Source organism: Gastrolobium bilobum, unplaced genomic scaffold, assembly GCF_033153095.1.
Source record: "Gastrolobium bilobum isolate Gb01-03AN ecotype WA unplaced genomic scaffold, APGP_CSIRO_Gbil_v1 utg38683, whole genome shotgun sequence".
NCBI lineage: Eukaryota > Viridiplantae > Streptophyta > Magnoliopsida > Fabales > Fabaceae > Gastrolobium > Gastrolobium bilobum.
Genome location: NW_026899857.1, coordinates 545 through 70,331, shown reverse-complemented (window position 1 = coordinate 70,331; position 69,787 = coordinate 545). Strand labels below are relative to the sequence as shown.

The 69,787-nt window shown below is 33.1% G+C and overlaps 10 protein-coding genes across 14 annotated transcripts in view; 6 read left to right on the top strand and 4 right to left on the bottom strand.

Moving 5' to 3' along the window:
• LOC133293964 (CASP-like protein N24) overlaps window positions 1–1,618 on the bottom strand; it is a 1,957-nt gene extending 339 nt beyond the window's left edge. Inside the window, exons 1-2 of the mRNA XM_061492600.1 lie at window positions 981–1,618; window positions 421–556 (exon numbers count right to left, since the gene is read on the bottom strand). Of these exons, the coding sequence (XP_061348584.1) occupies window positions 421–556; window positions 981–1,618 (774 nt within the window). The remainder of the gene's footprint in view (window positions 1–420; window positions 557–980) is intronic.
• Window positions 1,619–18,713: 17,095 nt separating this feature from the next.
• Window positions 18,714–20,470, top strand: LOC133293963 (2-methylene-furan-3-one reductase-like). The gene is made up of 4 exons (XM_061492598.1): window positions 18,714–18,944; window positions 19,087–19,407; window positions 19,578–19,737; window positions 20,022–20,470. Exons 1-4 carry the CDS (start codon window positions 18,732–18,734, stop codon window positions 20,468–20,470), a joined length of 1,143 nt encoding a protein of 380 aa, XP_061348582.1. The 5' UTR covers window positions 18,714–18,731.
• A 2,036-nt stretch (window positions 20,471–22,506) lies between these two features.
• Window positions 22,507–25,899, bottom strand: LOC133293968 (2-methylene-furan-3-one reductase-like). Its single transcript, XM_061492604.1, has 4 exons — window positions 25,705–25,899; window positions 25,252–25,575; window positions 24,992–25,151; window positions 22,507–22,772 (listed from the first exon to the last, which is right to left on the bottom strand). Exons 1-4 carry the CDS (start codon window positions 25,897–25,899, stop codon window positions 22,507–22,509), a joined length of 945 nt encoding a protein of 314 aa, XP_061348588.1.
• A 5,248-nt stretch (window positions 25,900–31,147) lies between these two features.
• LOC133293958 (protein farnesyltransferase subunit beta) lies at window positions 31,148–36,609 on the bottom strand. Of its 3 annotated transcripts, none has more exons than XM_061492589.1 (14): window positions 36,414–36,609; window positions 36,244–36,330; window positions 35,855–35,978; window positions 35,174–35,209; window positions 34,554–34,636; window positions 34,379–34,432; window positions 33,917–33,968; window positions 33,543–33,607; window positions 32,768–32,824; window positions 32,581–32,653; window positions 32,381–32,467; window positions 32,146–32,302; window positions 31,906–32,030; window positions 31,148–31,557 (listed from the first exon to the last, which is right to left on the bottom strand). In XM_061492589.1, the coding sequence occupies exons 1-14, from the start codon at window positions 36,551–36,553 to the stop codon at window positions 31,318–31,320; spliced, it is 1,380 nt and encodes a 459-aa protein (XP_061348573.1). In that variant the 5' UTR covers window positions 36,554–36,609; the 3' UTR covers window positions 31,148–31,317. The 3 variants fall into 3 exon arrangements, with proteins under 3 accessions (XP_061348573.1, XP_061348572.1, XP_061348574.1); XM_061492590.1 differs by having other exon boundaries at window positions 31,149–31,557; window positions 35,855–35,960; XM_061492588.1 differs by having other exon boundaries at window positions 32,581–32,824; window positions 35,855–35,960.
• A 1,070-nt stretch (window positions 36,610–37,679) lies between these two features.
• Window positions 37,680–41,767, top strand: LOC133293959 (formate dehydrogenase 1, mitochondrial). 3 transcript variants are annotated; one of them, XM_061492592.1, is made up of 7 exons: window positions 37,680–37,748; window positions 37,888–37,997; window positions 39,228–39,399; window positions 40,023–40,563; window positions 40,979–41,103; window positions 41,279–41,391; window positions 41,508–41,767. In XM_061492592.1, exons 2-7 carry the CDS (start codon window positions 37,905–37,907, stop codon window positions 41,619–41,621), a joined length of 1,158 nt encoding a protein of 385 aa, XP_061348576.1. In that variant the 5' UTR covers window positions 37,680–37,748; window positions 37,888–37,904; the 3' UTR covers window positions 41,622–41,767. The 3 variants fall into 3 exon arrangements, with proteins under 3 accessions (XP_061348576.1, XP_061348577.1, XP_061348578.1); XM_061492593.1 differs by lacking the exon at window positions 37,680–37,748 and having other exon boundaries at window positions 37,767–37,997; window positions 39,243–39,399; XM_061492594.1 differs by lacking the exon at window positions 37,680–37,748 and having other exon boundaries at window positions 37,914–37,925.
• Window positions 41,768–43,644: 1,877 nt separating this feature from the next.
• LOC133293962 (uncharacterized) lies at window positions 43,645–46,614 on the top strand. The gene is made up of 4 exons (XM_061492597.1): window positions 43,645–44,088; window positions 44,224–44,396; window positions 45,401–45,924; window positions 46,160–46,614. Exons 1-4 carry the CDS (start codon window positions 43,645–43,647, stop codon window positions 46,612–46,614), a joined length of 1,596 nt encoding a protein of 531 aa, XP_061348581.1.
• Window positions 46,615–51,402: 4,788 nt separating this feature from the next.
• Window positions 51,403–54,324, top strand: LOC133293969 (formate dehydrogenase, mitochondrial-like). Its single transcript, XM_061492606.1, has 6 exons — window positions 51,403–51,478; window positions 51,960–52,118; window positions 52,715–53,258; window positions 53,495–53,619; window positions 53,795–53,907; window positions 54,211–54,324. Exons 1-6 carry the CDS (start codon window positions 51,403–51,405, stop codon window positions 54,322–54,324), a joined length of 1,131 nt encoding a protein of 376 aa, XP_061348590.1.
• A 797-nt stretch (window positions 54,325–55,121) lies between these two features.
• Window positions 55,122–58,345, top strand: LOC133293961 (formate dehydrogenase, mitochondrial-like). Its single transcript, XM_061492596.1, has 6 exons — window positions 55,122–55,138; window positions 56,326–56,390; window positions 56,429–56,436; window positions 57,053–57,585; window positions 57,822–57,946; window positions 58,125–58,345. The coding sequence occupies exons 1-6, from the start codon at window positions 55,122–55,124 to the stop codon at window positions 58,343–58,345; spliced, it is 969 nt and encodes a 322-aa protein (XP_061348580.1).
• A 2,393-nt stretch (window positions 58,346–60,738) lies between these two features.
• Window positions 60,739–66,686, bottom strand: LOC133293960 (receptor-like cytoplasmic kinase 176). The gene is made up of 6 exons (XM_061492595.1): window positions 66,629–66,686; window positions 66,114–66,478; window positions 65,891–66,026; window positions 65,603–65,745; window positions 65,380–65,503; window positions 60,739–61,238 (listed from the first exon to the last, which is right to left on the bottom strand). The coding sequence occupies exons 1-6, from the start codon at window positions 66,684–66,686 to the stop codon at window positions 60,739–60,741; spliced, it is 1,326 nt and encodes a 441-aa protein (XP_061348579.1).
• Window positions 66,687–68,409: 1,723 nt separating this feature from the next.
• The window catches only part of LOC133293957 (formate dehydrogenase, mitochondrial-like), a gene marked incomplete at its 3' end in the record, with an annotated part of 1,819 nt that continues 441 nt past the window's right edge, over window positions 68,410–69,787 (top strand). The window contains exons 1-2 of the mRNA XM_061492587.1: window positions 68,410–68,473; window positions 69,324–69,787. The exon at window positions 69,324–69,787 is cut by the window's right edge and continues 80 nt beyond it. Of these exons, the coding sequence (XP_061348571.1) occupies window positions 68,410–68,473; window positions 69,324–69,787 (528 nt within the window). The remainder of the gene's footprint in view (window positions 68,474–69,323) is intronic.

Below are 69,787 nucleotides of genomic sequence, written 5' to 3'. Positions count from 1 at the left end.
ATGACTGGTCATACTTTGTGTAAATCACCTAAAAAGACACAAGCTTGTGTCCTTTAAAATTATACTTCTTTTTCCCAACTTACTAATAGTTTATAGGGGAAAACTAATATTATGTAACATGATATAAAAAATTTTACCTACTCACACATTGGTTTCCGCACTAGCATTTTTTATTTTTTGTTTTTATTATATGTATGGGACCCACATGATTTTTGTTTGAGTAGGAAAAATGCTTTAGATTATGTTACATGATGATAGGTTTACCCTAGTTTATAATAATGATATTAAAACATGTTCTTTCATTGCAACATGAATCACCAGCTCCATTCAAATTTGCAAAAATTGGAGAAACCAAAAGCCAAGCAGAACTAATTTTGGTGTAACATCAGTAGATTGAATGTCCTTGAAGACTCGCTTTACCTGATCCATAGCAAAATTGAAGTAACACCTCAGCTTGGGGTCCACTGTGTGCTTTTTGGTGATCAAGTACTTCACTAGATCACATATTTGTATCCCAGAATACACAAATCCCATGACATTTACTGACATGGAGTACCTGCATAATCAAACCCAAACCAAAATCACACATTAACAATGCCATCACAAAGCACACTACAAACAATTGCAGTTGCACCAGATAGAAGCAATGACTAATAATTAATAAATAAAAAATTCAAACCAATTGAAATTCATTTAATACACTCAAGAGAGCATCATTATTTGGAGGGAACAAAAAAAAAGGATAAAAAATAGGAAATTGGTGTTTTATGTAATGGGGGTGCACAATTAATTACTTTCAAAAGTACAAGTTCTTCTTTAACCACTTATATATTGTCAAGCATTCTTCTTTTTCTTTGGTAGTCTAACTTTATAACAATTTTCAAGAAACGAAATAGCATTACTCAAAAGCATCAACAGAAACTTGTTGATGAACAAACACAAACCCCATTATTAGGAAGGAAGGAGCAAGAGCAACTTACTTGAACTCGATGTAGTTGTACCAGAGGAATGCCTCTGGGATTTCCACATAGTAGAATTTGACAGGATACTTGTACAGAACAGTTTGCTTAGCAGCAGCCATCACTGCTAAAGCTTTCAAACACAATACAAAAGCAGCTATCCTGATCCACAACAAAGTTTTGTACAACTTGGCTTCTTTCTTGTACATCAAGGAATCGGATTCACCATTATTCTCCCCGTCTGTTCCTTCTTCAACCTTGATGGGATCCAACACTGTCTGAACAAACCGGTTAGCCATTTGAACAACGTGGTTAGCCACCACATCAGGAAGGACCCCATCACTCACAGAGGAGTCTGAGTCACTTGTGTAAGGAGGAGCAGTTGGAGAATAGAAAGTTACTGATCTTGATTGGTGTTCCTTCTTCTTCCTCTTCTTCTTCTTCTCCAAGTTTTCTACTTCTTTGTCCTCTGAACACTTTTTCATTCTGCAGGCTCTTTCTTCTTGTTCTACTACTTCTACTTCTACTTCTTCTTCTTCTTCTTCTTCTACTTCTTCTACTTCTACTTCTACTTCTTCTTCTTCTTCTACTACTTCTACTACTTCTTTTTCTTCCTTTTTCATGTATTGAGCTAAGCTTTCTCTGTGACTCATACTCATGGGGTTCAGAACTTTCGGAGCTGTAAGCACTCGAGTAGTTTTTCACTTGAGCAAATGAACACTGCTAAAAATGCTGCTTTCATCCGTAGAAGTTAATGAGTAATAAATATTACCAAAGAAACCAAAGAAAAAACACCCTTTCGATTCTGTCAATGATTCTTTTCTACTACATTCAGAATTCAATGATCTTATTTAATTGAACTTGTTTTCCTCTTGACATTTGGTGTATAATGCTTAGAATTCAAAATACTTTTATTTTTTTTTATTTTTGGTTTTACTTAAGAACAGTAACCACTTTTTTTTAGCTATAAAAGAATCACCGTTTGGCCATCATGAGAAAGTAACATGACCCATCCCATGTACAAAAGACTAAATATTTTTATGTGGTCAAATTATTTTTCTTCTTGGTTGTAAGATGAAAATGATACTTACCCCTTTTTTTTTTTATTTGCAATATGAAAAGAAGGTAAATATATCTTTTGAATAGTGAGATACTGCTCTCCTGCTTCAAACTTCAAAATGTTCAACTTAGAAAGGGACATGAAAATGATTAATTTGACACCAAATATTTGTTTTTCTGATTATTGATTATAAACAACAGTTTCTAGCTTAGCTGCCAGTGATAGGCAAGAGCCAAAATCAATTGTTTATATGATGAAACCAACAAGGTAAGTTGACTTAATCTTCCGCTCATAACAAGTAACAACTATAAAACTTAGGTTTGAATATAGGAAATTCTGTGTTGATAGGCCATGCTAAACATTTCGTTACCATAGTTGTTGGTGGCACTGTTGTTGTGAGTTGCATACTGAAATATGTTGAAGCCTCAGAAGTGTAGAGTAATTCTAAGAAAAAATAAGTAGCAATTACTGTGATTTAAGGAACTTGAAATTTATTAGTTCATCAATGTGAACTCGAAAATGCATGGTAGTATAGGCGTGAGTAGTGGGTGGAGGGATCATCCCTTCAAATTTATATTAATCTTGGATGAAACTAATTCCTTTTTTGGCATAGAGCATGAAGGTTTTTGCCACTAACCCCAATTGCTTTTCGTAGGATTCGAACAAGAGACCTTTCATCCCCAACAATCCACTCCTTAGGCATAGCTCGCCGTGCCGACCCGCCCCGCTCGCCAAACGAGACGGGACGGGCTGAGTTTTTCAAACCCGTAAGCCCGTTTACGTTGAATTTTTTAATTTTTTTTTAGTGTAAAATGACACGGGCTTGACGGGCAGCCCGCTCCGCCCTCCCAAAGTGGGCGGGGCAGACTAAGTTTTATTGCCCACCTTCAAAGACGAGACGAGGCGGCCCAACTCATTTTTTGGCAGATTTATGGCGGGCTATGGCGGGACGGGACGGGGCAAGCTGCCTGCTTTGCCATCTCTAGTCACAACTCACTTACCAATTGCATCACCTTGCTTATTTAACATGGATAAATGAGAGAATCTCAATTATCCAAAGATAAATGTAACAATAATGAGAGAAGAAAGATAGAACATTAAGATAGAGAAAGAAAAACGAATAGTCATTGATTTATCTATGATTAACTAAGATTATCTCACATGATCTGATCATGTTAAATAAAAGGCGGATCCATTCCTGTCAAGCACATCATAGAGCAATGGTAAACCAAAATAAATAAAATACATAGAGCAATGATAATGAACTCTGGCATGTATGATATACAAAGATCGTATTAGTCCAAACACTTAAAACCAATGGAATCTATCTTCTTTAGAAAAATTGGATCAAAGCATTATCTGATCTGATTACTAGATTAGACAGACAAAATGATGCAAGTTTAAACAAATTGAAGCTAGCATGCAAGTACATATATAGAATCTCCATTTGGCCATCATGAGGAGCAACATGACCCATCCCATATGCAAAAGATCAAATATTTTTTGTGATGAAATTATTTTTCTTCTTGATTGTAAGATGAAGTGATGTTTATCCCTATACTTTTTTACTTTGCGATATAGAAGCATGTAAATAACTTTAGGATAGTGACTATACTTCTGCTTCACATTTCAAGGATTTTAAATTAGAAAGGGACAATGAAAACATAAATTCTCTTTTGGTTAGTGCGGTGAAATGATTAAATTAACACTAAATGTTTGTTTGCTGATTATTGATTATAAAAAATAGTTTGTAGCGTGGCTGTCGATAACAAGTAAGAGCTCAAATCAATTGTTTATATCACATTTGTTAAAATCGAGATTTTAAGTAATCGTAAAACGTAAAATCGTAATGTAAAAAAATCGTAAAAATGTAAAAGCTTTTGGAATATTGATAAAATTGTTTTGATGAAAAAAAAATCATAAAAACATAAAATCATAGTGATAAATCAAGATTTTAACAACTATAGTTTATATAATGAATATCATTAGGCTAAGTCGCCATCAATGTTATGATTTAAGGAGTACGTAAATGTCTTTTGAGTAGTAGCTATTCTTATATAAAAAGGGGCAATGAAAGGGTAAATTTTAGCTTTTTACTTAGGGGTGAATTGATTAATTTAACATTAAAAGCTGATTTGGTGGACATTATAAGATATGAATGGATAGGATAAGAGAATTGGATATGAAAAGGATATGATATGAATCTGAGAAGTCCATATCTTATCTTGTATTTTTTTTTTTTTTTTTTGTAAATATCTTATCTTGTATTTGATGTGCACAAGATAAGTAGTCTGATAGGATAATGTTATTTTATCTGGTGTTTGGGCAAATCATATAGTATCATGATATGATATAAATAGACAAAAATACCCCTTTAATAGAATTTTATATGATTTTTTAAAATTACTTTTTTTTTTACTTATTTACACGTTATTTCTTATTTTAAATTATTAAAAAAAAAATTAAAAAGTCATAATTTTAAATAAAATTTATTAAAATACATAAATAACTTTCAAAAAAATTTAAAATTTAAAATTTAAAATTTAAAATTAAATCCTCACTAATTAAATTTTTAAAAATTAAGTTTTAAATTGATTATTAATATTGGTAGTCGGGGCTAATGACAGTGATGGGTGGTGAAGACGAAAGCTAGTGCGATGGGTGACCAATTGAATTGGTGGTGGTATTAGTTGTAGGAGCAGGTGGCAATGGGTGGAGGTGATAACACTGGTAATAATAAGTGACAATTGTGGTGATTGATTGATGGCAGTGACGGTTGGTGCTTGGTGGTTTGAGGTACCCGTGGCCAATGAAATCGACGGCAATGGTGATAGTTGTTGGTGCGATGGTGACATCATGGCATGTGATGGTAGTTGCTGGTGGCGATGCTGATGTTGACATGTGGAAAATGTAGTGGCTAATTTATGGCAATGGATGGTAGTAATAATGGCTAGTAGTAGCAGTGACGGTTAGTGCCACTATTAAAATTACTGCTGCTTGAAACTGACCTTAAAATGTAATCTCCAACATTCTGTTATTAGATAAACTTAAATGTACGGTTTTTAGATTAATGGGTCTCTAGAAGTTTTATGTTTAGGAATTAATGTTGGTTAAGTGTTATGGGGGTTTGGTTTTGATATTTGTTAAATGGCTGTAAGTTTTCTACGGTTTATGTTTTATTGCGTTTAATAGCTTTTAATATGTGTTTAAGTTATTTTTAGCAAGCTACCATATAAGGAGATGTAATCGTCATAGAAAGTACAGAGCAAGAAAAGAGAGTTTGATAATAAAGAAAAACTTTCGTAGATTATTCGTTTGGTTGTCTCTTGCATCTGTGTGTTGATACCTTAACAAATTGGTATCAGAGCTATGGAAAGGGGGAGTGATATGACACTACCTAAGTTGACGAAGGAGAACTACGAGAATTGGTGCATCCAGATGAAGGCTCTTCTCGGATCCCAGGACGCTTGGGAGAATGTTCAAGCAGGTTTTGTAGAACCACAGGACACTGGAGGCTATTCGGCGGCTCAAACTAAAACGTTGAAAGAGACGCGTGCAAAGGACAAGCTGGCGTTATTCATGCTCTTCCGAGCTGTGGACGAATCCGGGTTCGAGAAGATAGCAAGTTGTGAGACCTCAAAGGCAGCCTGGGACACCTTGGCAAATGTCTATAGAGGAGCTGACCGGGTTAAACAAGTCCGGCTTCAAACCCTTCGTGCCGAGTTGGAGGGAATAAAGATGAAGGACACGGAAGGAGTATCCGGGTTCGTTGCCCGGGTTCAGGGAGTTGTGAACCAGTTGAAACGGAATGGAGAAGTTATACCTGACACCAGAGTGGTGGAGAAAATCCTGAGATCTTTGACAGACCAGTTCGAAAACGTGGTTTGTGCGATAGAGGAGTCCAAGGATCTGTCTACACTCACTATTGATGAGTTGGCGGGTTCTCTTGAAGCGCATGAACAAAGAAAGAAGAAGGAGGAGGAGACTCTTGAACAAGCGCTTCAGACCAAAGCAACAATTAAAGATGAGAAGGTTCTCTATTCTCAAAACTTTCGAGGTAGAGGACGTGGCCGCGGTGGACGAGGTACTAGCCGTGGTGGTAGGGGCCGAGGCCGAAGTCAAGAAGGTTGTAATGATGAGGTAGGACAATCAAGTCAACAGAACTGGCGTGGAAGAGGACGGGGTCGTCGAGGAGGTCGGTCACATTATTCAAACATTGAATGCTACAAGTGTGGCAAGTATGGTCACTATTCAAAAGATTGTAACTCGGACAAATGTTACAATTGTGGCAAGGTTGGACATTTTGCAAGAGAATGCAGAGAAGAGAAAAGGGTGGAGGAGACATCTAACCTAGCCACAGAAGGTGAGATGAAGGATGGTGTCTTCTTAATGACACACAGTGAAGGAAGGTCAGACCATGACATGGAGTGGTATCTTGACACGGGTGCGAGCAACCACATGTGCGGACATAAGCACTTATTCAAGGAGATGAGAAAGGTGGAAACCGGACATGTTTCATTCGGGGATGCCTCGAAGGTTGAGGTAAAAGGTCGAGGTACGATCTGTTTTTTACAAAAGGACGGGTTAATTGGCTCAATTCGAGATGTGTACTATGTACCCGACCTAAAAAGCAATATTTTAAGCATGGGTCAATTGATGGAGAAAGGTTACTCGGTTATTATGAAAGACCGGGTATTGTATTTGAAAGATGAGCGAGGTCGAGTGATAGTCCGAGTTCAAATGGGTAAGAATCGTATGTATAAACTGAATTTGAAATGTGTACAGGTTGAATGTTTACAAGCCGAGGTAGAAGATAAGGCGTCACTGTGGCATCTCCGGTTTGGTCACCTACATTATGGTGGTCTAACCGAGTTGGCAAAGAAGAAGATGGTGGGCGGGTTACCTGACATAAACTTTGAAGGAAAATTTTGTGAGAGTTGTGTACTTGGCAAGCATGCCAGGACTACGTTTCAGAAGACGACAAGGTTTCGGGCTAAGCAACCTCTGGAATTAATACTTACCGACTTGTGTGGACCCATCAATTCAGGTTCTTTTAGCGGTAAGAAGTATTTTCTCTCTTTTATTGATGATTTCTCACGGAAAACTTGGGTCTATTTTCTGAAGGAGAAGTCCGAGGTGTTTGATGTGTTCAAAAAGTTCAAGGTGATGATTGAGAAGGCAACAGGAAGCTATATCAAATCGGTGCGTTCTGACCGAGGTGGGGAGTATACCTCGACAGAATTTCTGACATTTTGTGAGGAACAGGGGATAAGGAGGTTTCTAACAGCACCATACTCACCACAACAGAACGGTGTGGCTGAAAGGAAGAACCGAACTATTCTTGACATGGTTCGGTCAATGCTCAAAAACAAGAAGATGCCGAAGGAGTTTTGGGCGGAAGCTGTGCAGTGTGCTGTGTATGTGCAGAACCGATGTCCACATTCGAGTTTAGATGACAAAACACCACAAGAAGCTTGGAGCGGTCAAAAGCCATCAGTGGAACATCTTAGAGTATTTGGTAGTGTGGCCTATGCACACGTACCAGACCAGCTCAGAACTAAGCTCGAGGACAAAAGCAGGAAATATGTTTTTGTGGGATATGATGAAAAAACAAAGGGGTATAAGCTGTTTGACCCCGTCAACGAGAAGGTTGTAGTGAGCCGAGATGTAAGGTTTAATGAAGCAAATGAGTGGGACTGGAGCAATTCATCCGAGGTGAATTTTGAAGGCAGAATCTCAACACAAATTATCAACCCGGCAAGCCCTGAAGTTTCTGATGATGAAGACGAGGTACGACAACCCAGGATGCGGAGCATACAGGACATATATGAGTCAACAAGTGAGGTACATTTTGTTTGTCTTCTTGCAGACTCTGAAAACATAAGTTTTGAAGAAGCCATCCGAGATAAGAAATGGCAAGATGCCATGGATGAGGAGATAGAAGCCATTGACCGAAATAACACATGGGAGTTAGCCAAGCTACCAAACGGAAGTCGGCCCATTGGAGTGAAGTGGGTGTTCAAGAAGAAGATGAATGCTAAAGGGGAGATAGAACGAAATAAAGCTCGGCTAGTTGCAAAAGGTTATAAGCAGAAGGCTGGAATTGACTATGACGAGGTGTTTGCCCCTGTTACAAGGATGGAGACAATTCGGCTACTCATCTCGCAGGCTGCTCAATACAAGTGGCCAATACATCAAATGGATGTAAAGTCGGCATTTCTGAATGGTGTTCTTGAAGAAAAAGTCTATGTGGAACAACCGCCGGGCTACATGAAGGCAGGAGAAGAGAAGAAGGTGCTGAGATTGAAGAAAGCACTTTACGGGTTGAAGCAAGCACCACGGGCATGGAATGCTCGTATTGACAAATATTTCAAGGAGAATGGACTTGAACAATGTCCATATGAACATGCTATTTATGTTAAGAAAAATAGAGGAGACTTGTTAATTGTAGCTCTTTATGTTGACGATCTCATTTTTATGGGAAACAATGCCAAGATGATACAAGAGTTCAAGAGCACAATGACAAGAGAATTCGAAATGACAGATCTTGGTCTGATGAAATATTTTCTTGGTCTGGAAGTCAGACAAGACAACTCGGGTATCTTTGTCTCTCAAGAGGCATATGCAAAGGAGATTCTCAAAAGATTTAAGATGGCAGATTGCAAGCCGGTTTCAACTCCTATGGAACCTGGTTCAAAACTCTCAAAGTATGATGGTGGAGATCTAGTTGATGCAAGCAAATACAGAAGCTTGGTGGGAAGCCTACGCTATCTCACATGCACGAGGCCGGATATCTCGTTGAGTGTCGGCGTAGTAAGTCGGTTCATGGAGGAGCCAAGATACACACATTGGAAGGCGGTAAAGAGAATTTTGAGGTATGTTCAAGGTACAATTTCACACGGGTTACACTACCCGAGTTCAGCAAAACACAAGTTGATTGGATACTCTGACAGTGATTGGTGTGGAGACGTAGATGATCGAAAGAGCACGGCTGGTTATGTGTTTTTCATGGGCAACACGGCATTCACTTGGATTTCGAAGAAGCAACCCATTGTAACATTGTCTACCTGTGAAGCTGAATATGTAGCAGCATCTTGGTGTGTTTGTCATGCAGTATGGCTTAGGAATTTACTAAGCAAGTTGGAGGAAAAACAAGTCGGCCCAACCGAGATTCGAGTTGATAACAAGTCGGCTATAGAGTTAGCCAAGAACCCGGTGAATCATGAGAGAAGCAAGCATATTGACGTCCGATTTCACTTCATCCGGGATCAAGTAAAGGAAGGAAATGTGGAGTTAACACACGTGACCAGTCAAGAGCAAGTCGGGGACATTTTCACAAAGCCACTGCCGACGTTGCTGCTCAACAATTGCAAGAAGATGCTTGGGATGAAAGATGGAAGAAGCATTTAAGTTTATGGAGGAGTGTTATTAGATAAACTTAAATGTACGGTTTTTAGATTAATGGGTCTCTAGAAGTTTTATGTTTAGGAATTAATGTTGGTTAAGTGTTATGGGGGTTTGGTTTTGATATTTGTTAAATGGCTGTAAGTTTTCTACGGTTTATGTTTTATTGCGTTTAATAGCTTTTAATAGGTGTTTAAGTTATTTTTAGCAAGCTACCATATAAGGAGATGTAATCGTCATAGAAAGTACAGAGCAAGAAAAGAGAGTTTGATAATAAAGAAAAACTTTCGTAGATTATTCGTTTGATTGTCTCTTGCATCTGTGTGTTGATACCTTAACACATTCTGGATCAGCTCATCATCCAAAATGTTCAAAACACTTGCAACCTAGTTACAACAAAATTCGCTATGTCATCCAATAGATACATTTATATACCTTCCGTAGCATAATAAAGGATAACAGTAAAAGGGTCATAGTTAGCCAACAGCTTTAACCGTCCTACCATTCATAATTAGTAATATGCTATCTGAGCCATGTCTACTACAATGGACCATTCTAATAAGAATTATGCATGACATTGATCCACAAAGTGCAATGTCTGATCATGTATGCATCCTGAATGAATTGATGATTGAAAAAATAAAGAATGAATTTAAAAAAGATGATTTCCCAAATCAATTCTGTATGTGTCAACAAGGGCAATAATTAGTATTAAGAAATGCTTTTAACACACAACTTGAAATTACACAATTCAGACTTGTGCAGGTTGGCACATTTTAATTTCTGACACAACTGCCTCCACAAACACAAGCAAATCAAAATCTGTCACCGCTCTAAGGTGCAAATAGATAGATTCATAAGGATTGTCACATCAAAGTTCGCATTAATGCATTAACATCCCCACTTTATGCACTTCGTGTTTTTACATTTCCAATAACATCAAAATTCACACTTTATGTACTTCCTGCTGGTCCCCTCGTTGCCAACTATGAATCCATGAATCATCTTAAAAAGAGTATATTCAATGCTCTTGGAGCACACAATATTTAGTGGAGTGAAGACTGAGAAAGAGAGAAAAAGCTGATGAAAGAGAAGAAAGAAAAAAATTAAAAAAATTTAAGCCACGTCAAAATTTCAATTGAAGGACTTCGGTTGTTGTGATCTATGATGCTCGGACACGGACATGATACGACACGACACGTCAACACGTTAATTTTAAAAAATGTCATATTTGGACACGTTGGGACACGTTTTGATATTAAATAAAAATTTTAATATATATAATATAATTTATATTTAATACATATAAGAGTCCATAATAAGTCATATAACCAATCAAATATTTAAATTTCATAACATAAATATAAATATAAATAATTTTTCGTACTTTGTTAATTTTTCATGTCAAATTTCATAACTGAAAAAAATTAATTTATAAATTATTTCTTTTATATTTAGTTAACAAATAAAATTAAGATTTAAAAAAAAAAAAACGTGTCCGAGCGTGTCCTAGCGTTGACCGCGTGTCCAAAAACCGTGTCGGAGAGTTGACCGCGTGTCCCCAAATATTGACCACGTGTCGGACGCATGTCCGAGCGTGTCCGTGTCGGACACGTGTCCGACACGCAAAATTTTGTCTGATCAGCGTGTCCGTGCTTTAGTGGTTGTGATACACCATAAATTTTTTCATCATCTTGATGGTTGGCGTAGCAAAACTCTTATTTTATGCACTTACTGGTTTCACTCAATGTTATTAAATTTGACTCGATTACTGACCCGATCAAGGTATTGGGTTAGCTGGTCACTTGATTTAACCATATGGGTAATTAGTTTAACCAATAGATCACTAGTTCAATCGTATGACCTAATAAGTATATGTAAATTTATAATTTATATTAAAAAATTATAAATATATTTAAATACCTATAAAAAATGATACTAATTTTAAATATTTTAGTATAAAAAATAATAAATTACATAACATTATCCAACAAAAGATCAACCAAACATATAATACTAGTGTGTAAGATTCAGTAAATGACATATTTAACTACAAAATCAAATCAAAGTTTCCTGCATATTGCGTAACCAAGATAATGTTAATGTTGTAGATACATAATTTGTGTAAGATAATAAGCTACAAATCACTCAAATACTTCAAAAAAAAATAAACTATTTGTGTGTGAGAGTGAAAAAAAAGGCGTCAATTGATGAGAACAAAACAGTTTTTTTTTTAATCGGGTCAGGTCACCGATTTTTACAAAAAACTGGCCAAGTCACACCGGGTCACACAGATCTATAATATGACCAGTCCAATATAAAAATCAAACCCATTACATGATCAATTTACCAATTTTCGAGTCTACCCGATTTTTATAACTTTGTTTTCACCTTTCTAATAGCATAAAAAATCAAATTTTGTGTCTTTCCTGTGATCCCCACCTAGCATTTAAAATTCAGATTTCCCTTCCAAATTTTATGTCTTTCCCAGCTAGCATCCAAATTCATAATTCATTTTCAAATTTTATGTCATACCTAGCATCCAAATTCAGATCTCACTTCCAAATTTTACGTCTTTCCCGTGGTCCCACGTAGCATCAAAAATTCAAATATCGCTAAGTGCCCTATGGTGTGACCTTTCTAATAGCATCAAAATTCAAACTTGGTATTTTCCCGTGTTCCCCATATAGCATCAAAAATCAAACTTTTATTAGGCCATCATTCAAGCAACTAAACATATAATAATCTGAATCATTAAATTATGATTTTAGAAATTTAATTAATAATTAAAAAAGAAAAATTAAATGGAAATTCTAAATTACTTAAAATAAATCACCCTTTTAATAAAGTTTGAATAGTGATAATTTTAGAATAAAAATACGGATAGACAAAATTATCCGGAACTCAAAAATAAAATAGAGGATAGTACTACAACAAATATTGTAAACTAAAATGTTAAGTTTGAACAAGAGTTAAAGTTAGCTGCATAGATAAGTCTTTATCCAGTGGATGTTATAACTCACCTAAAAGAGTCAAGAAACACACTCTCTTCCTTATTTCTTTCTTCTTCCCCGATGGATGTGCCCTCTTCTCAACTGAAGGAGAGCTTTTCTTCCTCCCCTCCATTATGCTTCATCATTCATTCAAGGAATATGAGAAATCACTCACAATCATCATCTCCCTCGCACTCATTCATCTTTCCCCACTAGTAAGTAGTTTGTGAGAGAAAGATAAACCTACCAAGTGAGTTGTCATGGACTTGGAGCTTGGGGAAGGGAGTATGTAGTCCTTTATTGAGAGCTTAGGTTGTCTTTCATTTGGCGGATTAAAGCTCCCAAGGTAAATACCATAACTCCCCTCTTGTGTTTTTGAGAAAATGTCATGACCTAGGGTTATGAAAATTGGGATTTTGATAAATGGACGGTTGGAGTATGAACCCATGCATAGAAATACATGTTAGAATTTTGAGAGAGTGTGATTTAGTACAAAATGGACTCCTATTCGTGTTGGTTGCAATTTCTCTCATCTGACGCAAAATATTCGGATTGCCTCATGAAATATTCGGATATGACTTGTGAGATATCCAGATATTTCACTATTTCGAGCAGAAATGAGATTTTTCCCAAAACAGAACCCTTATAAATAGTATAGGAGCTTTAAGAGATAATATTGGGCACTTGAAATGTGAATATAAGTCTCAACCAAATATATATTGTTTATGGTTAAGTGGAAACCTTAAGTCTTGTAAATATGGATATTAGGGATATGTATTCATTGGTTATAGTGTGGAACCAAGTGAGCTTATGGAGATAAATCAAGGATCCGATCAAGCAATGGAACATGACATATGTTCTTGATTGCTTGAGCTTGAGTTAAGTATCAAACATTGGTTTGATAATGAGACTTACTTGTTTCGTTGTACGTATATATTTGATTAATTGTCATACTCTTCACCTTTTAAATAGGTTTTCTGATTAGAGATTGAGTGGAGTTGATACTCTAGTATATTTGTTGTGGACCTTACTTGGGCTAGAAGTGGGCTTTGGTTGGGAGCTACTACAGGCAAGCTTTTGGTCCTTGGAATTAATTCCCTGTTTGTTCCATCAAACTCCAAGGGAGGGTGGTTCTTATATATGGTATGTTATATTGGAAAATTATTTGTGATATAATGCATTTCAGGGATGGGGAATACTCTATAAACCCTGAACTTACTGAGATTTGTTATCTCATCCCTTTTGGGGACATGATTTCAGGTGTGCTGACAGTGGGAGAGCCCTCTCGGGCCAAGGAGGCACAGCAGTGATAGTAGGATAGACGTCCATCATTAGATAGCCCTACTTGGATTAGATGCCTTTATTTTGAGATACTATGTTATGTATATGGATGAGTGTATAGTTTATTTTGAGGCATGATATGTGATCATGCATTTTTACATTTGTTATCCATTCTTTTGAGAGGCTTGCTATTAGGGGCATTTATCAACCGATCCAAACCGATTCAAACCACAGTAGACGAACCGAAAAATCGATAATCGAATTAACCGAAAATCAAAAATCGAAAAAAAATCGTAAATTTTTATTGGATTGGATCAGTTTTCAGTTTGGTTGTTGAAAATTGATCCAATCCAAACCGATATAATATATTAATCCCCTATACCTACTTGGACCTATTCCCCCATCATAGTTCAAAAAATTCTAAACCCAAGACCGGCCCATTAACCCATCAACTAAACCCAAAAAAAATTATTGGTACATTCTAGCAAGTTTCCGTTACTACCATCATTGTAATTTCAACCTTTGGATAGGATACTATAAAAGTATGCATTTTTTGCTACATAAATATAGCATTTGAATTAAGTTAAGGATTTTTTTTATTTAATTTTATAATTTTCACGTGAATATGATACTATTATAAAATTTATGTGCTAAAATCTGAAATAAAAAACTGTTTTGAGATCTCTCTGTAGTAGTAATTGAGATTAATTTTTCTTACCTTGTTATTGTCTAATTTTCCTTCTTATCCAACATGTGATAGATACTTGAAACCAAGTTTACCCAGTTTCAACTTTTTGTTGCACAATATTGAAAATTAGATTACTGTTTACTGATACTTCTAGATTGCATAATAATCTTTATACAAACTTTATAAAGTCAATACATACAAAAGATATGTTATTTGCATAATAAACATCATACAAATTTTAGGCTTTTCAAAAAATCGAAAGCCGATCCAATCCAAACTGAATAAAATTGGATTGGATTGAATCAGATTTGATAAAAAAAATCCAAACTGAATGGATGATTACATGATCAAAGCAAAGGGATTGGATCAGACGATTTTTGCTTCCAAAACCGACTCAATCCAGACCGCGAACACACCTACATATGCTATGTAGCCTCGTATTTTGTATATGTCAGATGTTAGCTCTGTATTAATTTCTATTGGCACGGAATCATACTTTATATATGATGTATTTCAGTTAGAGGCAATGTGTCAGCCAATTGTATGTGTATACATTGTATTGGACTTTTCTGATTGGCAGGGATATGTTTATGTGAGGAATTTCATCTCGGGATTGTCCATTTTACAGTCGTTATGTAGTCCGATTGACTCTGTCAGGGATAATACTAGTTATTATACTGAGATGGTCACTGACCATTACTTATGGTTATCCAATTGGAAATAATTAGTGAAGAAAAATTTATGTATTAAGGTGGGACGGTACAGTTGAATTAATTCGAAAAAGATTATGATATGCAATACATCATTCGAAAGGAAAAAGTTAACTCGTAGAATTACGCAGGTGAAAAGTAAAGTTTAAATTAAGTCTTTCGCTTATGCATGTTTAATTATGCTGCGCTTTAGTACCATATTATGTTAACGTACCATTTTGAGACGGAAATGTTACAGGATTCACTTTTTGGTGACTTGGACTTCTTCTGAGGTTTATTGGAATATGAAACTAAGTAGGCAACTAACTTTGGTTACCCCATTTGTTCCAACTCTTCCTAAAATAGTTTTGATCCTTGATATAAATAAACCACTTTAATTCTTCCAGTTCACTCTGTTCTTTCGGTCTGTGCATTTCAGTCTTAAAAGAACTCCTTTCAGCATGTAGCTTACTCAATACAAGACCGACAAAGAGATTATCAGACATATTAGATTTATCATCTTTTAGCTTGTTCCTCGTGTTCTCTAATTCAATTAATTGAGAGATGATTCTTGAATCCATATTAAATTTGAATTCAAAAAATTCTCTGCAAAGAGAGTTTTGGATAGCCCCTCTTGTTTTTAGAACTAAGCATTCAAGTGATTTCATATTTTTTTCGTCGTCATATACTCACTACAGGTCATAACTAGACGAAGATTTAGAGAATTTAGCAAGTAATCCCTACAAAAATCTCCATCCTTGTTCCAGTGATATTCATCCACATTTTTCAATGGTAGATGTAAAATCATTTAAGACATTATGAAATATTTTACGTTCTTTTATGCCAAATTGAATATGTAATTTCCAACCATAAAATTCAATAACATCAAATGATTGCAGCTTTATAATATCATAGGAACTACGTTTAGTCATTTTTAATCAAAGCTAATAGTTAGAAAGATTGTACCTTGTAGTCCACGGACTTCAAAGACTCTAACTTTTGTCAAACCGCTCGGTGGAGTTTGAATTTGCCAAAACAGACTCCAAAAACAGGTTTGGTGCATCCAAAAACCTTAAGATGAACTACCCCTATTGCCGGAAACTCACCAAAATATTTCCCAAATGTACCTAAAAACTTCAGATTGTCATATCTCCTTCGTCCAATCTCCATTTAAGGCGAGTGACCACTCAAAACGATCATCTCAACGAATACCAATAAGTTTCACTTCCTGAAACTTGCTAAAAATTCTAGGATCTGGACTAAAAGGTTGCAGCTGCAGTATCTTCAAACTCATATACTGGAAAATCCTTACGTCGAATCACGAAAGTGATTTAAAATATGAGTTCCTCTCGATGAAATCTTCGAATAGACACCTTACTCGCTCAAATCCGACACACGAAGCTAAAACTTCAAGATCGTTGGAGGTTAATTATGAGTTTGAGAGAGAAGGGTTTAGAAGTTCTTGCAATATTACACCAAGAGACATTAAATCTGGAGTGTTACCTCCAACTTAGGAAACCCTAGAGATAATGCAAGTTATTGGACTCCAATCTATGTAGACCCAAATAATCATGCTTTCACCTATTGGACTTGTACGTGAATACTGTTAGAATATATTATTAATATATCCACACACAAAAACGTGTCTTTAGGTCACTCATTAAGGCATTATGTCATCGCACACGTAGTATACTGACTACTCGGGATGATCACTGTGAAGTCAAGATGCACTGTGATCACTATTCCGGCAACTCTAACTCGATTACTATTCCTCTTATTTTAACAAAGGACACTGGTCAAAGAAATGATCTGCATGTGTATGTTCGGCCTAAGAATTCGTCAAAAATAGACTGCATGTTGTTAAACTTAGAGAAATTGGGATAAAACCTTATGTTCTCCTTTGGAGAATTCTCATTTAAAGAGTATGATATAATTACACAATCATAACTATACAATCATAACCTACAGCTAGCTAATTAATTAAGGATATAATTACACAATCATAACCTACAGTTGACTAATTAATTAAGGATATAATTACAAATCATAACCTACAGCTGGCTAATTAATTAAGGATATAATTACAAATCTGCACAAATAATGCCAAATATTCTGCTCATCAATTCTATTGACATCCCCCCTCAAATTGATGCTGGTGAATCTACAAGCATCAATTTGCTGACGAGGAAATTATGTCGTTGACGTGTCAAAGACTTGGTGAGGATGTCAGCTAGTTGAACAGATGTTGAGACATGAGGTAGAGTGATAATTCTACGATCATAAGCTTCCCTGATTGAATGACAATCGACCTCTATGTGCTTTGTTCTTTCATGGTATACAGGATTTGCTGCAATCTGTATGGCACTTGTATTATCAGCATACAACGGAGTTGGTGTTGCTTGTGAATAACCAAGTTCTGAAAGAAGGCCCAGTAACCAAATAATCTCAGAGCATGCTGCAGACATGGACCGATATTCTACTTCAGTGGAGGATTTAGAGACAGATTCTTGTTTCTTGCATTTCCAGGAGATAGAGGCATCTCCTAAAAACATACACCAGCCAGTAGTAGACTTCCTTGTGTCGGGACATCCAGCCCAATCAGCATCGATGTATGCTTGAAGTTGTATTGTTGCATTTGTCGGAAAGAAGATACCACGGCTGGGAGTGGCCAACAAATATTTAATGATTCGTTGTACTGCTGTAAGATGCAAGTGTCTAGGATTTTGCATGAATTTGCTGACTGTGTGGACAACAAAAGAGATATCAGGTCTTGTGATGGTGAGGTAGATGAGACTTCCTACCAACTTTCGATATAAAGTTGGGTCTTGTAGAAGGTCACCTTCATCCCGTCTTAACTTTACATTAACTTCCATGGGAGTGTCAACCATAGTTGCAGTGGTGAGATCAGCTAGCTGAATTAGATCCTGAGTATATTTGTGCTGAGTGACAAAGATGCCTTTTTGTTGGAATTGTACTTCTAATCCCAAGAAATAAGTGACAAAGATGCCTTTTTGTAATTATATCCTTAATTAATTAACCAGCGTAGGTTATGATTGTGTAATTATATCCTTAATTAATTAGCTAGCTGTAGGTTATGATTGTATAGTTATGATTGTATAATTATATCATACTATTTAAATGAGAATTCTCCAAAGGAGAACATAAGGTTTTATCCTAATTTCTCTAAGTTTAACACATGTGATCACTATTCCTCTTATCTTAATCTTTGAGTACCTTTCATGTTACCCACTACACCATTTTTAATATGGTATTACTAACCCCACTAGAACTTGATTACTATTAAGTAGTCTGCTGACAGCTTGGGATGATCACTGTGAAGTCAAGATGTTCATGATGTTATGTCCCTACTGTAGCACGATCACTATTCCTCTTATTTTAACAAAAGACACTGGTCTAAGAAATCATCTGCATGTGTACGTTTATTTTGGCCTAAGAATCCACTCAAAATAGACTGCTTTGAAATTTGCACCCCAAATCCAAAGTTTTATACATAACTGCACTTATAAATTGCCATTCATTCTCTGCATATCATCACACTACCCTCACCTCTCAGTTCAAATTTGTAGTCTCATATCTAATTATCTATATATACTCTTACCCTTTTATCTCTTTTTCTCCATATTCATCCTCACAATCATGGCAAGCATCCCTAGCATTCCATCTCATATAAAAGCATGGGTCTACTCTGAATATGGGGAAATAGAAGAAATTCTCAAGCTTGATCATAATGTAACTACACCACACCTTAAGGAAGACCAGGTACTAATCAAGGTTGTGGCTGCATCCCTTAATCCTGTTGATTTTATGACGGCTCTTGGGGATTTTAAGGACACTGCCTCTATTTTACCCGTAAGATTTTCTTAACTGTGTCCCTCTCTTTTATCGAAGTTTTTTATGTCCATTTCCATCTAATAAATAGCATGTATTATGCTTTGCTAGTCTAACATAATTATTTTTTTAACCATTTAATTTCATTTTACTATGGATGAAGACTGCACCAGGGTACGATGTTGCTGGTGTGGTGGTAAGAGTGGGAAGTCAAGTGAAGAAATTTAAAGTTGGTGATGAAGTTTATGGTGATGTTAATGAGATTACATACCATCAAAAGATCATTGGTTCTTTGGCAGAGTATACTGCTGCTGAAGAAAAAGTATTGGCTCATAAACCCTCCAATTTGAGCTTTGTTGAAGCTGCTAGCCTCCCTTTAGCAATCATTACTGCTTATCAAGGACTTGAAAGAGTTGGGTTTTCTGCTGGCAAATCTATACTTATTCTTGGAGGTGCTGGTGGAGTTGGAACCCTTCTTATTCAGGTTTTATATATCTTTTATTATAAGACATCCTAGTAGCAAAATGTTGAGCTTTTTTACTCTTCAACTTTTTCAATGTAACATGATTATATATTTTATATATCTATCATAACATTTTATCCTCTGAGAGAAAGCTAACATATGATTTGTTGTGTATATGTTCGATGTTGTAGGTAGCCAAGCATGTTTTTGGAGCATCCAAGGTTGCTGCTACTGCTAGTACTGCAAAACTTGAATTGTTGAGGAGCTTGGGAGCAGACTTGGCTATTGATTATACAAAGGAGAATTTTGAAGAATTGCCAGAAAAATTTGATGTAGTGTACGATGCAGTAGGTCAGATATTTGGATTGAACCTTAATTTATTTCAAGAAGTTGTTCATGTAAAAATATAAAACGAAGCGAACCGGAACAGTGGTAAAACTGTTCTTTCATGATTGAGAAGTCATGGATTCAAATCCAAGAAACAGTCTCTTTAAAATTATGTAAGGGTAATGCTGCATACAAGGATTACCTTCACCCTACACTCTCTAGTCGGGTTTAAAGGAGAGTGGTATGGTTCATGTAAAAATATAATATTGTTGAATACTCAAAACAATTTTGATTCCAAAAAAAAACAGGGCAGAGTGAGAGGGCATTGAAGGGTGTTAAAGAAGGTGGCAAAGTTGTGACAATAGCTGAAAAGGGAAGTCCAGCTTTCTTTGTCCTCACTTCAGATGCGACTGTGTTGGAGAAACTACAACCTTATTTGGAGAGTGGCAAGGTGAAGCCAATTCTTGATACCAAGAGCCCCTTTCCATTTTCTCAGACTGTGGAAGCATTTTCCTACCTCAAGACTAATAAAGCAATAGGCAAAGTTGTCATAAGTCCCATCCCATGCCATGACCATAATTATTTAATCATATCAATTTCTCTGGCCTTCATTTATGCTGTTTTGTTTTGTCTATCTGAGACACAAATTGTAATAAATCTCTTAAGAGATGTGGTTGTTACTTTTTATAATTACCCATGTTGTTTGTGTTCTGGCTACACAATAGGCCATTATGGTACGTTGTTCAACATCTTATAAATAACCTGTGTTGTGTATTTCTATTCGGAAAACATTTTCTCTTTTCAAAGGATAAAATTTTTCTCATGTTAGTGACTCATAGCATAAGTGGATCCCACCTTGAAACTTTTTTTCTCTCCACTATTTTGTAGGCCCCACTTATATTATGAATCAATAACATAAGAAAAATTTTCTCCTTTAAAAGGAGAAAATGTTTTCCATTTCTATTTGTATAAGATTGAAAAGTAGTATATTTTCCATTTCTCTTCAAGCAACAAAAAGTCAAATATCTCGTCTGAAACGAGTTTATCCCCTTTCCATTTTTTTTTTTTATTTCTTTACATTAAAAAAAAAAATTACCTCCTTTGATACATTTATGATGTGATTCGTTTCGTCATTTTCATTTCTTGTGTTAGGAAATTGAATTCCGTAGGACAAAAAAATAACAATAAATAAAGGATATTGAATTGGAATATAAAAATATAACGGGAAAAACCCTTGAACAAATTAAGGGAAAAGCCACATAGCAAGAATAAAATTTTACCATAAGAAATCACAAAATCATAACCTCTCTTTAATTAGAAAGAGCGAACAATTTTATCCCTCTTTTGAATTAAGAGAACTCCTCACAAAATTCACTTAAAAAAATATAGAGAAAGAAGAAGAATTTTGGTGTATCCAAAACGATGGAGAAAAACAATCTCCTACTTAGATATATGATTGAAAACCAATCAATGTCCACATAATTCCGTCTATCCTGTCATCTCTATATTGTATTATTGTCTACGTCTCCACATCACTAAAACTTAATTTATAATTGTGTAACATAATAGAATTTTTAGGATACTTTGATAATATATATTTTTTAATAAAATACATATCTTTTTAATATATTAAAAATGGAAAATAAAAATGAAGAGTCAAGAAATATGCGAGTGAAAAAGTAAAATAAAAACCAAAAACTTAAAGAAATAGTTATATAATAGGCAAGAAAATAGTAAAGAAAAAAATGTATATTAAATATATGAGAAAAATATTTAAAGGACGGAACTTTGTGTCTTTTAAGTAAAACAACTGTGTTTTTGTGCATATTTTTAATTTTTTTACGTATTCTCTATTTTACAATACTCATTCTTTTTTCTCCTCCTAATTGGAAGGGATAATATAAAAGAATAACAAATATGGGAAAAGTGTTTATCATTTTAAATGACAGAAAGTTATGTCATTTTAAGAGAGATAAAGACACAGAAAATTTGAATTTTAAATTAAAAAAAACCACTCACTTTCTTTCTCCCATGATTTCCATTTTTCTGTGTCTATCTCTCTCCTAAAATGACAAACACCAAACCCAACAAATATATATCAAAACATGGTTGTTTCAATTAAAATGAAAAATGTTATTCTATATATATAAATAAATAACCATACATTTTCGTTTATTCATTGATCATAGGGAAAAAGAAGTATCCTTTTGAATAACACAAACTTGTGTCATTTTAGGTGTTTTATACAAAGTACGACTGTGTAAAATTGAAAAATTACTTTTTTTTCTCTCTCACCAGTCAGATTGCTGACGTGTAAAGTGAAAAAAAAGTAACTTTTCAGAATTACACAAAGTAAGACCGGTCTTACTCCTTGTAAGTCACTAAAAGGACACAATTTCTGTCCTTTTGAATGACACACACTATACCCATCATCATATACCATAAATCAAAAGCAATAAGAGTTTTCAAAATCAAGTTTTCATAAAGTTAATTAATAAATGAAAAGCACCGAAAATTAGCAATCTCTGAACAAGCCATAATATTACAGTGTTACAATGATCAAATGGAACTGCGAAGTTATATCTCTCCTCAACTATAGGCATTACTTATTCTGTAACCCACAAGCCAAATATGTAACCATTTATTACTAATTTACACACACACTCTTGAAAGGAAATATTGTGCTTTTAACATAAATTCTGGTGCTGTCAAATCATCACCAAAAATAAATTGATATCACAAATACTAAGGTGAGTATGCACATGCAGCAGAATTTGATATGCTTAGCTATGCTTATGGGATGGGATGTATGACTACTTTCCCAATGGCTCTATTAGTCTTAAGGTATGCATATGCTTCCACAGTCTGAGAAAATGGAAAAGGGCTCTTGGGGTCCAACACTGGCTTCACCTTTCCACTCTCTAAGTAAGGTTGTAGTTTCTCCAACACAGCCCCATCTGAAACGAGAAAAAAGTCAATAGCTGGTGGAGTTGCTGGTGGTACTATGGTCACAACTTTGCCCCCTTCTTTAATAGCCTTCAGTGCCTTGTCACTCTGTCCTGTTTTCGAAATTATTAATGTTATTTTAGTTTTCAACAATACTTCGTGGAAGGCAAATAATAATAATAATAATAATTATATATATATATATATATATATATATATATATATAGATAAATTATTTATGCAACCGCTTTACGTATAACAACGACGGGTGTAGGGGTGGTAAACGAGCCAGGGGCCTTTGGCTCGGCTCGTAAAGGCCTGAGCTCGTTTAATAAAAGCTCGTGTTAGAACCAGGTTTGGACTTCTATAAAAGCTCGTTTAATAAAAAGGCCTCAGGCTCTAATTCAGAAGCTCGGCCTTAGAGCCTCTCAGGCTAGCCTAGTATATATATACTTTTTATACTACTTGTAATAACTCTCTCTCATCAATTTATTTCACCCCATTTTATTGGTTTAACAAACTTTTTGAATGATTTTGTTCTATATTATGATATTTGGATATATATTGAATTTATGTATATTTATGGAATTACTAGTACTGTTCTATATTATCTTTCATCCTCCTTCACACAAACAAACCCACAAAAACTCATTCGTTTCACTGTGCACTGCTCGTTTGTGTCAATTTATTTTTTATTTTATTTATTTTATTTTTATTTTTGTTGGCACTTTTTTTATAATGGGCTAATTTATATAAGGAATAAAATATTTTTATGAATTTAAAACCCATCACACAATGCACATCATTGAAGTCTGGATATATTATGATCACTAATCCGGCTAGGTTCATGATGTTATATCCCAATCTCAAATATCTAAAATACTACTGTCGCAATCAATCATTTATGTATCCCTCCAATAAAATTCAATCATCGGCGGACTTGTATTGGAGCAAGTGTGTGCAAGTGTATACACAAATTTTTGAAAATATATATATATATTTTGAGTCCTCAACAAAAATTAAAATTACAAGGCCCAATTTAATTTCTTAGAAGAAAAAAGTCGACTCTCGTTTCCTCTTAATTTCAAAATAGACTCATTTAGCCGAAATCGTGATTTTTCTTAAATTCAAAGAAGATCTACATTAGTCCCTCAAAAAGACTAACATGAGTCTATTTTGAAATTCATAGAGATCACGAGTCAATTTTTTTTTAAGAGATTAAATTGGGTCCCGTGATTTTTGTTGAGGACCCAAAAGATACTTTTTTTTTGGTAACTTGGCCCAAAAGGTACTTTAATTTTGTAGCAAATTTTTTCAATTTTGACACATGGCATTTTTGGTTCTGACGTGACATATTTAGCTATACTGTGTAGTGTAGCGAATTATTTACACACATATTTTGATACACAGTGTAGCGAAATATGCCACGTGGCATTTTGGCAAAATTTTTATAATGGGCTAAGATAATATAACATGTTATCTACCTTCTCTCACTTTAATTTTTTTTATTTATTGTAGACTTTGTAAATTATTGCTGCAAATTGGAAGCTAAGGTTTCTATCTGGAAATTGATTTTTTGTGGAATTATGTTCTCTTATTTTTATTCTTTAACATGCTAACAGGCTAAGACAGGCTTCACACAGGCTTTTATTTTTTGTAAATAAACCAGGCCACAGGCCAATATTATATTCGTAACAGGTAACAGACTAAGGCCAGTCGGACACATTTAAATACAGGCTTGGCCCGTTAAGATCAAAACTCGGCTCGGCTCGGCCCGTTAACACCCCTAGACGGGTGTATGGTTATGATTATCCACATTTAATATTTTAATCCTTTGTATGGTTATGATTCCCTGCATTTAATGCTTTCAAGTATATATATAGCAAGTATTTGATTGCTGCACATACAACAGCTGCAGAAATGTAAACCCATATATATATATATATATAGAAAAATGGGGCAGGATCCCAATAAATAATAATCGTTGATCGGCGGAAATCAAAGGTTAGGATTTTGTGTCAAATTTCAAAATTTGATACCGGTGTCAAAGGATCCTATACATATATATATATATATATATATAGAGAGAGAGAGAGGTAGGATCTTTTGACACCAGTGTCAAATTTTAATTTTGACACCTCATCTGAGAGCCGTTAGATCAAAAAATATCAACGACTCTGATTTGCAAGCATGTGACACCTTTGATCTTTTTTGATCTAACGGCTCTCAGATGAGGTGTCAAAATTAAAAATTGACACCGGTGTCCAAAGATCCTACCTCGTGTATATATATATATATATATGTGTGTGTGTTTTCAATTCAAATATCTGACCTACTGCATCGTACACTACATCAAACTTTTCAGGCAATTCTTCAAAATTCTCCTTTGTATAATCAATAGGGAAGTCTGCTCCCAAGTTCCTCAACAATTCAAGTTTTGGAGTACTAGCAGTAGCTGCAACCTTAGATGCTCCAAAAACATGTTTGGCCAGCTACATCATCAAACATATACACAAAAAATCATTTGGTTTCAGTTAGATGATAAAATATTTTGTTGTATTTAATCATGCTACAAATTATACATCACCAAACCTGAATAACAAGGGTTCCAACTCCTCCAGAACCTCCAAGAACAAGTATAGATTTGCCAGCAGAAAACTCAACTTTTTCGAGTCCTAGATAAGCAGTAAGGATCACTGCAGGAAGGCTAGCAGCTTCAATAAAGCTCAAATTGGAGGGTTTATGAGCCAATACTTTCTCTTCAGCAGCAGTATATTCTGCCAAAGAACCAATGGTTTTTGGATAGTTCACAGAAAGTTCATTGATATCACCATAAACTTCATCACCAATTTTAAATTTCCTCACTTTACTTCCCACTCTTACCACCACACCAGCAACATCATACCCCGGAATAGTCTTTCCAACACCAAACATAAAATTAAACAATGCAAAATTAGAAAAAACAAAAAGAACAAAGAAATTATGTTAGACTATACAAAATGGAAATTTTGCTTATAAAGCCAAACATAATTTATAAAATCTTACGGGTAAAGGAGAGTCAGTGTCCTTAAAATATCCAAGAGCCCTCAAATTATCTACAGGATTAAGGGCAGCAGCCACAACCTTTATTAGCACTTGGTCTTCCTTGATATCTGGTATAGCTACATTAGGATCAAATTTGAGAATCTCTTCTATGTTCCCATACTCAGTGTAGACCCAAGCTTTTATGTGAGATCCCATGATCTGAGTGCAAGGAAAAGAGTCAGAGAATGTGAAAGTTCCCAGGTTGTAGTTGAACTCACTAATGATGCAACACCAAGTACCAATTTATAAAGAGGAAATAGTTAAATTAATCTAAAAAAGTATACCTTACAACCTCCAACTGTAGCTTAGTTGGCAATTGAGTTTCCAAGAATTTGTTTGAGTCAGAGGTTCAAACCCTGCCTCAATCAAACTCTTGGAAAATCTTTGGAATCAAGAGGATGTGTCTCCCTCCTCGAATGAGGGAGTAGTCTCATCCTTCTTCCGGTAGCAAAGTTCAATGCATCTTTTGTTCCAATAAGAAGCTAGCCTACAGGGCCGTACCCCGAGGGCAAGGTGATCGGAGGAGATTGAATGGGGATACCTTAAAATTATACCAATAAAAAAAAAAAAGTATACATTACGTGGTTCATATTAAATTGTAAAAAGTGAAAATCATTATATAAATTTTCAAAAATATATGTGCTATTGATTGAATTAGTCCTTGTTAGAATCTAATTTGACCTATAATTTATGGGCAGTTTTGACTTTTGATGCATCAAATTATTGTTTACAGGGTCGACAAAGTAGCCAACTCAACTCAGGACACGGTACTCTAATGTACCCAAAAAAAATAGCACCAACCGAGGAAACATGTCTTTAGCTTAGTTTGGGATTTATTAAGGCATATCAAAAGCATTGGTTTAAGTGGAATATATTTGATGTTGTTTAAGCAAAAATTTGAATTCAAATGTTTGTGAATGCAAAAGTTTCGTTTAAGGCATTACGTCATCGAAAGCATAGTATGCTGACTATTTGCCATTTGGGATTATTTTATGTACATTTTTTAATAATATTACTCACACACGTAACCTTACGCTTATATCATATCATATTCTTTACAATTTTGAATAACAAATAAAAAAAACTTAATTAAGATTTTCATCATTGATTTCAGTTTATATAAGGAATAAAATATTTTTATGAATTTAAAACCCATCACACAATGCACATCATTGAAGTCTGGATATATTATGATCACTAATCCGGCTAGGTTCATGATGTTATATCCCAATCTCAAATATCTAAAATACTACTGTCGCAATCAATCATTTATGTATCCCTCCAATAAAATTCAATCATCGGCGGACTTGTATTGGAGCAAGTGTGTGCAAGTGTATACACAAATTTTTGAAAATATATATATATATTTTGAGTCCTCAACAAAAATTAAAATTACAAGGCCCAATTTAATTTCTTAGAAGAAAAAAGTCGACTCTCGTTTCCTCTTAATTTCAAAATAGACTCATTTAGCCAAAATCGTGATTTTTCTTAAATTCAAAGAAGATCTACATTAGTCCCTCAAAAAGACTAACATGAGTCTATTTTGAAATTCATAGAGATCACGAGTCAATTTTTTTTTAAGAGATTAAATTGGGTCCCGTGATTTTTGTTGAGGACCCAAAAGATACTTTTTTTTTGGTAACTTGGCCCAAAAGGTACTTTAATTTTGTAGCAAATTTTTCCAATTTTGACACATGGCATTTTTGGTTCTGACGTGACATATTTAGCTATACTGTGTAGTGTAGCGAATTATTTACACACATATTTTGATACACAGTGTAGCGAAATATGCCACGTGGCATTTTGGCAAAATTTACTATTGGCATGGCAGTTTGGTAAATTTTTTTGCCAATAGTGGCAAAATGCTCACTGTTCCTTTTAAAGGCGTGAGTTGCGTTTAGGTTACGCTTTTTTCAGGCGTGTGAGTGGTCACATCTTGTTTAGGTGTGAGTGTCTCGTGGGTCACGCCCAACTTATGCGTGAATGGTCATATGTCCAATCAGTACGTGACACACTGCAATACACGCGTAAATAATTTTAAAACAATAAATTCATAATTTTTTATTTAAATTAATTTTTTTTAATTTTTTTTTTGCCTTATTAGGATCAAATTTGAGAATCTCTTCTATATTCCCATATTCAGAGTACACCTAGGGGGTGTTTGTTTCAAGAGTTTTGGTTTGTTTCCCATCAAAGTGATTCCTACTTAATAAGTTGTCCATGTTTGGTTCGCTAATCTTATTAAATTTACCCATCAGTATCAGTTGCCCAGCTTTTGAATTTGCATGTTAAAAAGCAAAAAACCACTGTTCCAGAAAGCAAGTTTGAAGGTGGTATTTGTGTGAAAAATCGGAGAAGTTAATAAAGTGACACAATTACCCTTTACAATTGGTCCTACATAGTTATTTTTAAAAGGATAATTTTGTAATTTGATTAAGTTTTCCCATCAATATTTTATCTTCAACCAAACACACATTCAAGAATTTCTCTCAATTTTTCTAATAAATTTTTAACCAACCAAACAACTTTTTTTACATTTTTCTACCAAACTCACTTTCCAACCATTTCCCTATCAATTACATTTCTCTAGTATTCAAAAAATTTCTCCTCAACCAAACGCCCACAGGCTTTTATGTTAGATGTCATGATCTGAGTGCAAGGAATAGAGTCAGAAGATGTGAAAGTTCCTAGGTTGTAGTTGAACTCACTAATGATGCTACACCAAGTACCAATTTAATTATAAAGAGGAAATAGTTATATATATATATATATATATATATATATATATATATATATATATATGATCAACTTACACAAGTATAATAATAAATGTTGATTTTCGTGCATCTAACGATTAATATTTATAGAGTAATAATAATCATTTAATATGACCCAATAAATTATAATTGTTAGATGCACGAAAATTAACAGGTAAGATTTAGTGTAAGACTTCTTATTTTTACACCAATATGAGAATAACCTATCTCTATGTGTGTGTGTGTATATATATATATAGGCAGGATCCTTTGACATCAAATTTCAACCATTTTCGTGAATGTAACAATTATAATTTAATAGGTCATACTTATTAATTAATTATTAATTTTTTAATAAATTATAACTTTTAGATTGACAAAAATTAATGGTTGAGATTTGATATCAAATTTTTTTGTTTGACACCGATTTTAAAGGATCATGTCTCACACACATATATGTGTGAGTGAGTGTGAAAGACATGATTATATATATATATATATATATATGGGGCATGATATTCTTACACCGGTGTAAGAGTTAAAAGTCTTACACTCAATCTTGACCATTGATTCACTTATATTTCATGGCTCACATTACTAAAAAATTTGAGCCCTTAGATATAAGTGAGATTAACGGACAAGATTAAAAGTGTAACTTACACTGGTGTAAAATGATCTTAACCCTATATATATATATATATATATATATATATATATATATATATATATATTCCGTAGTTCATATTAAATTGTAAAAGGTGAAAATCATTATATAACATTTGAAAATTTATATGCTATTGATTAAATTAGATCATGTTAGAATCTAATTTAACCTATAATTTATGGGTAGTTTTGACTCTTGATGCATCAAATTATTGTTTAATGGGTTCCGTTTACAGGGTCTTTTGGCTAGTTTGAGACTTATTATTTTATTAAGGGCATTATCTGCACGTACACGTATCTTGCTTAATCCGTGAGATAATCTTATGAAGTATTTGTATGTTTACTGAGTCAGCGCACATTCTTGTTTATAATTAATAGATTTAAACTTGTATTTTGTGTATTCTTGTGTTATAAAAGACAAAATTTTAAATGTAACTGTAATAGAATTTTTTTTTATTTGAATATAATTTATTAAAAAAAAGTGGTACATATATAATTATTAAATTTACTTTGTATTATTCTCCATCATGAGAGGAGAACATTCAAATTTATAATTAATTATAAAAAAAAATCCACTTTCAATACCGTAGTTTTATAGATGGGTTTTACCATTGACCCATCTGAGAAGAAAAGATACTCCGTTTGTGTAGACATTGGAATGTGAAGAATGCTTTTGGGATCGGAAAAAGAAGTTGACGACTGCTCCAGTGCTGATTCTTCCTGATCCTGCAGGTGAGTTTGAGTTGTACTGCGATTAGGGGTGTTAAACGAACCAGGGATCTTCGGCTCAGCCCGTGAAGGCCTGAACTTACAAGTCTAAAATTGGTTATTGTAACCAGACTTGGACTTGTATAAAAGCTCGTTTAATAAAAAAGTCTCAGGCTCCAATTCAAAAGCTCGATTTTAGAACCACTCAGACTGATCTAGTATATTAACTTTATTTTTATTTTATATTTTTTATACTACTCGTAATAGCCTCATCTCTCTCCTCAATACATTTCATCCCATTTTATTAATTAAAAAGACTTTTAGAATTAATTTGCACTATATTATAATGTTTGGATATACATTATATTTATGAATCTTCATGAAATTATTAGTTCTGTTGATCATATATTTTGTTTGGATAAATTTTTATTGTCCTATTTTCATTAACAGGCTAAACCAAGATTTTATTTTTCAGAAATAAGTCATGCCATATTACGTAAATCTTTGTGGCCTGACTTAGATAATTAGAACATTCTTCTAAAACATCATTCCTTACAAATTCGTAAATCTCTCGTCAATTTGAGTAACTTGACATCAGGCTTTAATGGGTAAAGAATTTCTCCGGTCGTCACTAAAGATAAAGTTATCTCCAGTGAGCTCAAAACGATATCGTTTTAGAACAGAAATCAAAGTATTTTTGTAATTATAATATATTACAGGATTATATTAATCCGATTCAAATTTTTAGAACCCGTTCAGATGAACTTCCTAAAATGTACATTTTATATCTTGTTTATTTTAAAAGTGTTTTTTTTTAATTAAGACTATTTAGATTTTTTTAAAAATATTTAACTTTTGTTTGTTTTTTTCAAAAACTAAAATTTTTAACTTCTAAAAAAAGTAAATTTTTGATCTTTTTTATGACTTCCGTTTTTTTAAAAGCATATGTCCAAACAGATTTTTTCTACACAATATTTTTTTCTTAAAAAAAAATAGCTTTTGAAGAGAATTTTTTTTATCCAAACAGGTCCTTAAAACGTTTGCAAGGGGACTACGATAGACGTGGACCAAAAGAGAAACCATGTACAAAACAAAATCACCACTATTGCTCCTTGTTGAGAGCCCAGTGATCGACAAAGCTTCAGCACTAAGATAGCGAGGTAGCATCATTTATAAATTACTAAGATTGAGTTAATGATGAAGAACATTTTTTGACGTCATTAATAATGAAGAGTCTAAGTAATTTGTAATAAGTCATAAATTTAATCATGGGTCACAAGAGATATCAACTTTTTTGTAGTACGGAAGTCCATGTTTTTATGATATTTCAACAATATTCTAAATCAGCAATCCAACAGTGTTTTTATGATATTTCTACATAATGTTGTAATGAATTCATTTTACATTCTACAGATAAAGGTGTAGGTAGATAAAACCTGGTCACCAATCACGACCCAGCAAAGAAGAATTCATGAGCTTCGCAATATCGTTCAAAGACAACGTTAAAGAGGGGATGGATAGGTTCTAAGAGGTTGGAGTAGGGGCCCAAAACTACATTAGGCAGTGGTGGAGAATCTGGGCGCTTTGACCAGCTATACTGGCACAATGAGAGCCCACTTAAACAGTAACATGTGTGATAGTGATCTCTACGTTTACCAGGTTTGTCTCTCAGTCCCCCGTCTTGCTCCTGCATCAAGCACAGAACAATGATTGACCCAAAATAATATAAAAAAAGCAGACAGCCATGATAATGAACTCTTTCTTGATTTTGTCAACTGATTCAACTGATGTTTGGATTCTGTCACAGTTAACAGTTTCAGAAATTTAAAATCTCTACCTCTCATCCATCTGTATTTTTGCAGAATATAATGTCATATGCATCAAAACCTAAAATGTTCAAATTCTTGGATAAGATGCAATCAGATAAAGATGAATTTTCATTTCAGGCTTACTAGGAATTAACAAGGCATCTTAAGAGAGAAATTACAAATACAAGGATAAAGAGAGACACGAAACCAATAGATAAAATGCAGACCTGTGAACATAAAAGAATATATTGCTGTAAGGCAATGCTGTGAAAAAGTGGTTCTCTTGCTCTCCACTTATTGATAAAGTCATAACCGATATTTTTAAAATCACCTGAACAGGATTCACTGATGTCTGCCATAAGTAGAATTTGAAGTGTCAAACTCATGAGAAATGAAATTAGCAAGACATGTAGTATATCATGGTAGTAGGAATTTTTAAAACACGTTGTATTTCAAAGTCAACTTACCTTCATCCCTAAAATGGTGAGTCGCATTACCAGAGGTTCCATCCAAACTTACTTTTTCTTCAGATACATCGGATGTCGTAAAAATATCTGAGGCCTCTTCCATTTGTTTGTCGACAGTAGTAGAATATAATCTTTGCAATAGTGCAACAGCACCTCCCTGATTACTTTCAACTCAAGTTTCAATCCAACTATATCACAAAGAAGACTGACAAGGAAAATATAAAATTCAAATCACCTGCCAAAAGGAGTAGCATCCATCAACCAATTTATTCGTTCTCCCCTGGAATCCACACTCCTTCCCTTGCCGGAATACCACCCACTCCTAATGCAAGGCTTTAGATTATTATATCCTTCATATAACATAAAGTATGGGCAACTTCAAAAGAAGTTCCTATGATTAATTGGAAGCCAGTAGAAAAGGAACAATTCTCTTACAACTAAACGAGGCAGATCCAAGCGATTAACCTCACCAATCAGAATCATTGCAGCTAATCCACAAAAGGTGTATCTGATAAACAAATATTCAAATCTAAGACTTTTCATACCTCCTTTTGTTTTAAACATCATATCATTGCAAAGAGATATAATGAATGTGTGTGAGAGAGTTTTTGATGATACATACCCCCCATGAGCCTCAGAACCAGGCTCTCCAGCAATGCCACCCTCATAAGTTTGACAGCTGCAGAGAAACACCATAGCGTATGAAACATGTTACATACCAACTACACAGCATGCAATTCATTATTTCATTTTTGAGTAGTTCACTGAATTGATGCTAACACCAAGAAACCCAAAGTTCTACAAAGCCATCAAAAAGCTGGAACAATTATTAGCCAACTAAACATGGTCTAATACAAAAATAGCCAAAAGCATTTCAAAGCACCAAAACAGAACGGAGTGAATTCAGTACCCCAACAAAACATACTACCAACATTGTGGCTATCAGGACTTTCAGGTATTACCAGTGGCAGAACTAGAAGGTCCCATTTAAGACCAGAAACAGTTAATGAATTGATCATAAAACAGTTTGCTTTGATGCCAAAACCACTTCAGATCTCCCAAAAAATTAAAATGAAAAGTATTCAGTACCTCAACATGTCATACTAACCACATTGTAAATAATGTGGCATTCAATTATTACCAGTGGCTACAATTAAAGAACCCATATGAATCGCACATAGTTAATGAAGAGATAATAAAACAGTTTGCTTTAATGTCAGGATATTTTGATTGCTAGCAAGTTGATCTTATGGAAAACCAATCAACAATCTAAGCAGTAAAACAATAAAAATGTGTTTTAAGCTGTTGAAGTTTCTATTCTAAACATTGCTCTTCAAATTGTACACATACTGTCAAATTCAGTGCCAATATTAAAATTACTGCTTCTTGAAACTGACCTTGAAATGTAATCTCCAACATTCTGGATCAGCTCATTATCTAAAATGTTCAAAACACTTGCAACCTGGTTACAACAAGATTCGCTATGTCATGCAATAGATACATTTTCATACCTTCAGTAGCATAAAAAGTCCCCCTCCCACAATGAAGATAATAGAGGATAACAGTAAAAAGGTCTTAGTTAGCCAACAGCTTTAACCGTCCTGGCATTCATAATTAGTAATACGCTATCTGAGCCATGTCTACTTCAATGGACCATTCTAATAAGAATTATGCATGACAATGATCCACAAAGTGCAATGCCTGATCAAGTATGCATATCTACACAATCATGTGTGAAACGAAGACAGCTACAGAGCTAACCAACACTTACAGAAATGGCAGTGTAGCAAGCTCGAACATCAATTTCTCCTTCAACATGCATCCTGAATGAAGTATTTGATGATTGAAAAAATAAAGAATGAATTAAAAAAGATGATTTCCCAAATCAATTCTGAATGTATCAACGAGGGCAATAATTAGCATTAAGAAATGCTTTTAACACATAACTTGAAGTCACACAATTCAGACTTGTGCAGGTTGGCACATTTTAATTTCTGCACAACTGCCTCCACGAACACAAGCAAATCAAAATCTGTCACCGCTCTAAGGTGTGAATGATGTGTGTGCAAGCAGAATGCAAATAGATGGATTCGTAAGGATTGTCACATCGAAGTTATCTACTATTTATAAAATTCAATGAATCCCATCAAATACAATTAAAAAAATGGATATACAGCATCGATCTGATTTCTTATTGTCAATTGAAGCCACAGAGATGAATAAGATATCAAACCTGAATCCCCCGTTTGGTTGTTTCATCCGCCTCAGAAACCCATACAATTTATCTCTGAGAATAATATATTCAAAGTACCAACCAATCAATTCCAAATGTATGAAAACCAACTCTACCACATAAATACAACATAATATAGTAAAAGCTTGCTTTGAAGAGAGAATAAACTGACCACCTATTGATTGATGCCAAAGATTTCTGACCACCCAAAGTAATCAGTGTATTGACTGCAGCATAAGTTGTGGCAAGATGAGGCATCTGTGGAAGATTTCAATGATATTAATCATTATAGTTTTTGAACATTAAAAGAATAAAAAGGAAAGACATAAAACTTAAATTTCAATATGTGTTACACTCCTTCAAAGACTACAGTTACAGCAAAAAGAAAGTCAACCTAAAAAATACAAGGCATATAACTTACATTAAAAAAAAAAGAAAAAAAAGAATTACATTAAAAGGCATTACTTGACTAGATTTCAATCAATATAATTTAAAAAAGGATATAAATATGGCCTAAACATATTGAACCGAATCAGTTCTAACTCAAACACTACAGCCTTCTTAAGCCACACAATTGAACGATGCTGTATTACCTCTCTTTAGTCTACATAAAAGCAGCAGCCATATATTATACATAACTACGGAAGCGTATTTTACTTCAAAACTAACCACAGTATTAGTTAGTTTTGTATTCATATACATAAAGAGTTGGCAGCAAGAGACAACAAATTGCAGTTTTAAAGAGAGAGAAACAAGCTACAAAAGAAATTCAACAAAATCAGAATAGTTGCTTGCCTGGCCTGGACCCCCAGCATATCCACCATTTGGATCCTGTTGGCATACAAAGAACAAGGGATTTATCAATGGATAGAAATGGGATAAGAAGAAAAAAGTGGGCAGCCAAGAAATCCTGCCTTAAAACACAACAGCTAAAGGATCAGCTATGCCATGTTTGGCACGCTTGATCAAAATCAGCACATAGCAAAAACCAAAAAGTCCAAACTTAAATCTGGGTTACTTCTTTCCAGCTATAAGTATAAGTATATCCATTGGAGCATGCAATGAAATAGGTTGATACTAGGAGAGGCAGCATAACATAACAATATTTATTGCATACTTCAAGCTCAACTACCTAGTTTCAAGGTATTTATTGTTCTGGGAAATGAATTTCTTACCCTGTCATTTTTCTGTTTTTTAGCTTTTTTTCATTATGTCACTAATTGTTTTGGTATAAACCATCCGGTAACCAGTCCAACGCGAGCCGGCTAATCCGGATTCGGGCCGGGTCGGACCACAGGGGTTATAAAACTCTTTCTACCAAATTTTAACACAGCTCAAACTCGAGACCACTAGTTAAGCCGGAACAACTCCCATCCAGTTGATCCACGTGCTTAGGGGTCATTATGTCACTAATTTACCCCCCCAAAAAAAGAAGAAATAAGTAATGCAATGAGATTTAGAAACAGAATTGGAAACCTGGCAACGGTTAAGAAAATCAACGGTGTCATCTTGGAGTTCGTCATCGACAGATTCTCCTAACAGTGCAATAGAGTGGAGTATCCAGTAGCAGAGCCAGGGACGACTACATAACCAACAACATCTAATTTAAAACCAATAATATAAATCGTAAGAAAATGCAGGAAAAGGAGATGAGAATCTGAATGTTGTTTATTGATTCAAAAAACTAATAATATGATACAGAGTATAACTACTTATAACATATAACAGAACTGAATGATATCAGGAAGCTACTCCTAACTAACTCAACAGAATCAGTTGGATTCCGGTACAGGGAGTTGCTAAGCTCCCCTGACTGTCACTAAAATTGCGTAACAACAAAGGGAGAGAGAGAGAGAGAGAGAGACTTGGCATCCAAGACGGTGAAGGCGGAACCGAGATGACGGAGACCTTTGGAAAGGAACTCAATGTGTTTATCGCGTTGCAGCTCCAACCTACGAAGTGAAGAAAAATCGAATCAGAAAAACGATATAAGAAAATTTGAGAATGAAGGAGTGAGAGTGAGAGTGAGACGGACATGACGGATTGGGCGTTGGGAGGAATGGTGGCGAAGAGTTGGTAAATCTGGAAAACATGTGATTCCACCATCCATTGATCTCGCTGACTCACCGTCGGACTCGGTGGCGCCGCCGTCGGCGCCGACGACGAAGGATCCATCTCTCTCTGTGCCAGCGTGAGGTGAGTGATAGTATTCAAATTGAAAAAGTGTTTCCTTCTTCACGTGTGGCCTGGCCAGAAACTGCGAGAAGCAACGCTCTTTTTTTTTTTTTTTTTTTTTTTTTTTTGCGCACCAGGCCTGTAACCATTTACAAATTATCCAAGCCCATCCATTTAGATTTTTTTTTTTTTTTTGATTTTTGACTGAAAAAGTGATTATAAGCTTTTTCTGATTTTGAATCATAAGTACTTAAAACTTTTTTAGATTAGATAAATAAATTTCCTCTTCATATTTTCAAAATTTTAAGGCGGATTATTTTATTTATATGAACTTCACTTAGTCTATTATTAAATAATGTGTTAGGAAAGATATGATCCTACGTGTATACTCTGTAGTTACTGACTCATTCTTATCCTTTATATTTATTAGATAAGATAGTTTATCCTTTGTATTTATTCCAATCTCGGTTGTATATCTCTTGTATCAAATCCTTTTAGTTAAACACTATTGCTAATAATATCATATCAAGGTTTTGATACCATAATTTTATCTCAATGTAAGATTTATTGCACTTGAATATTCTAACATCAATTAACTAAAATTGTCATAACATATAATATAAGTTTATAACATCATATCTTATATATCATACCAAACAAACCTGTAATCATCAATAAACAAATCAAATATGATAATTTTATAATTTTTTATTTTAATATTTTTTTTCTCTTTTTTTTATCATCGTTAATTAAATTTTTTTCCATGACATAATCATAGTAAATATCGGGAAATATTTTTCTTATATTATTGAAGATGAATTATCTTATGTTAGTGAAACAAAATTATAAAAGAAGTTCACAAATAATTAGAAAAAAAAAATATAGGTGTGATCCACTTTTATTGTATATGCGTAAAAATTTGATTTATATAACCCTTAAATATAACAAGGAGAACAGCGAGTCACCCGTATAATAATTGTGTTCAAGTTGTAATAGATGAAGATAATGGAATAATAGATGATTGACGTCAGGGAATTGTAACCGGATATTATTATATTAAAAAACACAAAAAAAAATAAAGGAAAGTGGAGATTGCATAATTAAAGCTCAATAAAAGTGAACTAAATAATTACGAAAGCTACAAAGGCAGTAACCCGGACAGACGAAAAGGTGAAGGCTGCTACTTAATCCCTAGGTATACCGAGTCATCTCTACAACTATTCTGACTGCTTAACTATCATTCTATTCCCTATATAAACCTCACTCTCCTCTCTACTTCAATTCATCTCACTCTTTTTCCTTTCTATTATTATTACTAATCTTCCAATTCTCAGTTTAATTTCGTGAGATAATGATCGCCATGAAACGCGCTGCTTCCTCTGCCGTTCGTTCTTTGCTCACTTCTTCTTTGATCTCTTCTTCCACCTTCACCAGGAACATTCATGTAAGCCCAATCTCTGTTCCCTCTAACCTATGAATTATGTGTTAATTCTTTTTTTCTTTCTTTTTTTCCTTTTCTTCTTCAATTCAGCAACCACCCATCAACTCTAAACTGAGATCTTGTATCTGACAAGTTTGATTTTGAAAGAATCAAATAAAAAAAAATTGTGTTTATAAATAGGTAAAATCATTTCTTCAGTAAGTGGTAGAAATTAAAAAGATTGAGTTCTCCGTCATGTTTTTTTCTCTCTCATGTTTTCTACGTGGCAGACAAATAATTTTTGCAGCTGCGTTAACCCTAAACCTTATAAATAATGTGTTAAAACAAAATTAGTATAAAGTATGAACACATGTGTCTACATACTTTTACTAAAACAAAATTATTATAAAGTATGAACATATAAGGTATGGTTTTATTTAAAAAATTCCGCTTACTAAACGCGTGTGACATGACATGGTTATTATCATTATAAAATAAGACTAAGATTTACAGGATCCTTTCCCACCATCTAATGTCACATGCTGCAATCATGATTTTCCGGTGAAACAGGCACCGAAGTTGTTGTTGTTTGTCCTTTTTCGCATGTGTGATTCCCGGGATGCTAGCGTCTGTGTGCCACTCTCTCTATGTGCGTTTGTGATTCACACTACCATACTTTTACATCTCAAGTACACGTGGTTCAGACTAACTCATGTCGCATTGGAATAATCAAAATTATCCGTTTCCACAGTGGATCCTCTCAAGTGAAAAAAGTAGTCATGGTCATGTTATTTGATCAATGATGAGATAAGAGAAAAAAAAGTATATAATTTTTAAATGAATGGTTGTGATCAAATAACATGACCACTTTTCTATACGAGGATCCATTCCCTTCCGTTTCCCTGTTTATATGTTTTTCTTTTCATAGAAATTAAATTGAACTGTTGTCGACGGTGTCTTTTTTCTTTTAATGGTTTTGGGCCGTCGTTAGGCAAGCCCAGCCCAGTTTTCATGACAACAGATTAAGATATAAATGTGGTAATTAAGTTATACAATTAATCAAACGGAATAATCAGTTTGCAAAATTCTTTTATAAATTTTTACAAATTATATTATGTATTCTCGAAAATATATTATTAATCGAGTGTATTTTTAAGAATACACAATATAATTTATGAGAGTTTGTAAACAAAAAATTTATGTTATACAATTAGTTAATAATTAACACAATTTAACTTTTCTTATTGAGAATAGGCCTCTGGTGGAAAGAAGAAGATTGTGGGGGTGTTCTACAAAGGCAATGAGTATGCTTCCCTGAATCCCAATTTCGTTGGATGTGTTGAAGGAGCTTTGGGTATACGTGAGTGGCTCGAATCACAGGGTCATCAGTACATTGTCACTGATGACAAAGAAGGACCCGGTTGTGGTTAGTATTTAGCCAAATTAATTCATCTTTATATATTAAATTTGATCACTTTCTAGTTTAATCTTTTAGTTTATTTTTCAGTGAGGCATGATATTCTTACATCTCTATAAGATTAAGAAGTCTTACACTCACCAAATCTTAGTCATTGATTTACTTGCATATAACGATTTATATATCTAATAAATCAGAACTGTATCTTAGTCATTGATTTGTTTATATATAACGGCTTATATGTCTAATAAATCAAAATCGTTAAATATAAATAGGATTAACGAGACGGGGGTAACTTATGTCGGTGTAAAATAATTCTGACCTTTTTTATAAATATCATTTTTAACTTTTATTCTTTTATTCTTTTAAATTTTAAATTCAAATTCTTTTGAATTAATTAAACGTATTGCTAGTTAAGTAGTCACTACTATACTTTTTATCAATATATATCACAACAATACATGCAAGTAAGCAACCAAGCTTCAAATCATATAATTGTGAATGCATCAGTCAGTGATAGAGAAGATTATGTGTGTTCAAGATTGTTAATTTCTTTTGACATATACTGAACTTTCTGCTTCAAGTTTATGATTGCTTGAACTTATTGCTATTATTTGTTGTCATAATGCCAGAACTTGAGAAACACATTCCTGATCTCCATGTCCTGATATCTACACCATTTCACCCGGCCTATGTCACCGCGGAAAGGATAAAGAAAGCTAAAAATTTAGAACTGCTTTTGACTGCTGGCATTGGTTCTGATCACATTGATCTTAATGCTGCTGCTGCTGCTGGTTTAACTGTGGCAGAGGTCACAGGAAGCAATGTGGTATCGGTTGCAGAGGATGAACTGATGAGAATCCTCATTCTAATGAGGAATTTCTTGCCTGGATACAAGCAGGCTATTAGTGGAGAATGGAATGTTGCTGGCATTGCATATAGAGCTTATGATCTTGAAGGAAAGACAATTGGAACTATTGGTGCAGGAAGAATTGGGAAGCTTTTACTCCAAAGGTTGAAACCCTTTAACTGTAATCTTCTGTATCATGATCGCCTTAAGATGGATCCAGAATTGGAGAAACAAATTGGAGCTAAGTTTGAGGAGGACCTTGATGCAATGCTTCCAAAGTGTGATGTAATTGTTATGAATACCCCTCTCACTGACCAGACAAGGTATGATTTCATACCAATCCAATAAAATAATGAGTAAGGATTCGTTTATAAACTTTTATTTTACAAATTACACTAAGTATGACCAATCATACTCTTGATTGAAGTATGACCAGTCAGACATAGTGTAGTTTGTAAACAAAAAGTTTGTAAATATAACTTTCTCCTAATTTTAAAACATGAAATCTTAAGTCATTTATAAGTTTCAAAATTTTTATGGGCAATGCATGATCACATGGAATTCATAGCTAATCCAATATAGAAAGAAGTGACCAAGTATTTTGTTTGAATGATGTACATGGATATTCCACGCATTTTGTTTTACTAGTGAGACAACATGGGAGATTATACATGAATATTTGAATTCTTTGATCATTTCCCAGTTATGAGTAGTGACCAAAGTTTTTTTATGATTCAGAGGATTTTTTGACAAAAATAGAATTGCCAAGTGCAAGAAAGGTGTCTTGATTGTTAACAATGCTCGAGGAGCACTTATGGACACCCAAGCAGTTGCAGATGCTTGCTCTAGTGGGCACATTGCAGGTAATTCTAAAATCAGCTGATAAAAATTTGTGTGTTTCCAACAACACAAGAGATTATTGTTGAAGTAATGTAACAACTTTCATACTAAGTTGTTTACAAGTGAAAGAGATTTATGTCATTCCTCTCCTTTGCTAATTTCTTTCATTACCCTTTGGAATCTCTTGTTTCTCTATAGGTTACAGTGGTGATGTTTGGTTCCCACAACCAGCTCCAAAGGATCATCCATGGCGCCATATGCCAAACCATGCCATGACTCCTCATGTTTCTGGAACCACCATAGATGGACAGGTAATTTAAGCGTCTAGACATGAACTTGTCTTTTTTTGTGTCTAAGTTCTTTCACTTCATTTGCTATGTTCTTGATGGAAAACTAATAATAATAATAATAAATGAAACTTATTCAGCTACGTTATGCTGCTGGGGTCAAAGATATGCTTGAGAGGCACTTTAAGGGTGAAGACTTTCCTGAACAAAACTACATTGTCAAGGAGGGTCAACTTGCAAGCCAGTATCGGTGAAGAATGTATCGGGTGTTTATAAATCCTTCCAATGTTAAGGTCATTGGATGACCACATAAAAATCAGGAAGGAACTCATAATGTACTTGCTTTGTTGAATTTGAACTCGTTTATTTGATGTTGGAAATAAAACTGAAATGAACACCACAGTCTACTAGTATGGTCCTTGTGTTTTTGGAATTTGAATGAACTGCTTGTAATGCAAGTAAAATAAATTTTAACATGAGATTGAACTTGAGGAATGGAAGTAAATTATGAAGAACTCACCATCTTTGTCCTAAATTATGTTGGTACATTGACCTTCAATCATGGGCATATCTCTCTATATAATTATGATAAATGAAGTTATTATTGCTCAACTCAAAAATGGCTAAATTTTATTGAAGGGGCGAAATTATAATGTATAAAAAAATTAGGTATATGATAAAAAAAATTAAAAATAATATTCATTCCTATATGTTTATATAACGTCTGCCCCGCTCTACCAATGTTGAGTCGAACAAAAGACACCAAACTGAGTTACTGTATGTTGGATTGTCATAGCAAGACATTGTATAAAATGGCCTAACAGTACCAACGAAGGATATATAGCTCTATGTCATATATACCTGTAAATAAAATTACATTTTTTTTAACAGATTAAAAAATTTAAGTGAGGTTAGACATCGAAGTCATCGTTAACTACAAGACATTCATATTGTAAATTCCTATTATCCTATAAATATATATTATTTTATATTTTATTATGTGATAGGATGGTAGGAATATTAACCACCTAATACATAATTATTATTCATCGCTATTGGCTTGCTAGTTGACCAAAATCCTCCCTCTTCCTCGTAAGATAATTATCCCTGAAAAATTAAATCCTCTGTTAGAAGTTACCTTCATTCCTCTGTTAGCAAATATGTCAATCCCTCCAAATTCGCCTTGTAGAGGGTGTTCGTCAAGTTTTACACAGCCTGTGAGTCAAGAAGATGTAGAAGCAGCTCAAAATATGGTGAGAATATTTTGAAAATCACCAAATATGTGGTTTCACTTAAAATCACATTGTGTCGTTGACAAGCATTTATATATATATATATATATATATATATATATATGGACCAGGATCATCTTACACCGGTGTAAGAATAATAAGTCTTACACCAGATCTTAACCGTTAATTTACGTGCATCTAATGGTTAAGATTTATTGTGCCTCATTAATTAATCAATCATTAATTCCCATTAAATTTTAACCGTTAGATGCACGGAAATCAACGGTTAAGATCTGGTTACGCCGGTGTAAATTGATCCTATCCCTATATATACTTATGGGAAGTGTTATATTTACAAACTCTTATAAACTAAACTATGTACTCCCAGAAGTACACTCGATTAGTAATATACTTCCGGAAGTATATAGTGTAATTTGTAAAAATTTGTAAAAATCATATATTATATAAATATTTATATATATATATATATGTATATGTGGGAAAAACATTTCTCGAGTTGCTTGAGACAATGTTATCTCTGGCCACCCCAAAACTACGTCGTTTTGTTTATTTATTTCCTTATATTAATTGATTACCTTTGAATGGTTATGATTCCTTTTTTCTCTCTCTTCCTTTATCACCATTAATCCATCTTTGTACGGTTATGATTTAGTTGCCGGAGATAACATTGCCTCAAGCAGCTTGTTGAGTTTTCTTATTTCTTGGGTTATGTAAGCTTGTGTCTTGGTGCATGTGAGTTTTCTTATTTCTTGGGTATCCAAGGAAGGAGGCATGGTTGGGAATGGAATTTGTGCATTAGTCCTTGATGGGGTTATGTAATTCTTAGCTTATGTCTTTGTGCATGTGAGTTTTCTTTTTCTCTCGGGGGTATCCAACGAAGGAGTCAAGCTTGGTAATGGAATTTGTGCATCAGTCCTTGAATGAGACTTCCAAGTTTTGTGATAAATTTGACGTACCCCAGTATCTATATATAATTATCCCTTAAAAATTTGACGTACCTTCTTAATTTCCTCTGTTAGCAAAGATGTCAATCCCTCCAAATTCGCCGTGTAGAGGGTGTTCATCAAGTTTTGCACAGCCTGTGAGTCAAAAAGATGTAGAAGAAGCTCAAAATATGGTGAAAAATGTTCACCGCGTTAATTGTATTGAACGAAATCCACCTTTGGCTAACATCGTATATAGAACAGGCGAACATAACTCTGATGTTAAGCGTTGCTGTTTCCGTTGGAGCATAAAGCCTTATGACGAGATCTTTCAAAATGGATTCAGAGCAAGAGCTCAAGAAGACACTTCACCCAACAACACTTACTACGATTTGTATGACTATGTCCACAATGCTGATGCGCCTATTCTTGATCCAAATAAGCCACCAAGAAGGCATGCCTTCGTTAGCACCACTATTGATGTTGGTTGGCGTCCTGATCCTAACCACTATACCCTCCTTCCAATTCCAACCAGTGGAAATACGGTACATTATCCCTCCTCCAAAGAAGAGAAAAATTGGAAAAAATATCTCTTCTTTTGTAAAAAAAAAGATATACCCAGAGACAGGGACAGAGTACATGATGTGATGGACACAAGAAAAGTTCAAACAGAGGGGCAGATTCAAATCTATCGTTACGAGGTGTATGCTCCCGGTGGCATTTGGGTTTCTTCGACACTTGGCAATGTATACAGGTACGCTGATCAACACCAAGTTTGCTTTGTTGGCGGCATTGCACCTCAATACATTCGCTCTGCCCAATTATTCACTGCCACACGCCCAGCTGGAGCAAGGTCTGTCTGTGTAGCTTTTTTAACTGTGCTATAGTCAATTTTATATTTAATAATTTCAAATTATTTGTTACGAAAGATATTAGTTATTAGTGAAATTAATATTTAAGATATATATATATATATATATATATATATATGAGAAAAATATTTCTCCGGCAACTTGAGATAAGTTTATCTCCGACCACTCAAAATTACGTCGTTTTGTTTATTTATTTTCTTATATTAATTGATTCACTTTTGAATGGTTATGATTCCCTTTTGCTCTCTCTTCCTTTATCACCGTTGATCCATCTTTGTACGGTTATGATTTAGTAGCCGAAGATAAAATTATCTCAAGCAACTTGAGAAATGATAATCCCTATATATATATATATATATATATATATATATATATATATATATATGGCAAAATGATTTGTAATGTGACTGCATATAAGCATTTGTGTTGTCACTTAAAAACTACGTCGTTTTGGGTGAGAATAAAGAAGTTCGCGTTCAAAATTAATTATAGAAAAATGAAACATTATATTTATTTTCATCTTTGTATGGTTATGATTCTCCATATTTAATGTTTTATATTTATTTCTACTTTTGTATGATTATGTTTTTTCAAATTTAATGCTTTCATACTATAAAACGACGTAGTTTTGTATGACTGCACCAATCCTTAAGTGCTACATCCGCTAAACCATATATATATATATATATATATATATAACTTAAAAAATACTACTCTCATTTTACCTTTTCTACGAGGTAGTTATCTCATATTCTCCCACCTAAAAAATCTCACCTCTTTTTTTTTTTCTTTCCCTTTTAATAGTGGACCTCACCTAGCTTCTTCCTATAACATCATAGTTGTATTCCCCAATCACATAAAACTTTACTTTTGACATGTTAAAGTTTAGTTATTTGCAAGATAAAATAAATTAAGGGACCCAAATAATAAATAATATATGACTAATATATATAAATTAATTTGAAGTTAGCTTTTAAATGGGCAGGCATGCGACAATCCGTAGGGAAGGTACCGCATTAATAATCAACAGGCATTTCGATCCACTGTCGGATCCGGATACGGAGCTCCTAATTCAGAACCCATTATTATATTACTGCGATGATGGTATTCATCGGCCACTATCCCTTCAAACTTTTACAGCTGCTGCGAATATGAAACGGGAAAGACAAGTCTCGAATCACAACTGGGATGCTTTGCAAAAGTGGTATGTTGATGATGTTCCAAATGTTCCTAGTTATATAAATGCTGCGTTCCCTTCATCTAAGACAAATGAAGCCTATATATTCATGAAAAATGAGTACGTGCGGTTGAATTACGTGAATGACTGGATTGTGAATGGGCCACTTCTTATTTGTGATGGGTTTCCATCGCTAATTGGTACTTCATTCGGAGAGCATGGAATAGACTGTGCGTTTGACACTGACAACAATGAAGCATTCATCTTCTCTTCTAATCTTTGTGCCTATATTGACTATGCTCCAGGAACCAAAGATGACAAAATACTCTCAGGCACTTTCTCATCAAAACTATTTTACCAATATTTCAACAGAAAGAATATTTTACCAAAATGAGGTCGTATTGAATTTAGTGCAGATAACTTATATGTAGTAACAGTAATAAACCCATATTTCAAACACTTTTAAGTTTTTATTATTTTTTTACATTAAGATTTTATATTTTATGATTTTTTAATCTCTTTTTTATTTTATTTAAAATTCCGATTTTAACGAGATTGCTCTCTCAGGTCCTACCACAATCACTGCCATGTTTCCCTCATTAAAAAATACGGTTTTTGAAAATGGCATAGATGCGGCATTCAGGTCTACTCTTGAAAACGAAGCTTACTTGTTCAGAGGCGACCAATACGCTCAAATAAACTATAATTCCAAGCATGTCATTGCCATGGGTAATATCTCTGGTGGGTTTTATGGTTTGATGGGAACCATCTTTGCAAGTGGAATTGATGCTGCTTTCGCCGTGCACTGGAAGGATGAAGCGTACATTTTCAAAGGAGAGTACTATGCACGTTTCAATTTTGCACCTGCAGGGACAACTAGTAACCACATTCCCTCAGGAGTGAAGCCAATCCTTCCAAATTGGCCATCTCTTAGTAGCATATTGCCTATCAAGAATGGTGGGCTTGATGATCATCACCATCGTGAACAAGTTCCCTGGAATCCAGGCCATGATGAACTTTAAAAATAATAGTGTTGATTGGTATCATAAGAATAAAAACTTCCGTTTGTTGACGGTTGCTTTGCTCCTCAATGTAACATATATGGTTTTTATAAGAGTTATGTTGTAGGAAAAGTGATTCTGTAATGTTATAGAGATTCGTTTTGCGTGCCGTAATTTATTTTTTTTCTTTTTTCTTCAAAAAGTGTGGGCTTCACAAAATATTGTGTGTAGGAAAGTTTGTTTTGTAATGTTAAATGACAAATGCAAATCCCAACATATATATATTTATGTGGCTGTTTCTTTTATATTTCTCAATGTAATATGCATGTTTAAGAATAACAGTGAATGGTTTAGTTGAGTAAAGTGTTCAAATTTAAATATAGTTAATATTATGTATTTAATAGTTAATATTTAGTATTAATAAATTCATTAATTACTGTATACAAAAAAAATTCATTAATTAACTCATCAATACCAAAGCAATTTCAAGATCCAGATAAATTTTTTTAAAAATTATACATACATCAACAAAGCTCAGCACAGTCAATAGATAGTTGGATCCTTTAAGCATGCTGACAGAGGTTCAATCCTTGATTGTGTGTAGGGGTGCTAAACAAACCAGGGGCCTTTCAGGGGCCTTTGGCTCGGCTCGTGAAGGCCTGAGCTTACATGTCTAAAATTGGTTGTTGGCACAGGTTTGGACTTTTATAAAAGCTCGTTTAATAAAAAGGCTTCAGGCTCCAATTCAAAAGTTCGGCCTTAAAGCCTCTCAGGCTGGCCTAGTATATTATTTTTTATTTATATTTTATATTTTTTATACTACTTGTAATGGCCATCTCTTTCTCCTCAATCCATTTCACTCTATTTTATTGGTTAAGCAGACTTTTTGAATGACTTTGTTCTATATTATGCTGTTTGGATATAAATTGAATTTATGAATATTTATGGAATTACTAGGTTTTTGTTATCTTATTTTTTTTAAACAGGCTAAACAAGGATGTTATTTTTTATAAATAAGCCAGGCCGCAGGCCGATAGTTATATTTATAACAGGTAACAGGCTTGGTCAGGCTGACACATTTAAACACAGGCTTACCCTTTTAAGACCAAAGCTCGGCTCGGCTCGGCCCGTTAACACCCCTAATTGTGTGTATAGAAAATGCTTTGTTGGGAAAGGCTATACGTACCCACGTTTGCGTGATCTCTTCGCCTCGAGGGGATTAATACTTGACTTTCAAACGTTAAAATGATTTATATTATTCAAGTCATTTTCATTTTTATATATATATATAATAAATAATTAATTATTATAGATAACCGTTAGATGGACAGAAATCAACGGTTGAGATGAAGAGTAAGAGTTGTAAGTCTTACTCTAGAGTCTAAAGATCCCTCCTATATATATATATATATAATAATTAAAACTAATAAAGTCATTAATTATTTTACGAGTTCCAATAAAATTCACAAATAGTGATCAAAATAAAAAGGCAACAAATCTTATGCCCGTAATTTTTAAACTTTATTTATCATACTAAATATTATGCCCGTAATAGTTAATATTTAATATTAGTCAAGTCATTAATTACCTCATTATCTCCAATGCATTTTGAAGTTCTAGATAAAACTTTTTTAAAATTAAAAATACACTCAGAATTTATTATGAATCATTTTATGTTAATATTTATAAATTTCAATGATAAACTAAAGTTAACTCTTTTCCATTTTCCTTTTTACCAAAAAAAAAAAAACTCTTTTCCATTTTAATCATATATACAATATAATAATGGTAGTGAAATAATATAAAACATTTACCATTTTGTCAATTGATCATGTAATTTATTAAAATACCAATTATTAATTTTTATTACTTTCAATATTAGTCAAGTATATATAATAATAACAAGTGTTAACCTTAATTTCAAACGTTAAAATGATTTATATTAGTCAAGTCATTTTCATTTATATATATATATATATATATATATATATATATATATATTTACAATAATTAAAATTAATAAAGTCATTAATTTTTTTACGAATTCCAATACAATTCACAAATAGTGATCAAAAATAAAAAGGCAACAAATCTTATGCCCGTAATTTTTAAACTTTATTTATCATACTAAAAATTAAGCCCATAATAGTTAATATTTAATATTAGTCAAGTCATTAATGACCTCATTATCTCCAATGCATTTTGAAGTTCTAGATAAAACTTTTTGAAAATTAAAAATACACTCAGAATTTATTATGAATCATTTTATGTTAATATTTATAAATTTCAATGATAAACTAAAGTTAACTCTTTTCCATTTTAATTATATATACAATATAATAATGGTAGTGAAATAGTATAAAACATTTACCATTTTGTCAATTGATCATGTAATTTATTAAAATATCAATTATTAATTTTTATTATTTTCAATATTAGTCAAGTATATATAATAATAACAAGTGTTAACCTTAATTTCAAACAAAAAAATGATTTATATTAGTGAAGTCATTTTCATTTATATATATATATATATATATATATATATATAATAATTAAAATTAATAAAGTCATTAATTATTTTACGAATTCCAATACAATTCACAAATAGTGATCAAAATAAAAAGGCAACAAATCTTATGCCCGTAATTTTTAAACTTTATTTATCATACTAAATATTATGCCCATAATAGTTAATATTTAATATTAGTCAAGTCATTAATTACCTCATTATCTCCAATGCATTTTGATGTTCTAGATAAATTCTTTTTAGAAAATTAAGAATACACTCAGAATTTATTATGAATTATTTTATGTTAATATTTATAAATTTCAATGATAAACTAAAGTTAACTATTTTCCATTTTAATTCTATATACAATATAAAAATGGTAGTGAAAAATATAAAACATTTACCATTTTGTCAATTGATCATGTAATTTATTAAAATATCAATTATTAATTTTTATTATTTTCAATATTAGTCAAGTATATATAATAATAACAAGTGTTAACCTTAATTTCAAACAATAAAATGATTTATATTATTAGTCAAGTCATTTTCATTTTTATATATATATACAATAATTAAAATTAATAAAGTCATTAATTATTTTACGAATTCCAATAAAATTCACAAATAGTGATCAAAATAAAAAGGCAACAAATCTTATGCCCGTAATTTTTAAACTTTATTTATCATACTAAATATTATGCCCATAATAGTTAATATTTAATATTAGTCAAGTCATTAATTACCTCATTATCTCCAATGCATTTTGAAGTTCTAGATAAAACTTTTTTAAAATTAAAAATACACTCAGAATTTATTATGAATCATTTTATGTTAATATTTATAAATTTCAATGATAAACTAAAGTTAACTACTTTCCATTTTAATTCTATATACAATATAATAATAGTAGTTAAATAATATAAAAAATTTACCATTTTGTCAATTGATAATGTAATTTATTAAAATATCAATTATTAATTTTTATTATTTTCAATATTAGTCAAGTATATATAATAATAACAAGTGTTAACCTTAATTTCAAACGTTAAAATGATTTATATGATTACTAATTAGAATCATTAAGAGCACTAGGGGTGATAATAAGCCCAGGGGCCTATCAGGGGCCTTAGGCCCGACCCGGCCCGTTTTGGCTCGGCCCGGCTCGTTTTTTATTATTATTAAGCCCAGACTTATACCTATGCAAAAGCCTTTTTATTTAAAAGGCCTCAGGCTTCCATAGCCAAGCCCGACCTTGAAGCCTTGGAGGCTGGCCCGTATACATTAAATTTATTTATTTTTTATATTTTTATATTAATCATTTCAACATCATTTTCTCAGTTTTCTGTCTTTGCTCTATCTCTTCTCCCCGATCTAAGTCATCGTCCCACCAACAGGTAAATGAAGTCATGTTCATCATCTATTTTTATAAGCCATGCAGATTCCACGGCTTATAATGATGCTTATGGCGGCGACCGTGGAAGAAAATTTAATGTAAAATGTGGAAGAAAATTTATTGGTGGGGTTCAAATCTAGTGTAAAAAATCTAGAATATTAAGAAATGTGAAAGAAAATTTAATGTAAAAAATCTAGAATGTGGAAGAAAATTAAGGAAAAAACAACGTAAAATAAAGTAAATGTGCTGTTGTTATTTTGATTTTTTAATATTAATATTTTTTTATTAATAAAGAAACAACTATTATTTTCTTACAAAAAAATACATATCAGTTCATGATTAATGGGCTAAATACTGCTACAAATTGGAAGGTAATATTTTTATTTTTAATAAATAAACAGGCCACAGGCTTGAGACATGCTTTTATTTTTGTAAACGAATCAGGCCACAGGTTAATATTATATTCGTAACAGGTAACAGGCTAAGGCCAGTCTGACACGTTTAAATACAGGCTTGGCCCATTAAGATCAAAGCTCGGCTCGGCTCGGCCCGTTAACACCCCTAAAGAGCACCATGAAGCTTGAATATAAAATTCATTATTCTTATAATTATTTAAGTTGAACTTCTTCTTTATTTATATAAAAAAATAGATAATAATTAATATTTAATATTAATAAAGTCATTAATTACCTTCCAATTTTCCAATGCAATTAAATAATAGTGATCAAAATGAAATGGCAATATTCATAATATCTTTTTTTTCTATATAAAAAAAAAACCTCCCTATTCTGTCTACTTTTGTGCTCTATATAAAGCTCATTCTACTCTACTGTTCTACATACTTCAATTCACTCCTTATATTAAAACATTTTTTTACTTTCAATCTTCGGTTTAGGTGATAATGGCAATGAAACGCGCTGCTTCCTCTGAGGTTCGTTCCCTGCTTTCACCTTCTTCCATATCAACCACAATACTCTGTTCTACATACAATATATCACACCTCGCATAGCAAAGTACATGTGTTTTAGTTCACCACAGTCACATAGGAGTCATCAAATTCATCTGTTTTTATTAAGAATTCACTAATGTTTAGTTTTATATGACCAAGATATATGTTAGCGAATATTTGCACAGATTCTTATTTTAAAGTCATGACTTTTGAAATTTTAGTTTATTTTAAATTATTTTTTACCTCAAAATTCTACAAAACATTAACTATATATTTTTTATTTTCATCCTTATCTTTTGATATATTCACGAAATTAAATCAAAGGTGTTAATAAAAGGAGAGAGTGATAAAATCATACGAATTTATTTTTTTTATAAAATATTTCATAAATTTCTTAATCTTTATGTATAAAGTACCAATTTTTTAAAAATAACCACCAAAAAAAAAATATTTCAAAATATTCAATTATTATTAATATTTCTATGATTGATGATAGGCCATGGATGGAGGGAAGAAGATTGTGGGGGTGTTCTACAAAGGCAATGAGTATGCTTCCCTGAATCCCAATTTTGTGGGATGTGCTGAATCAGCATTGGGTATACGTGAGTGGCTTGAATCACAGGGTCATCAATACATTGTCACTGATGACAAAGAAGGACTTGATTCTGGTTAGCATTTAGCCAAATTAATCTGTAACTATATATTAAATTTAAATGTACTTTGTATTGTAATTTATTCTCTTTCAATAACATGTCAATTTTCAGAGCAATTTTCTCTTAATATTATTTTTCTTATCAACATGTAACACAATACATATTACATGCAATTAAGCAACCAAGCTTCAAAGCATGCAATTGTGAATGCATATAAAGATTATGATACTTATATTATATATCGAATTTTCTCCTTTTAAGATTATGATTGCTATTTGTAAAAAATTAATTCAACCCAAAAACTTAAGCAGTTGGATAAGGACATTTTTAATGGTTTATATTATTCTTTGACACACACCCTCACGCAAAATTTTTTTGAACTTGAAGCATGGACATTGCACAAGCCTGTTTTTTAATTTACTTCGTGATTTACTTAATTCCATTAGAAAATGGGACGGTAAGGATTGAATTCATAACCTTATAATTACTATTACTGAAGCTTTGATACATGTAAAGAAACTTAAGCTGTTGTGTGAAAACTGTTGTGTGAGGGCCTTTTAAGTTTTAATGATTATATTATTCTTTAACACTATTTGTTGTTCCTTTGGCAGAACTTGAGAAACACATTGATGATCTTCATGTCCTCATATCTACACCATTTCACCCTGCCTATGTCACTGCGGAAAGAATAAAAAAAGCTAAAAATTTAGAGCTTCTTTTGACTGCTGGCGTTGGTTCTGATCACATTGATCTTAAGGCTGCTGCTGCTGCTGGTTTAACTGTGGCAGAGGTCACAGGAAGCAATGTAGTGTCTGTTGCTGAAGATGAACTCATGAGAATCCTCATTCTAGTGAGGAATTTCTTGCCCGGGTACCATCAGGCTAGTACTGGAGAATGGAATGTTGCTGAGGTTGCACATAGAGCTTATGATCTTGTTGAAGGAAAGACTGTTGGAACTGTTGGTGCTGGACGTATTGGGAGGCTTTTACTCCAAAGGTTGAAACCCTTTAACTGTAACCTTCTATATCATGATAGAGTTAAGATGGAAGCTGAATTGGAGGAGCAAATTGGAGCTAAGTTTGAGGAGGACCTTGATGCAATGCTTCCAAAGTGTGATGTAATTGTTATCAATACCCCTCTCACTGACCAGACAAGGTACAACTTAATGCCAATCCAATGAAAGAATTTTTAAAACTTGAAATTTTAGCCATTTATAATTTTTATGGGCAATGCATTATCACATGGAATTCATAGCTAATCCAATGTAGAAATGACTAAATATTTTGCTTGAATGATGTACATAACATGTATATTCTAAGCATTTTGTTGGTGGGACAATTCTTTGATCATTTTTCAATAATGAGTAGTAACCAAAGTTTTTTATGATTCAGGGGATTGTTTGACAAAAATAGAATTGCCAAGTGCAAGAAGGGTGTCTTGATTGTTAACAATGCTCGTGGGGCAATTATGGATACCCAAGCTGTTGCTGATGCTTGCTCTAGTGGGCACATAGCAGGTAATTCTAAAATCAGCTGATAAAAATTTGTGTGTTTCCAACAACACAAGAGATTATTGTTGAAGTAATGTGACAACTTTCATACTAAGTTGTTTAGAGGTGAAAGAGATTTATGTCATTCCTCTCCTTTGCTAATTTCTTTCATCACCATTTGGAATCTCTTGTTTCTCTATAGGTTACAGTGGTGATGTTTGGTTCCCACAACCAGCTCCAAAGGATCATCCATGGCGCTATATGCCAAACCATGCCATGACTCCTCATGTTTTTGGTACCACCATAGATGCACAGGTAATTTAAGTTTTCTAGACATGAACTTGTCTTTTTTGTGTCCAAATTCTTTCACTTCATTTGCCATGTTCTTGATGGAATACTAACAGAGATTAGTGTTTCATATGTTATAGGAGATAAAATTATCTCCTACATACACATAAAAAAGTATATGAGGTGTATATTTTTTTTCTCTCTTTTATTATTATATGACCCCACACATAGGCCTTACACATTTTTATGTGTGTGTAGGAGATAAAATTATCTTCTACAACATAAGAAATATTAATCTCATACTGATAATAATGAATGAAACTTATTCAGCTACGTTATGCTGCTGGGGTCAAAGATATGCTTGAGAGGCACTTTAAGGGTGAAGACTTTCCAGAACAAAACTACATTGTCAAGGAGGGTCAAATAGCAAGCCAATACCGTTGAATGAAGGTGTATTGATGAGGCGTTCGAATTTTCCTGCTTTGACGGATGAACAAATAAAGGGGTGTGTGTGTATGTGTGATTATTCACATATACACACCCCAAATAAAATAATGTACTTGCTTTGTTGAGTTTGAACTCGTTTAATTGATTTCAGAAATGAAATTGTAATGAACGCCCTAGTCTTCAATTATAGTTCCTTTGTGTTTTTCGAATTTGAATGTGCTACTCAAAGTTACTCAAAATTGAGATTTTACCTAAAATCGAAAAAGGAATAAAAATCGTAAATCGTAAAATCGTAATACAAATCGTAGATTTTACCTGCACTCTAAAATTAAATTTTTATATACATATGCTTATGTATAAAAAAAATTAAGAAAAATAGACTACATGCCACCATCCTTATACATTTGCATATAATTGTCACACTCTAAGGGTCTAAGCTAATAAATCATTCAAGTTATTATCATCAAAGACATTCTGTTTCACGTGATCTTCAACTACATCATTCAAAATTGTCTTCATTTAAACTTTCATCATGAGATAAAGTTCCTTCATTTTCCACAATTCATTCATCTTCGGATGAAACATCAGCAATGTTATATTCAACAATTTTTCTAACTTGCTTAACATCATTCCAATAGTTAAAATCGAGATTTAAATCTTAAAATCGGGACTTAAGTAAATGTCTAAATCGAGATTTTATATTGAAAATGATTTTAAGTTAAATCTAAATCGTTTTAGGAAAAATAAATCGTTAAAATCAAAATTTTAAGATTTATATCCAGATTTTTACTACCATGGTGCTACTTGTGTTGTAATGGGAGAAAATTAATACAAATGATTATTATTAAGAAATTTAAAATTGACGAAAAAAAGCAAATTATGTCGACCAGACCAACCATATGGTTTCATAAAAATATACATTTTTCCTCTAAATTTGAAAAATACATAATACGTTCAAAATTTTTTTTTTTTGGAATAAATAATACGTTCAATTTAAAAAGAGTAAATTACATTTCGCATCTCGATATTTGTTAAAAGGATAACAAACTCCAAATTCCAAACTTGATTAAAAGTTGCATTTCATTCTATTTAGAGTAAACACCCTTTTTAGTCCCTGGCAATATCTACGAAGTCTTTTTCAGTCCCTGACAATAAAAAAGGACCAAATTGGTCCCTGAAAGTACAAGAAAAGTGCTACTATACATATTTGAGAGTTGACATAAGGACTAACATGGCCCCTTTTTTTGTAATTTCAGGGACCAATTTGGTCCTTTTTTATTGCCAGGGACTAAAAAAGACTTCGTAGATATTGACAAGGACTAAAAAAGGTGTTTACTCTTCTATTTATTTATTTTTTGACTCACTACTGACTTAACATCGTTAAGTATTTAAAAAAATTATTTATTATTATTTGTTACATACTTATATAACTAGATTAAAATATTTAAGTAAATTACACTCCTGAGGTTTGTCAAATTCAAAACTTATAAAAAATTACACTCTATTTCTTTCTTTTATCTTTCACTACCTACTGACTTAATACAGTTAAGTATTTTCAATTAATAACAATAGCTTTTTAATGATGTTAATTTTTTATATTACTTATATTTAATTTCTTTTAACAATTAATGTTTTATCAATATAAATTAAAAATACACAATATCAAAGATTAGATTTTTTTTAAATAATTAACGGTAGTAAGAAAATAATTAGTTATATATAAAATAAGAAGGAGATTACTCTTACCATCTCTTTTTTCTTACCTCTTACAATTGCTTCATTATTTTTAGATCAAAATCAAATGAATAGTTATAAAATAACATCAAATGAGAGAGTTATTGATTTGGTTTTGATCCAAAAGAACAAAATAATTGTAAGGAAAAAAAACTTATAAGTATAATTAACTTCTGGGATGTAGTGTAATTTTTAATAAGTTTTCTGCTGTCATTTTAACAAACTTTGGGATAGTGAAGTGTAATGTACTTAAAAAGAAAAAAGAAAAAGATCAATCAGAGATCTTTGTCAGCACATTTTCACTGATGACCAAGAAGGACTGGATTGTGGTTAGAATTATATTTAACCACATTCTAATACCTCAAAGAATTAGAACTAAAAATGAAAAAATGAAAATAAAATCAGTAAAGATGCTTTGGAATAACAATACATTGTCAAGGAAGGCCAACTAGCAAACCAATTTGGGTGAAGCAAAATGTATTAGGCTTTTTAATTTTCCATTGTCAAATGTCAAGATCATTGGTTGATCACATAAAAATCAGGAAGGCACACTAAAATAATTAATAAATGTACTGACATTGAAGAGTTTGAACTTCTTTAGTTGATTTTGGAAATAAAAAATGTAATTTCATTCAATCCATTGTGTTAAAAATCATAGGCTTCACAATAGTTAAGTCTCACTATTTTGTCTAAGGAACTTAAGGTCTTTCATTTGCATTTCCACAGCTTCTTTTGATAGGGGCTTGGCCTCTGTAACATAATCATCGTTAACTCCTTCTGCTACTTTCTCTGCCTTGTCTTTCACAAGGCGCTTGATCTCTTATGGCTTAACTGATGGAAAAACAGCACTAAACATTGAACTCAACAATCTCTCATCTTCTTCCTCTATAGGGTCTTTTCCAAAGCAACACACATAGATAGCATCAAGAGCCTTCTCAACTCGAGTCTCCATTGGAATTGCAGGAGGTGCAGCATTTATCTTTGCCCGTCTCTACACGTTGATGATCTTCATGTCCTCATATCTACACCATTTCACCCTGCCTATGTCACTGCGGAAAGAATAAAAAAAGCTAAAAATTTAGAGCTTCTTTTGACTGCTGGCGTTGGTTCTGATCACATTGATCTAAAGGCTGCTGCTGCTGCTGGTTTAACTGTGGCAGAGGTCACAGGAAGCAATGTAGTGTCTGTTGCTGAAGATGAACTCATGAGAATCCTCATTCTAGTGAGGAATTTCTTGCCCGCGTACCATCAGGCTAAAACTGGAGAATGGAATGTTGCTGAGGTTGCACATAGAGCTTATGATCTTGAAGGAAAGACTGTTGGAACTGTTGGTGCTGGACGTATTGGGAGGCTTTTACTCCAAAGGTTGAAACCCTTTAACTGTAACCTTCTATATCATGATAGAGTTAAGATGGAAGCTGAATTGGAGGAGCAAATTGGAGCTAAGTTTGAGGAGGACCTTGATGCAATGCTTCCAAAGTGTGATGTAATTGTTATCAATACCCCTCTCACTGACCAGCCAAGGTACAACTTAATGCCAATCCAATGAAAGAATTTTTAAAACTTGAAATTTTAGCCATTTATAATTTTTATGGGCAATGCATGATCACATGGAATTCATAGCTAATCCAATGTAGAAATGACTAAATATTTTGTTTGAATGATGTACATAACATGTATATTCTAAGCATTTTGTTGATGGGACAATTCTTTGATCATTTTTCAATAATGAGTAGTAACCAAAGTTTTTTATGATTCAGGGGATTGTTTGACAAAAATAGAATTGCCAAGTGCAAGAAGGGTGTCTTGATTGTTAACAATGCTCGTGGGGCAATTATGGATACCCAAGCTGTTGCTGATGCTTGCTCTAGTGGGCACATAGCAGGTAATTCTAAAATCAGCTGATAAAAATTTGTGTGTTTCCAACAACACAAGAGATTATTGTTGAAGTAATGTGACAACTTTCATACTAAGTTGTTTAGAGGTGAAAGAGATTTATGTCATTCCTCTCCTTTGCTAATTTCTTTCATCACCATTTTGAATCTCTTGTTTCTATAGGTTAGTTATATGGATAAAACAGAAACCAATTGGAAAAAAACAACTTCATAATCAAGAGATATTGGTCTACTACTTCCGAAAGCAACTTCATGAAGCCAAAGCTAGTGATAAAAATAATTTGAAATCAGATCATGGTCAGACATTAAAGGATGTTGTTGATGCAAAACATGCATCCAAGAAAGTCAAAGAGGTGCAGACTCCATCTGCAGAATCAAAGAGGCAGTAAGGTTGTTTGAGATGGATCAGGAACTCTTTCTGATGCTGAAAAGAACAAAGAAGGTTTTCAAAAAAAAAAAAAGATCAAAGAAAAAGTGGTATGTAATATATACTGATGAACCCTTAGTTCATCATGGTTTTTAGCAGGAATTAGGATCAAATTGTGTGATTAAATGATGAAAAACAAGGTTAATGTCCTAAGATGTCCTAAATTACAAGTTCAAGAGCTTTATTGGAAATTTGTATGATTCTTGTAGGAAAAGCAAGCTTGAAAGACAACTGGAGAAGGAAGAAGATTCTGGAGCTCAAGAGGAGAAAAATTGCCTAAGTGTTGAGCGCTAAAACGTCCACACTGAGCGTTTTAGCGCCCTGTTACAGGAAGAGGCCAAAACTTGCTGGTGTTGAGCGCTAAAACGTCCACACTGAGCGTTTTAGCGCCCTGTTACAGAAAGAGGCCAAAACTTGCTGGTGATGAGCGCTAAAACGTCCACACAGAGCGTTTTAGCGCGCTGCTACACTAAGAAGATGGAAAATTGCTGGTCTTGGGCGCTAAAACGGCCTGCAATATGCGTTTTAGCGCCCTAAAGTGGAAAAAGATTCTGGTCTTCACCGCTAAAACGTCCAAATCAAACGTTTTAGCGTTGGAGTCAGTTAAAGTTAGTTGAGCATTCCCAAGTTTGGACGCTAAAACGGTCATTCCTTAACGTTTTAGCGTTGAAATCAGTTAAAAGCAGTTGAGCATACGTAAAGCATGGACGCTAAAACGGCCACTTATGGACGTTTTAGCGCCCACATCAGTTTTCTGTTTTTAATTGTAACACTATATAAGGCAAAGCCTTGACACTTAGAGAAAATCTTGGGGATCTGAACTCTTTCTCTCTCTTAAACTTAGTCTGACTTCTCTCTAAATTCTCTTAGTTTTTGTATTAGGATTTCCTTGTAATAGTTTGGAGATTGAAGACTCTCAACATGGAAATGAAGTTTGTTTCTTCTTCTCTTATTTATTCCTTAGTCATGTCTGAGTAGAGTCTTTGTAGTCTGAATGCAATGGAACTCCATGATAATATTATGTTGATTTGATTAATATGATGAAGTATTTTTCATGTGCTGATTTGAGATTTTCTGAGTTAATTATTTCTATCAAAGAAGTAGTATAGAACATGGATGTTTATATGACTTCTGTATTTGATAATCTCAACATCAGAATTCTAGTACTCAAGGGATTGATGCTAGAGTTCTGATGTAATCTTAAAACCTTAGTATTTCATGCATGTATTAAGAAAGAAATCACCAAGGGATTGGGGTTTCTGATTAATGTTTCTATCAGGGTAGTAAGGGATTACATCTTGATGATAAGTAAAAGGTTGATTAACATCACATGGAAAGGAATTCATCATATGATCAATTTTTATATGGGTTATCATGGAGGAAAGTTGTTTTATGACTACTTGTTGATTTTATTAATTCCTAATCCATATTTACTTTGTGTCAATTTACTTAAAATCAATTTTCTGGTGACAAATTATTCATGATTTTTACAAACTCTTATTTGATTCAAATTAGTTTTCTATGGTATATTGGTGTTTGAACACAATTCCTCGTGGGAACGATCTTTACTCATCATTTTATTACTTGTACGACTAGTGCACTTGCTAAACGTCCAACATATACCAATAGACTTGATGATATTTTTCTCTGTTTTGAACTTTAGGTATCACTATAAAACAAGCACAAAAAACTTGGATTAATGGTATCAATGATTTAGTGGTCAATCTTTTCTCAAATCTACATCATGGTTTAGTAATTATTGAGTTGTTGAGAAAGATTTTACTGATAGTAATGTCAAGAACCTCATTCTAGGGAAAAATTATGTCTGCAATTTGATTGGGAACATGTGTTTTCAAGGTTGGAAGATCTGAAGTATTGCAGTTACAAACATGCTGAAAAACTTGTATTTGGAGCTAGACAAATTGTTTCTTTTTTGGAAAATAAAGGTGGACAAATTTTCTTTTGCAAACAATTCATGTAGGGGGAAAAGTAAAAAAAAAAAACAGAAGATGTTGATAACCTTCTAAGAACAGAAGCCAAAATATATACTCTTGATCAAATCCTTTCAAATAGCTTTATTTAATTTTGACTCTTATTTCTTCATTATTTCATCAATTACCCCACTAATCTGGTTTGACTGAGATTGAGGGTGGAAACAGACACCTGATTCAACTTTCCTAGATGCTTATCACCATAGATAATTGTGATAGACTCGCTAAAAAAAAATTCAAAGAATCAGAAGTGGCCAATAGAAAGGCTATTAGCTAAAAATAGACTCGCTAGTGTAGCTAAAAATACCAAGATATAAATAACAGAAACTATACATAGCTAACATATTTATGGCTCAAGCCAAACCTATATCTCTGAACTTTTTACGTTCTTCCTACAACAACTGGCCACATCACAAAACTCAGGCCTAGGATAAGCAGAAGCCTTTCTGGGAGCATCTGCACTACCTTTGTCAGCTATAGGGCGGCCGTTGGGATGGCCGAGTGCAGAACTGCGTTCGCGATGCTCTTTCTGAAGACAATTTTTTTTCTGCATGTCCTTTGATTCCTGAAGCAGCTCTAATGCTCTTACCACTTCATCCATATTTGGCCTGCTTTTAGGTACTACAGCAAGACATTGCAAAGCAAGTGTGGCTGCTGCTTGAGCTCGAGTATGGGAATATTGTCCCTCAAGACGCGGATCCATTACTCGAAAAACTCGGCGTTTGTTGGATAGGTAAGGTTTGGCCCATTCAACTAGGTTATGTTCTCCAGGTGGTTTGTTATTGTCTATAGCTCGTCTTCCTGATATTATTTCGAGAAGAACTACTCCAAAACTATATACATCACTCTTTGCAGTGAGATGACCTAGCAAAACAAAAAAAATTCCAGTTATGAAAATATAACAGGCATCACTTCCTTGTTTGCATATTAATATGTAAAACTAAAAACTAATTAGGAATACAATACACCAGACATAATACCATACCTGTTGCAAGATACTCCGGTGCCACATATCCACGGGTTCCGATGACCCTAGTAGAGACATGGGTTTTATCACCAGTTGGCCCATCTCTGGCCAACCCAAAATCAGAGAGACATGTGTTCACACTACAGAATTATAAAAACCTACTAATTTCGTACTAATCAACAAAATCCCAACCTACAAATTTCTTACTTATTTTTAAAATTTAAAGTTTGGATTTTTTTTAACCTTGATTCAGTGTAATTCTAAAATTTACAACTTTTGAAAAATAAAAATATTTTCTAAATACTCGAAAGAACCCACTCTACGGTTTGAATGTATAAAAATAATAAATTTGATTAGAACATTTGATCCTTATTTTTGCAGTTTAAAATTTGAATTTTTATTAACCTTGATTAAGTGGAATTCAACAAATTTATGTTTTTTTTCCATAAAAATCGTAATTATAACTACTAAAAAAATCCAAACCTACAATTTACATTTAAATCTAAAAAAAAAGAAAATAAATGGAATTCAAACTTTGGCAAGTTTGCTGATGTGTCGCTTTCTCCTTCACTTTCAGCTTTGTGTTCACATTACAGAATTTGAAAAACCTTTCCTTCTTTGGTAAATCAGTTAATAAAATAAATATAAAACAAAATCAATTATTCAAGATGAATTCGATGGACAAGATTCTTTGATTTAAATCAATGGTCATGATTTGTTGTAAATGTTGGTGGCAGATAGCTCGTTAATGTATATATGATTGCTCTTTTAATTTCCAAATTTGAATTTGAAATTTAACTTGAAATTTTAAATTTGATTTTTGAATTCTGAATGGTGAGAGGCAACTTATTTAATGTTGACAGCCTTACAGGCAACTCATTGGAATTGGTTAGCTGATTCAATTGCTTTTTACATTGGAATTGCTCATCTGAATTTTAAATTTTGAAATGGAATGACTCAGCTGTTTTAATTGCTTTTTACATTGAAATTGTTCATCTGATCAATAAATTCTTTGGTAAATCAGTGAATAAAATAAAATAAATATAAAACAAAATCAATTTTTCAAGATTAATTCGATGGACAAGATTTTTTGATTTAAATCAATGGTCAAGATTTGTTATAAATGTTGGTGGCAGACAACTCATTAATGTATATCTGACTGGTCTTTTAATTTCCAAATTTGAATTTGAAATTTAACTTGAAATTTTAAATTTGATTTTTGAATTCTGAATGGTGAAAGGCAACTTATTTAATGATGACAGCCTTACAGGCAACTCATTGGAATTGGTCAGCTGATTTAAATGCTATTTAAATTGGAATTGCTCATCTAAATTTTAAATTTTGAAATGGATTGACACAGCTATTTTAATTGCTTTTTACATTGAAATTGTTCATCTGATCAATAAATTTGAATTTTGAAATGGTTTCAAATTTTGAATTTAAAATATGGATGGTGGGAAAAGTTTTCGAAAGTTTTGGGTCAGCTAATTTAAAGGAATTCCATTCTTGGGCAAGTTTGCTGAGTTGTCGCTTTCTCCTTCACTTTCAGCTTTGTGTTCACACTATAGAATTATAAAAACCTTTCCTTCTTTGGTAAATCAGTGAATAAAACAAAATAAATATAAAACAATATCAATTTTTCAAGATTAATTCGATGGACAACCTTTTTTGATTTAAATCAATGGTCAAGATTTGTTATAAATATTGGTGGCAGACAACTCATTAATGTATATCTGACAGCTCTTTTAATTTCAAAATTTGAATTTGAATTTTAACTTGAAATTTTAAATTTGATTTTTTAATTATGAATGGTGACAGGCAACTCATTTAAATCTATGGCATCGAAATATGGATTTTTATTATCCTGATTCAGTGGTATTCAAAAAAATTCTTTTGTTTTCCAAAAAAAATAACAAATTTCGTACTTATTTTTAAAATTTAAAGTTCGGATTTTTTTTAACCTTGATTCAGTGTAATTCTAAAATTTACAACTTTTGAAAAATAAAAATATTTTCTAAATACTCGAAAGAACCCACTCTACGGTTTGAATGTATAAAAATAATAAATTTGATTAGAACATTTGATCCTTATTTTTGCAGTTTAAAATTTGAATTTTTATTAACCTTGATTAAGTGGAATTCAACAAATTTATGTTTTTTTCCATAAAAATTGCAATTATAACTACTAAAAACATCCAACCCTACAATTTAAATTCAAATCTAAAAAAAAGAAAATAAATGGAATTCAAACTTTCGGTTCTGATTTTTTAAAATTTAAAATTTAATTTTTTACCAACACCCTTATTGATATTCCCTAAACCTTTTTCCTTCTCTACATTTTCAACAAACATTTTCAGTGGTATTTAAAAATTTACTTTTGTTTTCCAAAAAAAAAAATATTTCGTACTAATCAACAAAATCGCAACCTACAAATTTCTTACTTATTTTTAAAATTTAAAGTTTGGATTTTTTTTAACCTTGATTCAGTGTAATTATAAATTTACAACTTTTGAAAAATAAAAATATTTTCTAAATACTCGAAAGAACCCAATCTACGGTTTGAATGTATAAAAATAATAAATTTGATTAGAACATTTGATCCTTATTTTTGCAGTTTAAAATTTGAATTTTTATTAACCTTGATTAAGTGGAATTCAACAAATTTATGTTTTTTTTCCATAAAAATCGTAATTATAACTACTAAAAAAATCCAAACCTACAATTTACATTTAAATCTAAAAAAAAGAAAATAAATGGAATTCAAACTTTGGCAAGTTTGCTGATGTGTCGCTTTCTCCTTCACTTTCAGCTTTGTGTTCACATTACATAATTTGAAAAACCTTTCCTTCTTTGGTAAATCAGTTAATAAAATAAATATAAAACAAAATCAATTTTTCAAGATGAATTCGATGGACAAGATTTTTTGATTTAAATCAATGGTCAAGATTTGTTGTAAATGTTGGTGGCAGATAGCTCATTAATGTATATCTGACTGCTCTTTTAATTTCCAAATTTGAATTTGAAATTTAACTTGAAATTTTAAATTTGATTTTTGAATTTTGAATGGTGAGAGGCAACTTATTTAATGTTGACAGCCTTACAGGCAACTCATTGGAATTGGTCAGCTGATTCAATTGCTTTTTACATTGGAATTGCTCATCTGAATTTTAAATTTTGAAATGGAATGACTCAGCTGTTTTAATTGCTTTTTGAGGGTGGAAACAGACACCTTATTCAACTTCCCTAGATGCTTATCACCATAGATAATTGTGATAGACTCGCTAAAAAAAATTCAAAGAATCAGAAGTGGCCAATAGAAAGGCTATTAGCTAAAAATAGACTCGCTAGTTTAGCTAAAAATACCAAGATATAAATAACAGAAACTATACACAGCTAACATATTTATGGCTCAAGCCAAACCTATATCTCTGAACTTTTTACGTTCTTCCTACAACAACTGGCCACATCACAAAACTCAGGCCTAGGATAAGCAGAAGCCTTTCTGGGAGCATCTGCACTATTTGTCAGCAGTAGGGCGGCCGTTGGGATGGCCGAGTGCAGAACTGCGTTCGCGATGCTCTTTCTGAAGACAATTTTTTTTCTGCATGTCCTTTGGTTCCTGAAGCAGCTCTAATGCTCTTACCACTTCATCCATATTTGGCCTGCTTTTAGGTACTGCAGCAAGACATTGCAAAGCAAGTGTGGCTGCTGCTTGAGCTCGAGTATGGGAATATTGTCCCTCAAGACGCGGATCCATTACTCGAAAAACTCGGCGTTTGTTGGATAGGTAAGGTTTGGCCCATTCAACTAGGTTATGTTCTCCAGGTGGTTTGTTATTGTCTATAGCTCGTCTTCCTGATATTATTTCGAGAAGAACTACTCCGAAACTATATACATCACTCTTTGCAGTGAGATGACCTAGCAGAACAAAAAAAAATCCAGTTATGAAAATATAACAGGCATCACTTCCTTGTTTGCATATTAATATGTAAAACTAAAAACTAATTAGGAATACAATACACCAGAGATAATACCATACCTGTTGCAAGATACTCCGGTGCCACATATCCACGGGTTCCGATGACCCTAGTAGAGACATGGGTTTTATCACCAGTTGGCCCATCTCTGGCCAAACCAAAATCAGAGAGTTTGGGCTTATAGTTCTGCAAAGCACCATGTGATGAAGCATTTTAGTAATCAAGTAATAAATGCATCATATTCAACCATAACAGGACATGCTAAAGTTGGAATTATGTACATACAGCATCAAGTAGGATATTTGAAGTTTTAAAGTCACGGTATATGACTTTAGGTTCTGTACTATGGAGAAAAGCGAGACACCTTGCAGCCTCAAGGGCTATTTCCAATCGTAAACTCCAAGAGAATGACTGATAATAAGAACCTCCTGCATTAATGATGATTTCAGGCAACATATTAGTATTAGATTAGAACTTACAATTGAACTTTAAATAATAATAAATAAATAAAAAAAAATCTTTTAATGGGAACAAAAAGAAGTCGACGACTAAAATAGAAGGTAAGGTAGTAACTTCTGAAGAGATGATTGTCCATGCTGCCCTTAGGCATAAATTCATAAACCAGAAGCCGATGCTGATCCTCGAAGCAGTATCCTATTAACTTGACAAGATTAGGATGCTGCAGATGCCCAAGATAGTTGATTTCAGCCTGAAGATTAGAATAATAATAATATGCATCAGAGAGGAGAGGAGAGGAAACTGAAGATTAGAATAATAATATTGAAATGATACTAACCAACCATTCTTTGTGACCCTGGAAGCCCTCTTGGTTAAGCCTCTTTACAGCAACAATCATGCCGATTCCTGGTTTGGTAGGAGCAAGTGAATGCTCATCAATCCAGCCCTTAAAAACAGAACCAAATCCACCCTGCCCTAAGACACTATCTCGGCGGAAATTTCTTGTGGCTGCTCTTAGTTCACTGTAGCTGAAGCTTTTCAAATTGGAAGATTGCTGCAAGATCTCATCGTCACTTCTAGAAGTAGTAGTGACAGATATGGAGGCTGATGATGAATTACTGCTGCTATTATTTGAGGAGCTGATGTCATGGCCACTCCTCCTGCTTACGTTTACACGTACACTTCTAGAACTAGAAGTGAACCCTACATCAATGCCATGCCAAGAACATGCAAGTCAAAAAGGTTAATTAGCTCGCTCATTCACATATTGACGACAGAAAACAAACAAAAAATAAAATAAAATAAAATGAAGATGCAAAAGTCAAAAAGAAAAGAAGAAGGTGACCGACCGACCTGTAATGGAAGAAGGGCTCACACCCTTAATCCTCCTATTGCTAAAGCAACCACCCATCTTTATTAATCGATTTAAAAGGTTACTTACGGCTTTCAAATGCAAGCAAAAAAACAAAAAGGTGTCTAACCACGAAATTCGGTCACGGAGTCTATAATGTTTGTAGCCTCTTTTTTTTTTAATTTATAGAGGGGTTCGCAGTCTGGATTGGATCGGTGATTATGAAAATAAAAATTATCCCATCCAATCCCTTGTAATCATCCATTCAGTTTTTATGATTATTATACAAATAATATCTTTTGTATAGTCTGGATTGTATCGGTGATTTTGGAAATTAAAATTATCCGATCCAATCCCTTGTAATCAGTTTTATGATTATTATACAAATAATATCTTTTGTATAGTCTCGATTGTATCGGTGGTTTTGGAAATTAAAATTATCCGATCCAATCCCTTGTAATCATCCATTCGGTTTTAATCATCCATTTGGTTTTGGAAAATAAATCAATGGAAAAATTAAAAATATTTTCTAATTACTCGAAATAACCCATCCTACGGCTTAAATGTATAAAAATAATAAATTTGATTAAAATATTTGTTCCTTATTTTTTCAGTTTAAAATTTGAATTTTTATTAACCTTGATTAAGTGGAATTCAACAAATGTTTGTTTTTTTCCATAAAAAATGCATTTTTAAATACTAAAAACATCCAACCCTACAATTTAAATTCAAATCTAAAAAAAAAAGAAAATAAATGGAATTCAAACTTTCGGTTCTGATTTTTTAAAATTTAAAATTTGATTTTTTACTAACACCCTTATTGATATTCCCTAAACCCTTTTCCTTCTCTACATTTTCAACAAACATTTTCAGTGGTATTCAAAAATTTACTTTTGTTTTCCAAAAAAAAAAGATTTCGTACTAATCAACAAAATCCCAACCTACAAATTTCTTTCTTATTTTTAAAATTTAAAGTTTGGATTTTTTTTTAACCTTGATTCAGCGTAATTCTAAAATTTACAACTTTTGAAAAATAAAAATATTTTCTAAATACTCGAAAGAAACCAATCTACGGTTTGAATGTATAAAAATAATAAATTTGATTAGAACATTTTATCCTTATTTTTGCAGTTTAAAATTTGAATTTTTAATAACCTTGATTAAGTGGAATTCAGCAAATTTTTGTTTTTTTTTTCATAAAAACAGCAATTATAACTATTAAAAACATCCAAACCTACAATTTAAATTCAAATCTGAAAAAATGAAAATAAATGGAATTCAAACTTTGTCAAGTTTGCTGACGTGTCGCTTTCTCCTTCACTTTCAGCTTTGTGTTCACATTACAGAATTTGAAAAACCTTTCCTTCTTTGATAAATCAGTTAATAAAATAAATATAAAACAAAATCAATTTTTCAAGATGAATTCGATGGACAAGATTTTTTGATTTAAATCAATGGTCAAGATTTGTTGTAAATGTTGGTGGCAGATAGCTCATTAATGTATATATGATTGCTCTTTTAATTTCCAAATTTGAATTTGAAATTTAACTTGAAATTTTAAATTTGATTTTTGAATTCTGAATGGTGAGAGGCAACTTATTTAATGTTGACAGCCTTACAGGCAACTCATTGGAATTGGTCAGCTGATTCAATTGCTTTTTACATTGGAATTGCTCATCTGAATTTTAAATTTTGAAATGGAATGACTCAGCTGTTTTAATTGCTTTATACATTGAAATTGTTCATCTGATCAATAAATTTGAATTTTGAATTTAAAATATGGATGGTGGGAAAAGATTTGGAAAGTTTTGGGTCATCTAATTTAAAGGAATTCCATTCTTTGGCAAGTTTGCTGATGTGTCGCTTTCTCTTTCACTTTCAGCTTTGTGTTCACACTACAGAATTATAAAAACCTTTCCTTCTTTGGTAAATCAGTGAATAAAATAAAATAAATATAAAACAAAATCAATTTTTCAAGATTAATTCGATGGACAAGATTTTTTGATTTAAATCAATGGTCAAGATTTGTTATAAATGTTGGTGGCAGACAACTCATTAATGTATATTCATAGGGGTATTTGTTTCTTCTTTTACAAGAAAAAGGAATAGTATTCCTGCCCAAACATAAATTGTGTGATCCATAAGTCAAAAGAATAAAAAAAAAAAAACATTAAACAACAACATTAAAAATTTGTAAGGGTGTTGTTCTCTCCTACGACAGGAGAAAAACAACACCCTTATTCATATTATTATTTTTTTATCAACATGTAACACAGCACATGCAATTAAGCAACCAAGCTTAAAAGCATGCAATTGTGAATGCATATAAGGATTATGATACTTATATTATATATCGAATTTTCTCCTTTTAAGATTATGATTGCTATTTGTAAAAAATTAATTCAACCCAAAAATTTAAGCAGTTGGATAAGGACAATTTTAATGGTTTATATTATTCTTTGACACACACCGTCACGCAAAAGTTTTTTGAACTTGAAGCGTGGACGTTGCACAAGCCTGATTTTTGATTTACTTCGTGATTTACTTAATTCCATTAGAAAATGGGGCGGCAAGGATTGAATTCGTAACCTTATAATTACTGAAGCTTTGATACATGTAAAGAAACTTAAGCTGTTGTGTGAGGGCCTTCTAATGATTTATATTATTCTTTAACACTATTTGTTGTTCCTTTGGCAGAACTTGAGAAACACATTGATGATCTTCATGTCCTCATATCTACACCATTTCACCCTACCTATGTCACTTCGGAAAGAATAAAAAAAGCTAAAAATTTAGAGCTTCTTTTGACTGCTGGCGTTGGTTCTGATCACATTGATCTTAAGGCTGCTGCTGCTGCTGGTTTAACTGTGGCAGAGGTCACAGGAAGCAATGTAGTGTCTGTTGCTGAAGATGAACTCATGAGAATCCTCATTCTAGTGAGGAATTTCTTGCCCGGGTACCATCAGGCTAGTACTGGAGAATGGAATGTTGCTGAGGTTGCACATAGAGCTTATGATCTTGTTGAAGGAAAGACTGTTGGAACTGTTGGTGCTGGACGTACTGGGAGGCTTTTACTCCAAAGGTTGAAACCCTTTAACTATAACCTTCTATATCATGATAGAGTTAAGATGGAAGCTGAATTGGAGGAGCAAATTGGAGCT

Coding starts and splice junctions, on each gene's coding strand:
- LOC133293959 (XM_061492592.1), top strand. CDS start 37,905: ATGATCGCCATGAAACGCGCTGCTTCCTCTGCCGTTCGTTCTTTGCTC. Junction 37,998..39,227: donor CCTTCACCAGGAACATTCAT/GTAAGCCCAATC, acceptor TATTGAGAATAG/GCCTCTGGTGGAAAGAAGAA. Junction 39,400..40,022: donor CAAAGAAGGACCCGGTTGTG/GTTAGTATTTAG, acceptor TCATAATGCCAG/AACTTGAGAAACACATTCCT.
- LOC133293961 (XM_061492596.1), top strand. Junction 57,586..57,821: donor CCTCTCACTGACCAGCCAAG/GTACAACTTAAT, acceptor TTTATGATTCAG/GGGATTGTTTGACAAAAATA. Junction 57,947..58,124: donor CTCTAGTGGGCACATAGCAG/GTAATTCTAAAA, acceptor TCTATAGGTTAG/TTATATGGATAAAACAGAAA.
- LOC133293968 (XM_061492604.1), bottom strand. CDS start 25,899: ATGGGATCTCACATAAAAGCTTGGGTCTACACTGAGTATGGGAACATA. Junction 25,576..25,704: donor ACACTGACTCTCCTTTACCC/GTAAGATTTTAT, acceptor GGTGTTGGAAAG/ACTATTCCGGGGTATGATGT. Junction 25,152..25,251: donor TTGGAACCCTTGTTATTCAG/GTTTGGTGATGT, acceptor TTGATGATGTAG/CTGGCCAAACATGTTTTTGG.
- LOC133293958 (XM_061492588.1), bottom strand. CDS start 36,553: ATGGATCCTTCGTCGTCGGCGCCGACGGCGGCGCCACCGAGTCCGACG. Junction 33,969..34,378: donor CAACCAAACGGGGGATTCAG/GTTTGATATCTT, acceptor TACTTCATTCAG/GATGCATGTTGAAGGAGAAA. Junction 32,825..33,542: donor GTTGGAGATTACATTTCAAG/GTCAGTTTCAAG, acceptor GTTTCTCTGCAG/CTGTCAAACTTATGAGGGTG.
- LOC133293960 (XM_061492595.1), bottom strand. CDS start 66,686: ATGGGTGGTTGCTTTAGCAATAGGAGGATTAAGGGTGTGAGCCCTTCT. Junction 66,027..66,113: donor AGGGTCACAAAGAATGGTTG/GTTAGTATCATT, acceptor TCTAATCTTCAG/GCTGAAATCAACTATCTTGG. Junction 61,239..65,379: donor ACCGGAGTATCTTGCAACAG/GTATGGTATTAT, acceptor TTGTTTTGCTAG/GTCATCTCACTGCAAAGAGT.
- LOC133293962 (XM_061492597.1), top strand. CDS start 43,645: ATGTCAATCCCTCCAAATTCGCCGTGTAGAGGGTGTTCATCAAGTTTT. Junction 44,089..44,223: donor TTCCAACCAGTGGAAATACG/GTACATTATCCC, acceptor ACAGAGGGGCAG/ATTCAAATCTATCGTTACGA. Junction 45,925..46,159: donor AGATGACAAAATACTCTCAG/GCACTTTCTCAT, acceptor TTGCTCTCTCAG/GTCCTACCACAATCACTGCC.
- LOC133293969 (XM_061492606.1), top strand. CDS start 51,403: ATGGCAATGAAACGCGCTGCTTCCTCTGAGGTTCGTTCCCTGCTTTCA. Junction 51,479..51,959: donor CATATCAACCACAATACTCT/GTTCTACATACA, acceptor CCATGGATGGAG/GGAAGAAGATTGTGGGGGTG. Junction 53,620..53,794: donor CTCTAGTGGGCACATAGCAG/GTAATTCTAAAA, acceptor GTTTCTCTATAG/GTTACAGTGGTGATGTTTGG.
- LOC133293963 (XM_061492598.1), top strand. CDS start 18,732: ATGGCAAGCATCCCTAGCATTCCATCTCATATAAAAGCATGGGTCTAC. Junction 18,945..19,086: donor ACACTGCCTCTATTTTACCC/GTAAGATTTTCT, acceptor CTATGGATGAAG/ACTGCACCAGGGTACGATGT. Junction 19,408..19,577: donor TTGGAACCCTTCTTATTCAG/GTTTTATATATC, acceptor TCGATGTTGTAG/GTAGCCAAGCATGTTTTTGG.